At 37.6% G+C, this 72,089-nt stretch overlaps 1 protein-coding gene across 2 annotated transcripts; it reads right to left on the bottom strand.

The window, feature by feature from the left end:
* Positions 1–12,543: 12,543 nt before the first annotated feature.
* On the bottom strand, positions 12,544–70,517 carry HNF4G (hepatocyte nuclear factor 4 gamma). Of its 2 annotated transcripts, none has more exons than XM_069854263.1 (10): positions 70,380–70,517; positions 28,776–28,944; positions 27,112–27,206; positions 23,656–23,762; positions 19,699–19,854; positions 18,039–18,126; positions 15,791–15,943; positions 15,374–15,610; positions 14,755–14,877; positions 12,544–14,374 (listed from the first exon to the last, which is right to left on the bottom strand). In XM_069854263.1, the coding sequence occupies exons 2-10, from the start codon at positions 28,919–28,921 to the stop codon at positions 14,256–14,258; spliced, it is 1,224 nt and encodes a 407-aa protein (XP_069710364.1). In that variant the 5' UTR covers positions 28,922–28,944; positions 70,380–70,517; the 3' UTR covers positions 12,544–14,255. The 2 variants fall into 2 exon arrangements, with proteins under 2 accessions (XP_069710364.1, XP_069710363.1); XM_069854262.1 differs by lacking the exon at positions 70,380–70,517 and adding an exon at positions 31,825–31,988.
* Between the last annotated feature and the right edge of the window lie 1,572 nt (positions 70,518–72,089).

The following is a 72,089-nucleotide window of genomic DNA, read 5'->3' as shown; positions in this document are numbered from 1 at the left end:
CCTCAGGATTTTTTATTTTTTAATTTTTTACTACTATAAGTTCCAAAGATAATAATTACAGTTTTCTTCCTCCCCTCTGCTCCCATTTTAACATCACCAAGAAACATGACCAATGTTTTCTTATTTCTCCTTTTAACTGTGCTGAAATTCACTTGTTCATTCGTGTTTGTCTTTTCTGTCTGCTACTGAAAGACTGTTTATTACCTTCTCACACATAACTTTTGAATTACTTAATAGACTAAAAAGTTTTTTTTTGTAGGCCAAATATATTTCTAATTTCCTTTTCTAGTATTCTATTATTATGCTTGGGAGACCTCTAATGTATAAAGCTCTGATTGGTCAGATCACAGAAGGTTAGTTTAGTTGTACTACACTTGATCACTTTATCATTGGTGGGCACCAATGCAAACCTATCCTCCAGCAAAAGATAAATAAGCACTGGAAAGAGAATGATCTCTGCCAACTATTTTGTGATGCAGATAAATGCTTGCAAAGATGCAGTACCTACAAATAAAGAAATGTTTTAAGATGCATAAACTGCTACAGAAAAAAAGAACTGAATGGAAGGAAAGAAGAGATTCATTCAGTCATCACCCATTTACTGGGAACACAGGCCCACTAATCAACTGAATATTTGTTGGAATGATTCAGGCAAGAACACTTTAAATCACATTCCTTTTCTTTTGTTACCTCACTTCTCAGATATTCTGTTATTTACTAAATAATTATGAAGAACACTATATACTGTTGTCTGCTATTTTTTCTGTTACTAGAAAGAGCCTGGGCATTTGAACAAGTAATTCACTGGGGACTGTTGTTCCCAGTCTGTCCTAGATTCTGGTTTCTGACTAATTTCATTTGTACCCTGAAGCATTTCATAATTTCATTGCTTGAAAAAAAAAATCATCTGTAGCACTATATTTTACTTGGTCACTCTCACGCAGCACATTCAGTCAGAAGATTTCATTCTGCAGCCACTTGTTTATTTTTGGGTGGTGGTAATCAATTTCAAAATGACAATCGTTAGGATACTGGAATGAGACTGTATTCCCTAAAAGGGGAGCCAAATGTTATTTCAACTGGTAAGTAGTAGAAGCTCAGTTAGTCCATGAATCATTTTAAACCAAATTGAATACAATAGTCAATACGATTCTGTTGCACTTGCAGAGGGATCTGCCTTCTTAGCAAGGTAGCCCCAGGGTTTCTCTTACCTGTGCCTGAGGGCTGGCCCTGCACAGAGAAGTCCCATGACAAGAGGAAGGCTTAGGTAACATCCTGTGCATTCCCTCCCTCCCCAAATTGGACCATGGGCTTAGCCATCATAGCTGGAGATCTGGCCCAGGTATCAGCACTTTGTTCTTTAGCCACTTCTTCACTATCCTGCTGCTTAAATTAAGGCTTTCTTCTTTTTATTTCTCTTTTATTCCCCCCACAACTTTTGAACTGGCAGAAAAAGTGCTGAGGTCTCAGTTGCCATCCTCAAAATTCTTCCCTGCCTAACACCAAGGTCCCATAAAAAAGCTCCAAAATTTTTACTTGTATACACAGCCAGAAGCATCTTAGCTTCAATACCTTTGAAGTTAATCAGGTTTCCTCATGGACATCCACACCCTTTTAGCTGCAATCTCAGTGGTTAGCACACACAAATTCCCATGTAAAGATATCTGGTCTAGGAATGTTTAGCTTTCCAGCTTACTGCTCACTGGTCAAATTCTCAGATTTAGGGGCTCTGTCCTTACCCTGTATGGGGATGTACTTTAAATTATAACCATGGCAGCTAGAAGGCTAAACAGTGAGTTCCTTGTGTTATCCAGTAGAAAATGGAAGATGAGATTTCATGCTTGTTCCTCAATGGGTGTTTGCTTAGAGAGACTGAGTGTCTCCACTCAAGATACATCCCTCCCCAGCACTGGGTGTTTGAGATAGTGTCAGCCCCCTGAGCCAGAGCATTCTGTAGATGCAAAATTGGGCTAGGGCTCCCTGAAGGGAAAATATATCACTGCTACTATAAAGATCTCAGCTTATACTTTTCAGTGATTTATATACTGCTAGTGTATAAACCTTTTTGTCCCTATATGAACTGTAAATGGTACCACATTTTTTTCAGATATGACAGTCTCATGCAGTAGGTTATTTTTTTCCATTAGAACACATGCCATTAAATCCATTATCCTTTCTAGTTTCTCTGTCAGCGCAATCTGTCTCTTTGCTTTGCTACAGTTAATGCCACTATTATCATAGAATGGTTTGGGTTGGAAGGGACCTTAAAGGTCATCTAATTCCAACCCCTTGCCATGGGTAGACACACTGTCCAGCAGACCAGTTTGCTCAAAGTCCCATCCAACCTGGCCTTAAACACTTACTTCCAAGGATGGGGCACCCACAATTTCTCTGGGCAATGTGTTCCAATGCCTCACCACCCTCATAATGAAAAATTAATTTTTCTCATATCTAATCTAAACTACCCTCTTTCAGTTTAAAGCCATTACCCTCTGTCCTATCACTAATTAATCCAATTCATTAATCTTATGCTTAATTCATACTTGATATATTTTTAAAGTAAATTTAGAACTTGTAATGAGCTGAACTGACAGATTTTGAGATCAAAGGCACAGATTCTCAGAGATACATGGCACTTAATTACTATTTAGTTACCCAATTTCCATTGATTTCAGCAGTAGTTAGGTGCCAAAATATCTTTGAAGATAGATACCAAAATTTAGATTCATGCATTGGCTATAGTGAAAAGTTCCCATCACTAGATTAATTTTGAGGGGGATTGTGTCCAAAGGTGTTAAAACACAGTGCAGACTCTCATAGCCCATTCAGTCACAGACCTTGTTGCATGGATATGAGTGTAACTCTTCTTGCAAACTTAGCTTTGTCATAGGACAAAAGTTTCTAATTCAGCTGATGACTGAGGGTCAATTCCAGCTACACTTCATATGAAGTTGGAAAGAACTAGTCTACTCACTCCTTTCAAAACTCTCACCAATGTCCAGGGGTAAAAATCAGAATTTTCGATCTGTGATTAATTTTGTATTCAAAATGAGGAAGAAATGGAGGAACATTTGCAGTTTATACAGGACAGTTCAGTCTGTGTCTTGTCGTCTTACATTGCTTCCTGTGGATCGTAGAGAGCATCTGTTCTGCTGAAAGTTGTTGGGTTTTTTAAAACACTGAGGCTGTGGTAGCAATAGTTTTCATGATGGCCTACAGCACTGCACTATTTTCTGTTCTGCAGGGTGGCAAGCAGTGCCATGCCACCTGTTCCTACACAGCACAGCATGCCAGAGAGCACTCACTATTAAGCCTATAAGCAGCTCCAATGCAGTCAGCCATGACTCTGAAGTTAAGCATTTGCTTAAGTGCTCCGTTGGATCAGGTCAGAGTTCAAAGTGGTTTTTAAGATTGTATCTCAAATGCCTTAGCAGCCTGAAGAGATCTACCTCATGCCTTGAAGGCGACTACTTACCCATGTACATTAGGTTTCATTAGAGAGTGATACCCAGATACCCTAGAAATTCCTAATTTCTGTATGAACGGAGGTAATAGGACCCCTGCTATCTTACCTCAAGTTTGCTTGATTAAGCTCCAAGCTTGCTATGCTCTTTAGCAAATTTTTTCTTCCAATAATACTGTAATGTTTGTACTATGTCATAAAATTGCACTACAATATTTTTTCATATAGAAAAGCAAAAAGCCTAATGCTTGAATAAGAATCATTCCAATCAAGCAGCTGCTTTACTGGAGCCTGACCCATCTTTACTCCACAGAAAAAGAAGCACAAAGTAACTGCTTTCCAGTTACAGGGTGATGTAGTCCTACAGACACGCTGGAGCAGACACTCTGCTGCTCCCTTCTTACATTAGGGGTCATCTGCACCACTTAGCCTCATTACCACCGAGGACATGAGTCACGTGGGACTGACCGAGCACTCTCAGTTGTATTCCTCATCATCTGAAATGAAAGAATATTAAAGGAGCTTGACACTTTGCTTCAAAGGTCAACAAATAACTCTTGGTGTCTCCATATATAAAGTAAATGACAGTGGACAATGGGCACAGCTTTGTCTCCTGCCCTGGTTGTAGTTTAAAGCAAAGTGACAGGAAATAATGAGGTTTAAATTGGTGAATTGGCTTGTGTGTACTGGGGATTAACCTGCAGTACACATTGCACCCAAATTACAGAACTTCAGAGAAAAGCAGCTTTAAAGCATGTTAGCACACACTCTGACTACAACAATACCTCATTTACATAAATACTGGTATTCTCCATTACTGTCCCACCGTCCGGTCATAAACTTAGATTAAAATCTTAAACTACCTTGCAATAAAATTGAGTGGTATCAGAAAATGAATATTGCTAAAATCTAGTTTTAGTAAGGTGAGTGGATGAGAAAGTGAAATGCGTCAGGTAAGATTTGGTCCAAATCTACATTTTCACTAATACTTCAGCATCAGTATTTATGAATGAAATAAAATACAAAAAGGCAACGGATGACTCATGTATTTATGCTTTTTTAAACAAAAGAATGAGATTAAAAAACTGTGCTGCTAGCATCCTTCCAAACACTCCTGATAACAATCCAAATGTAGATAGCGCAGAGAAAATGAGTGGCAGCCTATAGACCTTTGTGTCACCATATGTCTCCCTGTGACATGAGGAACTGCCATGCAGTCACTAACATGTTCAAAGGTTATAAACAGTATGTAGTGAGTTCAGCAGCAGTGAGTAACCGAAATGGCAGGATGCTCTGCATTCTTCTAAGTCTGCTACTGTTTTCCCATGCCCTTTCTGCTTGTTCTAGTGAGTGCATTTGGGGTATTTTTCCCCAGGAAACTCAGCCTGAGCTCACATGAAATGGGGATAGCAGTGCAACAACACAAGAGCTGTAAGCTGGATAGGTTCAAGGATGCTTAGGCAGAGGATTCAATATAAATTAAGCTGTAAATAAATAAGTACTCTGACTCTGTGAAAGATAAGATTCAGGTGAGAGAAAGGAGAGTGCAATTCAATTAATAGATATTACTCTAAAGAACCTTTATCACCAGCAAACGTTATTATTAGCGTTGAAGACAGTAATTTGAGCAAATATTTCCATTCACATTCTTTAGTTGAAGTAGGTCCCATGAGTCTATTTAGTGTGCTGATGGAGGTATATTCTTTGGGTCTGAGAGTTCCCACTGTTTTGGCTTTCTTTGGCCTTTTAATGTTTTCATCCACTGCCCCCATTCACCAACCCCCCCAACCAGGCAGAAGATGAAGACGACATCTGATACAGCATGGTCAATTCCAAGCATTTAAAATCTCAGAAGAGCACTAAAAATACCAGAAAGATTGACTTGTATAAAAAATCAATAAGCTGAATTATCTCCAAATCAAAATAATACTCCTGATTTTTCTGCATGAGAACTTTATTGTTAGCGGAGGTTCTCTGTTAGCCATGATGCCTTGAAGCTTGCTTTGAGTATAACAAAATAAAAATTCCTTTTCACATACTCATATACTTCCAGAAGCTGAGGCATTGCAAAAGGCAATAGTGCTGTGGAAAAGGCAATACCGCTGTGTTAGTTCCTTGGCTGACTGCCCTTCTGTGCTCATGAACCGTTTTTGAATCTGTCCTCTTGAACTGGGTACCCTCAAGACTAACAACACTACATTTTTTAAGGGATTTTTTCCCCAGTATTACCTCTATCTTCAAAGCACAAATTAAGCAGTTGTTTCCTTCTGTAAGTCAAGAGTTGAAAGCTGAGCAGTGCCTTTCTCAGTATCCAGTATCAGGGAGATGTGGATTCCTCTCCTGCCCTCCAGAAGGACTCCGTCCCTATTTCCATTTTCAAATTACTTGTCGGTTAATGAGTAGCACCTCAGGCTGTCAATCGCTGAACAGGCACAGTGTCACAGGGATGGAATATATACCTGTATGTATTTAATCACATGATGCAATTTTAATCAACCTGCAAAAAAACTTGCATTAAAATGGAGGACAGATATGCTACAGTTAAATTGTGATTTTGCTCATGAGATAAAAAGTGGATACTAATGTTCATGTTGCAAAAGGACAGTGTACTTCATAGTACATAAATTAAATATATGAAGTTTACTATTTTATAATACATACGCATATTTTAGAGTATTGTTCTGTTTTATTACATTCTGATCAAGACTAATTCTCATTAAAATATCTAATATGACAATGAAAACTTTCATAAGGAAAGTTCTTGTCCTCAATTACAATTGCTATCTGCTCCACTTTTTTGGGAACCATAGTCAAGAGTAATGTTTATGGGCTCTGGAAGAAGGGGCAGGCCTCTTGGGTGGACTACAGGAGGGAAGTTAGATTGTGTAGGGAAAAAATCAGAAGGGCTAAGGCTCAGCTAGAAATCGGATTGGCCAAGTCTGTGAAAGATAACAAAAAACTTTCTACAAATATATAAATAATAAAAGGAGGACTAGGGAGACCATACAGTCCCTATTGGACACAGAAGGAACAACAGTGACAGGGGATGAGGAAAAGGCTGAGGTACTTAATGCCTTCTTTGCCTCAGTCTTTAGTTGTAAGGAGGGTCGTTCCGTCTGTGTACTAACCCAGGAGCTAGAGGAGCATAATGAGGCTCCCGTGATCCAAGAGGAGGTGGTCAGAGCCTTGCTAGCCCAACTGGACAGCCACAAGTCTATGGGGCCGGACGGGATTCATCCAAGGGTACTGAAGGAGCTGGCGGATGTGCTGGCCAAACCCCTTTCCATCATCTTCCAACAGTCCTGGAAGACTGGGGAAGTCCCACTGGACTGGAGGCTGGCTGATGTTGTGCCCATCTACAAAAAGGGCCGCAGGGAGGACCCAGGAAACTACAGGCCTGTCAGTCTGACCTCAGTGCCAGGGAAAGTCATGGAGCAGGTGATCTTGAGTGCTATCATGAAGCACATGCAAGAGAACCGGGTGATCAGGCCCAGTCAACATGGGTTCACAAAAGGCAGGTCTTGCCAAACTTCTCTGCTTGAGAAACTGTCAGCCTCTGGCCTGGACAGGCGCACACTCTCCTGGGTGGAAAACTGGTTGGATAGCCGGGCCCAGAGAGTGGTGGTAAATGGTGTGAAATCCAGCTGGAGGCCAGTGACAAGTGGGGTTCCCCAGGGCTCAGTGCTGGGTCCAGCCCTGTTCAATGTCTTTATCAATGACCTGGATGAAGGCATCGAGTGCACCCTTAGCAGGTTTGCGGACGACACTAAGCTGGGTGGAAGTGTCGATCTGCTGGAGGGTCGGGAGGCTCTGCAAAGGGATCTGAACAGGCTGGACCGCTGGGCAGAGTCCAATGGCATGAGGTTTAACAAGGCCAAGTGCCGGGTCCTGCACTTGGGGCACAACAACCCTATGCAGTGCTACAGACTAGGAGAAGTCTGGCTAGAAAGCTGCCTGGAGGAGAGGGACCTGGGGGTGTTGGTTGACAGCCGACTGAACATGAGCCAGCAGTGTGCCCAGGTGGCCAAGAAGGCCAATGGCATCTTGGCTTGTATCAGAAACGGCATGACCAGCAGGTCCAGGGAGGTTATTCTCCCTCTGTACTCGGCACTGGTGAGACCGCTCCTTGAATACTGTGTTCAGTTCTGGGCCCCTCACCACAAGAAGGATGTTGAGGCTCTGGAGCGAGTCCAGAGAAGAGCAATGAAGCTGGTGAGGGGACTGGAGAACAGGCCTTATGAGGAGCGGCTGAGAGAGCTGGGGTTGTTTAGCCTGGAGAAGAGGAGGCTGAGGGGAGACCTCATTGCTCTCTCCAACTACCTGAAAGGAGATTGTAGAGAGGAGGGTGCTGGCCTCTTCTTCCAAGTGACAGGGGACAGGACAATGGGCAATGGCCTCAAGCTCCGCCAGGGGAGGTTTAGGCTAGATGTTAGGAAAAAATTCTTTACAGAAAGGGTCATTGGGCACTGGAACAGGCTGCCCAGGGAGGTGGTTGAGTCACCTTCCCTGGAGGTGTTTAAGGCACGGGTGGATGAGGTGCTGAGGGATATGCTTTAGGTTTTGATAGGAACGGTTGGACTCGATGATCCGGTGGGTCTCTTCCAACCTGGTTATTCTGTGATTCTGTGATTCTGTAAATTAGTCTTGGGCCATGGTAATCTTAATTATATCTTGGAATAGATGATGTTGGAAATATATTGAATAAACTCTTCTGTTGACATTGCCTTTGCCTCTAATGCTAAATCTCTGTGTTCATATGCTTGCATTATTTAAATTACAAAAATCAAGCATCTGAAAAATCGGATGCTTTGTTGGGCAGACATAGTCATGAAAATTCATTCAGCTGTGAGGGGAGACAAAAAAAAATGGGAAAGACCTTCTCGCTGATCAAAATGTAACACAAGCTGGAGCATTTCATTTAAGCACCAAATGCATAGAAATAAAGTTTTATGATCTCAAAACTGTGTTTCTATGAATTTCACATGCTTTTAGCTAGATAGTAGTTGTAAACCAATCTAGGTAGTTGTTTTATTTCCAGAAGGCAGGAAATACGGGCCATTCTAATAGGTGACACAAGCATTCTGCAGATTGAGTGGCTGATGCTACTTGTGAAGGTGGCAGAGGAGAACACCAGTTCCAGTGCTTCTCTTTTCTCCATTTATATCAAACTGAACATTGCCTCTGCACACAAGTAAAAACTTTTTTTAACCTCATCTCAGCTGACCTGTGAGAAGTATAAAATAAAGCATGACTTAGCGTAATGGATCAGCTGCTACCACAATCGCTTTTCAAGGTGACTCTGACTGCTGGCACTATAGCAGCAGTAGGGCGTTCACTGTCTTGCGGTGTTCCCAGAATGGGAGAAGTTGCAGATCTTCTCAGGAAAAGTGGTCAGGATATGTGCACATGTAGTGCAGGTTCAGCTGTGCCACAGGCAATATATAATGAAAAAGTAAGAACTGCCATGGGCTACATGAAGAGTCCTGTTTCACTCCTATATCATTACTGCCCATTGACAAGGAATGTGTTGAAATAACATTTAGAGAAAGCGTCTTGAAGCAGTGACGCAGAATGTGGCTACACCTCCCTGAACTGCAGCCATGCAGAGACCAGCAAACTGTGGGCACCTGAGGGCACAGTAAGCTTCTGGGATATGTTTCATGAACTGCTCAGGGAAAATTGTAAATTAATCAGCTCTTCCAACTTTATCTGATGTTTGCAATGTGCAGGTGATATACCAGACTACAAACCAAACTGTATTGAGCAAAGCTGTCTAATCTTATACCTCCACTGTAGAGTTTCTCATAATGTCTTGATGGAATTGATGGTGCTATCAGAATAGTGCAGGTGTTCTTTCCTTCCTCCATTCACTAAATTCCCTCAAAAGACTGCAGTACGTCTTGTCATATACTCTATTAAAATATTTTTCTCTAATCACTCACTATCTCCTTTAATGTCTTATGGTAATTTAACTCCCAGAGAAACAACTCCCTGAGTAATCTTTGTTGCTGTGTTTCCATGAAGACATCCAGGATGCTAAAACTGAAACAGCAACTATTGTGTGTTTGGTCAACCTGCTAACAAAACAGCAGAAGAGGTTATGGGGGAGACCATATCCAACAAAGCCCATGAGCCCAGTCAGACACATGATGTTCTCAGCCATTCAAAAAGTGCCCTCTTGCTACAAGAAGACTCCTCTAAAGAGGACAGACAGTGCTATTCAGTCCCAAGTCAAAGAAATTTTTAAAATGTGGATTTCTAGGCTTTCTTCTTTGATCTCAGAGCACTAAGCTAAGCTTAGTCTAAGCTGCAGATGAAACCACCCCTTGAACAGATTGGCAAAAGGGAAATCTTCAACACTTGCTGCTGTTCACCCCATGAAGCACACCTCATACTGTTAAACCGTTGGTGGAATTCACCCTTGCAAAACGAAAAAGTGGTGTCAGACCAGAATCATCAGCCTTTACAATCAAGAGCTCCGTTTCTGCTGCAGGGACATACTGCCATTATGTGACCTGGAGCAGCTGTCACATCAGGCACTGTTAATGAGGAGGTGATAACTATCTCAGCCCTACCAGTAAATCTAGTGGTGATGTGGCATCTTTGACTAACACTTTACTCGGATGAACCACCAGATAATGTCAGTGGAAATTGTAGCTCCACCACAACATTAGGGAATAGAGATCATTGTCATAGGAATTTTTATTATGTGTAACATGCTTGCTCTCTTGAAGAGATTTTGCTCATCTTTTTTAAAGGCTATTTAGGTATGCTGGTACTCAATAAGAACAATCTGCCTCTTTCCATTTTGTGAAAGAAGTCCAAAGTTCTCTTTCACTGCATACACCTTTATATTTAATTTCTAAGTTTCTTACCCCTTCACAGAAATATATATCATTAAAATTATTATTAAAGTAGTAATATAAATTGTAACATTATCAATATATTTTGTTATGTATTATATGATAGATGGGTCTTACACATAATATTTAAATATATACTATATTCTATATAGTACATACAAGGCTCTTTATTTACAAGTAAACATTTCCATTAATGAAAATACTTGGTTTTGCCACAAGACAATAAGGAACTAGAAGGAAGTAGTGATCAATAGCAGCTTTGATAACAGCTATGTTCCCTTTGTTTTTGTATTACAAAACTGACAGAAGAGAAAGAAACCTGTTAACATAATAAGTTTAAATTTGGGGGTAAATATTTTTATTTTTTATTGGTTTTTTTCTGAGGAAGAATAAAGGGAAAGAAGAAAGCTAACAGCTCTGCCTCAGGAACAATATGAAAAATGTAGACATCTGCAAACCAATACAGCAGATTTATGAAAGACTTACTAGAAAATGAGGAGCTAAATATTTTCTTTTTACATATTTAAGCATAAATGACACAAATATTGGAGGTGCACAGCCAGAAATAGTCTGTTGGAAAGACAAAAAAATTTAGTCAGTCACAAACTGCCAAGGCAATTCTGGTTATCTAAAAAAAATAAAAAAAAAAAAATTTAAAGTTTTGGAGTTTTCGTCTTTGCAACTAAATTAGCCTAAATAGCAACACACTAGAGCAACAAAAGTTGATTTGTTATTAACCCTGTCCAGAAAAAAAAAATAAAAAAGGCTCTTGAACATATGCTTCATTTTAAACACAGATGGAATTAAGCATGTGTTCCAATTCTTTTCTGACTCAGAATTAAAAATTGAATACCATAGCTATGTAATACTTCGCAGTGTTATAGTAGAATCAACTAAAATATTACCATCAGATGGCTTCACATGATTTAAACATCCTGCTTGAGCAGGGGGGTGGACAAAATGACCTCCAGAAGTCCCTTCCAACCTCAGCCACTCTGTGATGCTGTGAATACTGCAGAGATGAAAGCATGGTTTGGTTTTATACCTTAAGCAATATAAAGCATTGTCATTGTTTATGTAAACAGTCACAAAATTACCAAAAGGCAAATGTGTCATTTGGATCATTCATTTTTCTTTATTGAACTTTGATGAAAACCAGTCCATTTGAAACATTTCCAGCAACGATTTCAATTCCAAATGCTCAACACAAAAACTTGGTATCAGAGTTCAAACATATAAAGTTACTTCTCATTATAATTTAATATTTAACAAAGCTAATAATTTCTGATTTATCATAATTAAGTTTACAAAAATAACGTTACATTTATAAAATAAATCAGCTTTTCCCAATAAATTACAGTGGTGTTCTTATTCAAAAAATGAAATATATTGTACAAAATAGATAACTTTTTGACAGATAAAATACTAAAGTATATTTTTCATCCAGTACGTTTTGGCAGTGTGTGAAAACATTTTATTGTACACTTGATATCTAAAGTAAAGTGTGAAATCTAAACCATTAAGCTATTATGCATGTTAACTATATAAGGCAAGGGTGGCCAACCTGGGGACTACTTTTTATTTCCAGTTAACTGTTTCTAGTCAGACCAATACTGTCAAGTTTATGCAACTGAATTAATCTGACACAGTCAAGCCATTCAGATTCAGCTTAAGCCAAACACTCTTTCTATGACAAGCACACAGAAGTGACCCCCATCAGTTAACTTTTGGGCTATTCAGTATCTCTCATGCATGCTTTACCTCTGTGTTTCCTCACAAAGTGTTGGTGGCCAACTTGTAAAAATAGCACAGTCTGGACCTCCCTAAAGTTAATGGTAAAACCTCAGTACTTCATTCTGTCATAAAAATTCATACTAAAAGGGACTTGTAGAAAGAGCAATGCTTTGATAAAAAAATAAGCAGTAACCAGTAAAAAGAAAGACACACTAAAAAGAAAATGGTAAACACTAAGAGCTACTGTATGCAGACTTTGCAAAAGCAACTACTTCAAAATAACATAAAGAAACACAGCATCTACTTCGTGGTAAGAGTATCCTCATTAAAGCCTTTTGAATATTCAGGTCAGCTCAGCATTTACTGTGTTGCCTTTCCTGCCTGCAAAAGTGTATCTGAAGATGCCTACCAGTTTGTTTGAACAACTTTTAAAAGCCAGAGGTTTGACTACACCATCTTTGGATGTCATGGTTAATATGCAGAATTTCTAATTCCACTATATTTTCTCTTTACAACAGTTCAGCAACTTGCAGTATTTTATTCTCTTTTTTCTCTGTTTGCCTCTCACATAACTTCTAGGAAGAAAATACTAAAGGGATATCATTGCTGTCTGGAACAAATAAAATGTGCAAAGTGGTGATTTTCTTATGACATCAGGATTGTATGAACTACAGATCACTTCATGTATCATAACAGATCTTTTTCAACAAATTGTAACTGAGTGAGTATAAGTCCAAGGGAGCACGTGTCACAAGGTCCCCCTTTGTAAATTCACTGAAGGTTCAAATCCAGACGGGTTATTATCGACTCCAGACACAAAACTTAGTCAATGTTGGATCCTCCCAGGCTGGAAGCGGAGGAAGAAGAGGAGGAGAAGGGGGCTTGTCAGAGTAAGTCAATTCATCCCAAGCTTCTGAAAACTCTTAAAAATCCAGACAATGAGTATTTGGTGTGCTGGCTATCTTCTCAGTTGAAAAACCAGGAACATCTGGAGCATAACTCAGACACATCTGCTGGTTGAGTTAGTAAACCATACCTCTCCAGACATAGACCTACTACATAACTACAAGTACTTTGTAGGTGAAGTTTAGAGTGATTACTGAAACAAGCATTCACCAGACAGGCAAATAAACATGATGCCTACATTTACACTAGTAAATCAAACAGTGCAAAGTCCAGCCCTGAGATCGAGTGGCACGGTCTGACCATATTCCTAATTATACTCACTGTGCCCCTAAAGTGAGGCAGCAATATCCAAAGCACATAGTGAGCAGTGGTTTGGACAGGCCTAGTTCCCCAAATGTGCACAGGAATTTTTTGGGAGAGTACTAGCTAATCCTTAGCAAAAAGCATAACAGTCACTCTTCTAACAATTCAGCAATAGAAATGCCTGAATCCATGCCTTGGCACTGTCCAGTTGACTTACATAGCCATTAAAGTCTATGCATATGTTCTCAACATATTTGCATGTGGCAGGCCCTCTGGTTCATACAAATAGGTAAGCAAGAAGGATTCAATGCTTTTGTTGAATTTTTACCTGAAAGAGATGTTTTGTTCAAATCAGGGTTATATTTTTAATTAATTGGGTATTTCTGTCCTTTATTTTCTCCTTTTTATTTAATACATGTGCTTTGTTTGGTTGCCTACTATCTTACTACTTAAGGAATCTTGGCTTTTGTTTGATTAACTCACTTTTTCACATCTACAATTCACAGCTGAACAAGCACTAACCAGCTCCGTCACAATGAAAAAATAATATACATTTCTAAAACAACAATATTAAGACCACAACTAAAACAGGAAATAAAAAAATTAATCTGTGCAGTTGAAAGATCTAAAAATAATATCAACGTCTATACATATTTGTCAGACTGCAGTGTCCACAGTTACAGCTGTATATGGCAGTCAGAACAGTGAGTATTACTTTTCAGATCATGAGGTTTTTTAAGATAAAACCCCCACAGTAGTGGCTGCTGAGGAAATAATTTCCTTTATCATCCCGAGATTTTAAATGTGCAAGTGTCCTACCAATTTATCTAGTGCATAAAAAGGAAAGAGGGAGGAAGGAAGGAAGGAAGGAAGGAAGGAAGGAAGGAAGGAAGGAAGGAAGGAAGGAAGGAAGGAAGGAAGGAAGGAAGGAAGGAAGGAAGGAAGGAAGGAAGGAAGGAAGGAAGGAAGGAAGGAAGGAAATTTTATCACAAAGTTTTTTGTTTCAAAATAGATTGCTGTGCAATGACTGAAGCTTGATTTGTAGACATTTTGTATTCTTGCCCAGAGCTTTGAGGAGGGGAAGGTAATGGGGTTTCTGGAGTTGCTGAAAAAAGAATAGGGAAAAAAATTACATTATTTTATATTCTAGTCTGCTCTGCATACACATGTATCTACTACTGCCCCAAAAGGAAGTTATGTCACACTTGGCATGCTAGGTAAACAGGATATTTTAATTATCAGAATTCTTCATTTATTAAAAACTGTGCATGTGAAACCAATTATATATCAGAAAATTAGAATAAATTCAGGTCAAAGCCTCTCACTTAAGACTGTTTATATACATACATTTTTAATGCACAATTATTTTAATTTAAGAATGATGATGAAATAACTCTATGAGCACTCACCGGCCACCATTCTAATTAATATTTTTAACTGCAACAGTGAAATGTTATGACAAAAGACTAACTTGCAATTACTTACAAATCTGTTCTGCATGGACAGGAGCAGACATTGAACTTATGAGGATAGTTTGGCCAGTTAATGGATCTTGGGCTAAGTGAGGATGTACTGGATGATGCAGATGACTGGCATCATTAGAAGTACCTGTAAAAATAACATGAACAAATACCAATTCAAAAGAGCATGTTGTTGCCAGCAATTTACACTGCAATAATTACATTTCTGTCGAGCAAATAGTTTGATTGGCAATTTGAATAATTGCCTCTGGGTATTCATTAAACAATTTCACCTGACTTCCACCATATTAACGCTGTGTTTATTTTCGCTGTTTTGACTGTATTAACAGTGGATTTCATAAAATATTTGTAAGGATTCTTCTACCTGTCTAGGGAATTTTATGTCTAGACACTCAGCAATGACTGAGAAGTACACAGCAAAACCTGAGGTTGTAGACTGCAACAAGAGGAGCAGCAAAAACAAGAAGGCTTTAGTGAACAATCAAAGATCAGCCATCAAGGTAGTGGTCAAAGTCCTTGCTTACATGATAATTCCTTCAATTTCCCAGTATGCAAAATTCAATGTAATACAGCATGCTAAATTTAACAAGTTGTTAGCTTACCTCCCGGTAACATTAGCTTACCTCCCAGTAACATTTCCTGAAGCAAACTGTCAATTTTAACAATTCCAAATAGTTTAACCAATTGTATTTGCTCAATCATTTGCCAAGTGATGCTCTGGAGCGTAGGCAGTAGAAGCAAAAGTTCTCCAAATCTTCCTCGGGAGTCATATTGACGGTCATTAATATAATCCTCTAAACTGATCTGGACTTGGAACCGCATGTTCTTAATCTTCACTGGATTACTAAGGCCCTTTGCATCTAAAAAGACGACAAAAACTTAAAGTCAAGGCAAATTATTATTTGTGAGGATCATCTCAATTTTTTTATTTTATTCTTTTCCATCCAGCTAAATAACATGAGCAGATGCTACTTCTACAAAATTTCCTTTCAATATAACCATGTGTACAATAATTCTGAGAGATATTTTCAAAAAGTTACCTGGATCAAAAAACACAATGGCTTTCAAGCAAGCATACTCATTGTCATCTATCTGAATTTCCTGGAAGGGTCGAACTAGTTCATCTAGAATCCGATTTGCCACTCGGCTGATCTCTACTTCAGTACTGTTGCGATGGATTATGTAATTATTGCCTTGGAGAGAAAGAATATCAACATATAGATTGATATAAAAACTTTGATGTAACATACTAGATGTAGCCCATTTTCAGAAGAATGTCTTTCTGTTTAATCAAATTGTTTAATATATGTTTTAAGTAATAACTCTCCTTTTTATTATTCTTTGTATCTACTTGCATACTCTGTGCAAGCAGAGTATATGTGCAAAACGCAGAGTATATGTGCAAAACGCAGAGTATATGTGCAAAATACAGCTGTCACACAGTAAATAATCTGTACATGTAAATATGCCAACATATACAGTTACTGATTAGTCCACAAGACTGAGGTGCATATTTGAATCCACAAGCCTGGAACAAGTAGGCTTTTATCTTTACATAATAGATAAATATAGTGATAAACTGATCTTTCCCCATTAAAATAATATAACCCAAGCTGAATGATCAGGATTTGACAATGAACAGAAACCTTCTTCCAGAGAAGGCACCAGGAATGTTTCTAAGAGATGCTTCTGCTACAGCTAAAAAAAATTAGAAGCATCTTAAAATTTGAAAGAATGATTTTTTTCCTGCTCTTTTAATTTTAAATGTTCATTCTGGGGAAGTCTCCATCATGGCATCTTAATACACCCTTTGTCCAGAAATCATCTAACATAAGTAGTGAGAACAGTGGCAGTGTCACAGAGCTTCCAGAGGCCACCAAGCAGTTTTTGAAAGAAAAGCTGATGATTATATCACAAGAGAGCCACGTAAAAATTACTCATAAGCAATACAGATATATACCTGCAAATATCAGAAATAAGCCCTGGAGCCTCAAATTGTTTCTTCTTTCAGTATATATGCTAAAGTTGGTGATGTTGACTGAAGTTTTCTCCTTACTATTTTCTCACTTTTCAACCTTATTACCTACTAATCCAAATAAAACTACAAGTATTTCCTTTTTACTTCTGTTAATTTTATCCATAAAACTGTATCTAGAGAAAGCACTAGGTTAAGAATTTATATAATTTTTAATTTGAAAGGATTTCTGGTTAGAGTAGTATCTCTAGAACAAGCCCTTCCTGGCCTTTTATTGTTATGATATGTGTAAAAATAAATTCAAGTTGATTAAGAGCTATGCAAAAGGCAGGCCCAAAGAGGAAGGAGAAAAAATACCAGAAAACCCCTGCACCACACTACCAGTGAAGAAACTAGTCCATATTCTGTATAGTCTTGCCTTACATCAAAAATCCTGTCCAAGAAGACCTACACATTTTCTCTCAAAAATGCGACCACTTTTGGCAGGATGCACTTCAAAATGGTAGAGTACTATATCAAAAAACACTAACAAATGCTTTATCACATTGCTACACAGGTACACAGCCCATATTACTCTGTCTCCCTGTTGTGTGAATGAAGGGAAGACATGCTTCCACCATGCACTGACATCCTCTTCCCTAACAGCAATGCTCTCTTCATCTAACCCAGTGAAAGAGCCATTTCAAGTGACTAAGAATATGCTGGTGTAAGTGTTACTCCTCACAGTGCCATGGATGCACTCATCTCCCACATGGCAGGGGACAACAAGCCTGCTGTTTACATTATGACCATGTGATAACTGCGACAGGGCTCTTGGAAAAGCGAGTTGCAACGAAAAGGCTACCCAATTTTCCAGCTGGTAGGATCTTCTCTTACAATGTCTTAGGGCTCTTAGGAAAGCTCCAATTAAATTATTTTCATGAAGACTAAAATTAGCACATAGGCCACAGATGGGCTGATCCTCTCTTAAGCAAAGTTTATTTATGGATTTTTTTGCTGTTGTTCTGCACTTTTTTTTTTTAATGGGACAAAGGTACAGAAAGGATGCTATTGTAAGGAAAGAATTTGGCAGGAACTCGCTGAATTTGTGATTTCTGGTACCAAATAAACCTTTAGCCACATTAACTCACAGGAAACTGTCCACCTACTTATGCTGGACCAAGGCACGTGACATTATGTCATTAATAGCTATTTAGCATTCACAGAATGTATTGCCTTGATCGTGCCAGAACAGTTGTCCCACTTCAGTGATTACATGGTTGCTAATGTACTATAACTACATCATTATTAATTAAAACAAACCAAATATTTACCTAAAAGTAAAATGTCCTTATAAGCCATGGACCGTTTTGCTGCTCCAAGCAACAGGTGTTCCCCAGCATGTGCTCTTAGCAGAGCAACCTCAAGAGAAAAACCAGCAGACTCATTAGAAGATAAAGCAGAAAGTTCCAATAAGGGCAAAGGAAATGAAGATACATATCACTGTGAGTGTATTCAGCTATGAGTAAGACTCTTAACATTCTAATGTAAAATGTAACGTGAATGTAAAAGCCTTAACACTGTACTAACAGCACACTATAATTAAATTGTCATCCTCTGTCACTTCTAGCAGTTGGTCTAGATTTTAAACATACAACTCTACAAAATACTTCTCAATAAATACAATACTTGAATTTATTTCCTAGTGCTATTCCCTTAACAAAGTTTTCTCTAGAATTTTAAGTTCACACTAAAGACTCTGGTGGGCTGGAATGAACTGTTACAGTAAATTTGCACTCTGTGTTTCAGTGTTTCATTTTTCTCACCTTGAAACAAAAGTGTATGTGGTACTTAAAAGAGCTTTTTCCCCAACAATGCCAGATATACTATAGTATCCACAACTGTCAACAAAGAAGAAATGTGATTCATACCAGGAAGGCACTTAAAAATGTGGTCATTAATTTACTCTCTGTCACCTATTTACTTTCCTTTGGTTTTTGTATCTGCTTGAAACTTCAGTGCTGGCCCCTATTTCCTCAAGGAACTCTTTTCTTGGCAAATAATTATTTTCTTTACAAATCCAAGCCAATATTTTATGAGTGATGTAAAGGTACATAGCACCTAGGAATACTTAATGTCTTAAGACTTTTCAGGTTCTCAGTATAGTTAACTTATCTGCTATTGCCTGATCTATGGTTTGTAATTCAGGCTGGTTCTCAGATCAGGAATCGTTTGTTCAAAACTAGATGGGTTTTTTTATAACTAAATGCACAATGCCCCTTAGAAACAGTCTATGACATATCCAAAAGTGGCATGCGTTTTAATTCCTAGAACCTTAGTCACTAGTCTTCTAAGGCAGTTAATGTTCTGGAGTTTTTCCCAACATGTACTGTTCAAGCACTCTAGAAGAGTTTTCAGCCTATCTCTCTAAGCTGATTTTTAATTTTTTTTAAAACAGACAGGAATTTTTAAATGAGATCTGATCCTGTCTCTTTTCCTACTTGTCATCTTACCAAGAAGACCAGAAACCCTTAAGAACTTTCAAGTTTTGATGCTTCCCCCCCTCCATTATAGGCAATATATAATAATTTTAGTACATTGTATTATATGAAAGATTATTTGCTATGGGTTTATATCAGTATGTTTGGCATTTGTTCAAGATTCTAATCACTTTTGTTCTTTGCAAATAGAGAAGACTTGCTTCAAATTCATTTTTGCATGCAGTTTGGTATCTCTGGCTCCAAAAGTGTACAGAAAGCACAAAACACTGAAAGACATACTAGTTTACTGATTCTTTTTGTTAACATGCTAAAGGCTTCTCAGTTTTCTCTGGGTTTTTTTGTGGAGGTACTATTGCAATAATTTAGAAAATTTTAACCTGGTGGGTCCAGCTGTATTTCATCAGACAAAAAATAAATGTTTAAACATAATATTTAAACATCACAGAAATAAAAAAACAGTTATTAAAGTTCTCTCTTTCGTCTCCTCTTATACCTGGTCATCCAATGGTAATTCACAGAAGCCTGGAATATATTTAGCCCATTCCACCAGAACCAAAAGTTGCTGCTTCATAGATTCACAGACATCACTAATACCAGCAATTTTCTTAACATTTATGTCAGTGCTAGCACCAGGACTGGACACTGAGATCTGGCCATAGTGAGAGAAAAAATTAACAATGTTAAATTGCATATAATTGCATTTTCACTAATTAACAGCATATTTAATTAAAAAAATAGCGTATACACTTAAGAAATTCCTTGACCACACAGGACATAAGTCTTCATGCAAATTATCAAATTATATTTCTCATTATTACTAATGATTATTACAGCATGTTAAAAATTACACTATTCATATCATATAATATCTTCTCATTCCAAAATACTATTTTTAAATACACCAGAGCCCTTATTATTTGTAGGGGTGGAGGTGGGGCTTTTTTATCCCTTTAAAATGATTGACATTTACTTCCTTTCAGGAAAAAAAAAGAGCTTATAGTGGCATGCAGTAACAGTAAGGGCAAAGAAAGAGAGAGATATAGGGATTGCATGTTCTTCTAGTCTTCTAGTATCATTAACTTAAGTAGGTAAAATTGAGGAGGATAGTGCCCGGAAGAGAATGATTTGTAATGATGAAGTAGCAATATAGGTGGAGATCTGAGATATTTCAGGCAAATTTAAAGGATATGAGTGTGCATTAGACCACCTGCAGTGAACAGTGTTCTGTGAAATAAGAATACAGCAATATGTTTCTGGGCCTGAACCTCTGGTACCTTCAAACATTGCTGAGCCAAATCCTGAAAATCTTAGTGACTTTTCAATGAAGGGAAGAAAACCAGGCTTGCTCTTAAGCCAGGCAGAAAAGATAACTGAAGTTAAGACCAAGCCTGAGAGAGAAAATCAGTTTAAATATGCGAGGAGGGGAGAGGAGAGGAGAGGAGAGGAGAGGAGAGGAATGGGGAAAAGGAAAAGGAAAAGGAAAAGGAAAAGGAAAAAAGGAAATAAAAGCAAAAAGAAGAAAAAGAGAAGATGAAAAGAAGAAGAAAAAGGAGAAAAGGGAGAAAAAAGAAGTGAAAGGAGAAAAAGGAGAAAATGGAGAAAATTGAGAAAATGGAGAAAAAGGGAAAGGTTAAGGGAAAGGGAGAAAGGGAAATAGAGAAAGGGAAAGAGAAAAAGATCCCACCACAGCAGCAAATCAACAACCTCACCACCACTGCACTAGGCCTACGAAAATGACTTTCACCTTGTTTTATTACAGAAAGGATACTTGGGAAATTCTATAGTTTGTAGTAGATGCTATTTAGGTTGATTCCTACAAGATCCTCTTCATTTCCAGATCCATGTTAAAACCCTTAGTAGTGAAACCCTGTTATCCTTGGGTCATCTAAAGGAGCTGAACTTCTGAACTAAAGCTCAGTGCTTCCTACATAATTCAGGAGTCTGAAAACTGCTTAGATACTAATGGCAGTTAACCAGGTGAACATTAGTTCTGAGGGAAATACAGCAGACAGGCAGGTGAAAAAATCCTGAGGCATATAATTCAAAGACTATCGCACAGGAAAAAGGTTAAAAATACTGTCTTTTTGTAGACAGAACATTTGTGAAATCCCTGCTATAATGATGAGTGCATTTCTGGCTTCTGTTCTACAAAACCAAAGTTGAAAATACTGAATATCATTCAGGTGAAAGCTACCAGAATGATTCAGTCTAGATATCTTCCAGTACAGAAAGGTAGTAAAGAAATTCAATATATTTCATTTTTTCCAGAGGAGTAAGAGCAGTTTTGATCATGATTCAAAATTACCTACACAGAGATAAGAGTTCTGATAGCAGGAGGTGCTCTGATCTACCAGAAAAAAGATTTTGCTATGCACCAACTAGAAGTTAATTCAAGAAGGTAAAGAACAGACAGATTGTTTAACTGTTAGACTTCCTGACTCATGAACTTAATACACCGTCCTTCCTTTAATAGCATTTAATCAAAGCTATACATCTTTATAAATTACATATTGTTGGAAAAACTATAGAATCTGTGCTGAAATTACTTTTTGAGCATCTGTTGGGGATTCATTGGATGAATCCCATGGAGTTCATTATGAATTCCTGTGGTTGCATCTCTTCACAAGGCTATGAAGCTGTGAACTTTTGGCTATTTCTCCATTGCTTTACCCTGCCTTTCATTGCTGGGGTGCAACACTGGAGTTGCTGCCTTCTTAGAATCACAGACCAACCCAGTTTGGAAGGGACCTTGAAAGATCGTCTCATCCAACCTTTGTTGGGAAAGGGAGCCTAGATAAAATTATCCAGTAACTTGTCCAAGTGCAACTTGAAAACCTGCAGTGATGGGTACCCCACCACATCCCTGGGAAGGTTGTTCTACTGATTGTTCCCACTGTAAAAAATTTTTTTCTTATATAGGCATGGAACCACGCCTAGTGCAACTTGTACCCATTAATGACACGATGAACTTGATAATATAACACTATATCCCTATCATCAGAAACACATGTCTTTAATCCTAGGGGAGTCCAGCAAGTCCCTTTAATATTAACACATTCCAGGAAGACTCTCCTGGTTCTGTAGGAGAAACATGTACTGGACAGTCCTTTTAATACAGAAATCTTAAAAGGGATGAATGCCACCTTATTCCTCATTTCAAAGGTGAAGGACTTGGACAATGATTTGTGAGACTACCACCTCAGGACTGAACTTATCCTACAGAACCATTAGATTGAAGGAAACTCAAGAACTTTTAAGACTACTTTTCCATCACATTAATGTGACCTCTTGGTCTTTAAGGCCCAGAGTGTATTTTCACATATGCTTGGCATAGTGGGAGCAATTCTCAACATATCAAATAATAACTAGAACAAATTTCTGTGTATATACAAGGTGATGTTTTAGGTCAGGAATCTACCAGCTGAAAAAAACTTTATGGCAGGAAAGGCTGAGGATTTGATTCTAAGACAGCTATTATTCCAGAACTGCATATATCAGCTGGAAATGATTAAGGAAGTAACACAAAAAAAAAAAAGCAAAATAAGCAAGTTCAAAGAATTACTAAGGAGATAAAAAAGGTATATTTTTCATACGGTATAGGTATGAAAGGTAGGAAGGTCCATTATGTTCATCTAGTCTGCCCAGACATGCAATATGCGCCAAAGACTATCACCCAGTAATTCCTGCATCAATTCTTTACAGACAGTTCCAACCTAAGAGAGAGATGCTGATAAAGAATGAGATTACAAAACATTTGGGGATGTATAAATCAGTCAGCATGAAATCATAAAGGTGGCAGTTAAATTCTAAGTAAGTTAGTAAGAGGTGCAAGAATGCAGAATCAATGACCATGATTTATTTGAGGTGCAGAAAAGGACTGGAGACTGTTCCATTCAGCAATTGATTGGCTAAGGAAAAAAAAATGGAAAATGAAGTTCAGATGAGACAAAGAAAATTTAAAAGCGAGATGTGTATAGACTCTGCAGTTGGAACACTTCTGTTTGCCTTACTTATAATATCTAAGGATATTAAAAATGGGATTTTCAAAAGAATGTAAGGAAATGAGTGTCCACACCCCTTTGAATATAATGGCTTTGGACAATTTTTTCCCTAATGTTTCATGGGAAAGCCAGCCTCAAGGAGAGATAGATGCCACCAGCTGCCTGAGACAGCAACTGATTTAAAAGCAGTAAGAACCATAAAGCTTTATTAAGAAAGGTGCCTAGGACATAATGTCCTGGAAAAACTAGATTTTTTTTTTATTGACTTTGCTTTAAGAATGTATTCTATTACTCATTCTTTCATTGGGAAGAGGAAACTGGGTGCATTTTGGAAGTAGAAAAAAGTAATCTCAATAATTATATGTAATGAAATAAGAAATTGCAAAGTATTTAACTTAAAAACAAGTGGTCTTAAAGTCATCAAATAACTTTGCAGTAGATCTCAGTACCTGACGGGAGAGTGTCTCAGCTTGTGACAATGTGCTAATAGAAGGAATGTTGCAGCCATCAAAAGTGTTTCTTCTGGTACTTATCCTGTCCCGTTCATTTTGTACAGCTGGAAAAGAGTAACCATCTCATTTACTGACTTGTAGAAACTTGATTACTCGGTAACTACAAGAATCACAAGGTATGCCATTCAAAAATGACGTGCTTTTAGCTCTGAGTAATGAGGAAGGATGACAATACATGTTTACAGTCTTTATATGTATACTGTTTGCCTGTAAAAAACAAGCGTAACTAATTGTAGATAGATACTGAATTATCAGCACTTTTGTGACTGGCTTTATTACAGTAAAGTCTCTTTCTTCCTTTGTATTTGAACACATGCTGTCATTTTGTTACTGTAATCAATTTAATAAGTGAGGCTTTATGATAACGGCTGAAATGGACATCAACAGAATGCTGAACAGGTCAAGAGTTACAACACCAACACCAACAAAATGTCTCAATCAGAGGAAGTGTGAAAGCCATACTCCTGCTTTCTTGCGAGAAACGCTGAAACAGGAATGAACCATGAGCTTAATTACTAGTAAGGTAATTTTCACAGTTTATTCTCATGTTCCTCCTCAGTAACACCGCATTCCTAGGCAGTTTACAGAACATTAACTATGAAAAAAAGTTCATGAGTTTTGTGTAGTCAAGTCCAAAAAAACGCAGTTGAAAGGGCTTTGGATAGACTCCTTAATCAACATATGTAAGGCTTAAGAAGTTATACAGCTTACTTTTGAATTCAAGGAAGAAGTAAAAATAAAAATATTAAACAGAGTTTTCAAAAACCTAGATCATGTCCAAGGTTAGGCCAAGTAAAAAGAAAAGAGGAAACAAAAAAAAAGAATTGTACTGATCAAAATCTTTTTATTGCACAAGGAATCTCATCATCTTTTAAGACCAGCAGATTTATTTCCAAAGATATGTTTGCAATTTTGTGGGAAACAATCTACATTACAGAATTTAGGAGTAGTACCAAAGACGTCAATAAAAAAAAATAAAATATTCTATACCTTGAATAGTTTTCAAGGTTTATCTTAACCATGTGCATAGTTTATTCCAGAGGTGTACTAACTTTTTGCCAAGGACGCTCACTGATAGGCCTTTTATTAAGGTCACAGTAAGAAATGCTGTGCAGCAATAAACACAAAGTGCTAAATGTTCATGTAGACAGGAAACAAAAAATATAACTTTTTTAAAAAGAATGAAGGAAAAAACCACTGAATCTCAACAGCTTAAGTGCTACATAAATAAGTAAAATAAGGTCAGCACTGACTTAATGCTGGAAAAATATAATAGTAAGCTATTCTGACAACTGTTAATGAAAGTCACTGGTAGAACACTGAGAATCATAGGGAAATGCTTTGATTTCCTCCTTCATATGCATAATTTTGGATTATTAGACTGGGTTGTCTCTCTTAAGCCTTTTTGTCAATTCAGTCTAAAATTACTCTAAACAGAGACCCCTTGAGGAAGGGGTAATATTTGCTCAAAGATGCTTTTTCTTAAACATTGCCCTGAAGAAAACAAAGTTATTTGCTAGAAACAAGTTAAGAAACTATCATATAGGCTATGCCACACTTATGCTATGAGACATCCCCTAACAGTATAGAGAAGTATATAACAACACACAAGCATCGAAATATATACTTCAGCGTTTTGAATTATTTTAGCACTGGGAGGCTTTGAATAAACATGGCTCAGATGCAATGAAAAATGGAAGTTTCATAGGTAGTGGGCCCAGAGGAGGCAAGGCAGTGTAAATTAGGTTAAAATTTTGTGCAGGGTAAACCGGTGCTTCATAAACATGAGTCAGCGATGTGCTTCATGGCAATGTCACCAGCCTCTCAGGAGGTCTAATTTCTGTAGTTTACAAAAAATGGAGCCAGATTCCTTTCAGATGTACAGTGAAAGGAAAAGAGGTAATGGATGCTACCCTAATTGCAGTAAGACACATTCCAATTAGATATAAGGAAAAAAAGACTTCCCAATGAGTGTGGTCAAGCACTGGCAGAAATTGCTGAGAGGTTGTACAATCCTCCCTCCCAGGGACTGTATAAACCTGGGTAGACAAGGTCCTAGGCAACCTAAACTGAACCTAAAAGTTAGCCTGGCTTTAAATGGGGACCTGGACTACATAACCTCCAGATGACCCTTCTGAGATAAACTGTTCTTTAATCACGGTTTTGGATGCCCGTGAAGCTCTGCTTTTTGAAAAACAACTTTTAGGGATGCTGTGGACATATCGACCTTTCCTTTTCTTCATGTAAGACTGAAAATATATTTACAATATTTTACTGATTTTACTGAGTCAAACTCCCAAAGGCTAAACTATACTCAAGGGGATCCACACAAAAATTAGCAAACCTATTTCATGCATACCGTGTAATGGTGTTCCAGCTGCAAGAAGAAAATCCGTTTTACTTCACATGACAACCAGCAAAGAGGTACTATAGTACAGATATATAATAGCATAAAGAAACAGCTTCCTCCAACTTGGGAAAGCTATCTATAGACTAAAAATATTATATACTAGTTACAACACAAGAGAACTCTGCATCACACTCCCAACAAAACAGGTGGTAAGGTTCGTGATTAAAGAACCATTTTTGAGTGCTTCCTTGAATCAGACCAGGATGCCTTTTGCCTCTACACTATAACTGTCAATAAAGCAACAGTCTCAACAACCCAATACAAAAATCCTACGATATTGTCACTGCCTTTCTTTTGCTCTTGCTCTGCTCTTATGGTCGTCTAGTTCTTCCACTTCGAAAGGAGGTGCATTGTTTCTTCATGACTGTCAGTGAGATGCATAAGTAACAATCTTCCCATATTAAGCCCTAATGAGATTAGAATTTTATTCAATTAATGTGGACACTATACTGACAGCTACCACTATTGTTCTTACCACTACATTTTCACTCAACTTCACACATCTTCCTCAGGCTTAAATGCTTTAAACATTTAAATTTAAGGGAAGAAACAGTAAATTGCAGTAAATCCGTAAATCTCACTACTTAGGCAGGACAGAAACAAAATCCCAGATAAAGATTTTATCACTCAAATTTGGTCAAAATTTAAATTAAAATCTCAGACTTCTAACTCTTCTAGGATATGACTCAACACTTAGAAATCAGTGAAATTGGGTACCAGGATTCATGAATTAAACAGCTTTAATTAAAGAGCACTTTAAACCCATAGATTTGATAATGCTCAAAGTGTTAGAACTGATTACCCACCTAAAAATTAGATGATGTATATTTCACCTCAATATAAAAGTATTTCTCCATCATGAAGACACTACAACAGACTTCCCATTGAATTATTCTGCTGGAGTTTTTTAGAATTTTTATTATATTTTTAAACTAATTCAGATTATTTCTCTTGTTATTTCAAATAATAAATGATTCTATTACCTTCTTTTTTCATTCCTGCTCGAAAACACTTTTTTAAACGACAGTATCTGCATTGATTCCTTTTGTCCTTGTCAACAATACACTGCCGGTTGAATCTATCAGAGACAGGAAAAGGTAAATGGATAAAGCATTAATAGAGCAGTACACTGATTATGAAGAGGAAAAAAAAACCAACTTCTCTGGCATGTCAGAACAATGGCTACAAACACAGACTTTCTTCTTCCTTTCCATTTTTAAATTTTTTTTATTATTAATCAATCTTGCAAGGTGTTTCATACCTGCTCAGTTTGCAGGAATATATGTCTGTGTGTATGGTCAAGTGTGGAAAAATTTTCAGTTGTGCGCATCATTTACACTTTGCTTTAGCCGTGAGATATGCTAGAAAGTGGCTGTATCAAACAGCAGTGGGAGGGTAAGCGAGGAGAGGGAGGAATAAACACTACAGATAGAAAAAGGAAAGGATAATCAAGGAAAATGCCAAATGTCACTAGCACAGAGGAGCCCTCAGCTACAAATCCGTTCCCTCAGCTGCCAAAGTTCACACCTTCTGGGGCATACCACTGAATAAGTTATTGCATCATTACAGATGACAACCTAAACAGGAAATGGGAGGAAACTTTTCTATTACCACAATGAAACAAAGACATGAGGAAACACAGAGAGCGTGACTCTGCCAGAAAGCTTACCCAAGCTCTTACGAACATCTACAGGTGTGCCTAAGGGGAAGGTACATAAGCCATCATCCCTCTCTGCCCTTTTGCTGTGCATGTCTTGGGTAGATCCATGGTTTGCAGAGCCCTTCTTGAAATCACTTTTATGAGCTCTAGTCACACCACTTTCGAGGCATGTCTATGCTGTACCACTGTCTATAAGGGAGAGCTTTCCTTACAAGAGTATTAAGCCACTAAAGAAGAAAGCAGCAAACAACATTTCCAGTAACAAGTCATTCTGAAGAAAAGTTTTCCTTTTTAGTGTTTTTCCTAAATTGACAGAGGTTTCCATATATTCCGTGCACAGCTTAAAACTGAAATTTTATAGCTTTGTACATGCACAGAGCAATTCATCAAATGTGGTGCACAAACTTGCAGTGTGGTAATCTGGGCAGCCAGACACACAGAAATTAGCACATTGCCATTGAGACTGATGGGGGGCAAATGGTCACACAAAAGAGCAGTGTGTCAGGCAAAGTGCGAAGATGTGCAGATGTGCTTGTACAGTCCTTAAAACAAGACTCATAAACCTTAGCCTTTCAGAAATTGCCTTCATAAGAAAACAATTTTGGAAGGAATTATTAGACAACTATTAACTACACTTTTCACATTGCCAGTGACAATATGAGAATTTCTCCTTTTTTTTTTTGAGGAGATGACCTTTGTAAGCATAAATGAAAGAGAGAAACAGCTCTTGAGTGATGTGATTACATGAACAATGTCAACAGACATTTGGAATGCAATATATAGAATGTGTAGTGTCAAGTAGCATTGAATAAAAGACATCTTTTTCTAAATCATGAGAATATTCTTTCCCATTAAGCACATATTCATCAAAAATGCTGTTTAGAATTCCTTCAGAAACTGTTGAAAATACTCCTATGTAGTTCTGAGAAGTCTGAAAAAGTCTGAAAGCAATTTGTCCTTAAATTCATCAAAGAGCTTTTGAAATACCTGCATGTATAGACGTGATTTTTCCGTATACTGCGCCTAAAGAATCCCTTGCATCCATCACAGCTGGAAGCACCATAGTGTTTTCCGGTTGCTCGGTCTCCACATATTGCACAGAGACTACTGACCCCATTGTCAGCAGCATTCATGTTGACAGCTTCTCCTGAACTGTCTGAGGAGAGACAAGAACAACATATGTAGTTATGGACAAGACCTTCAACAACCACTCCATGAACAATTTGTAATGGAGACTTTTTCTAGACTCTTCTCTTTTAATAGCCATTTACTATTTATATAGCACGGTGTATCTGATTACATCTGGTTCTTATTCAGATGAACATTTTCAAAGTTATAGAGGTGTTAACAGGATTTATGAAGTTTACAACAACAAATAATTTTCTTTCCAGAGGAAAGAGGTTAAAAATTAAAGTGTAACTCTGAACACATAGTTACATATAGATTCTTACTACCATGAAGAGGAACTTCGGCACAAAGCAGTGTTGCCTAGTTGTCTAAGGTCTGAAATAGGAGCTGACAATAACTGGCAACTAGAATACAAATATATAACTGCATATTTGACATTAAAAAAAGTCAAGACAGGTTTTGCACAATGCTTTATGAAAAAAATGCATGGTAAGAGGACGGTCTAAGTGTTATTTCCTTGAACAGATTTTCCAAAGGAACATTGGTCCAGACTTTACTTGCTTAAGAGAATATTAACTAGGTGTTTAAAAATTAGTCACTGAATATGGTAAACAACACTGAAGAAATTAACTTAAAATCAAAACAGACGTTTATTCTTGAGTCACAATATTTAAAAGACGTGTTCAAAGAAACAGTTGCTTAATAGCTCTTTCTGTTATGCTTCTGGTTTTACACAAGAAAAGCTGTTTTCAATATGCCCTAAACATTTGTCGTTGTTCAGTCAAGGAGAGGAAAGAGTGTCAGATTAATAATTAGTTATTCAGACACGTATTCAAAAGTCAAGCACACAAGTTCATGAACAGTGTACAGGTCAAAAAGTAAAAATGTTGATATTGACGTATATTATTATTCATGTTGTATTAGATGCAACTGAAATATATTACACAAGTATATTATAACAGTTTTATTGTGTCCTGAAAAGCTTACAATTTAAACAGAATTTTTTAGAAAAAGAGAGAAGCAGCAACATTTTTTTTTCCATTTTACACAGATATAATTGATAGGAATTATATTAAAAACTAATTAAATATAAAAATGAAATCTTAAAGGTAAAAACTCAGTTCTGTAAAGATTTTATTTTAAAAACAGGTTTGCCATTACTGGAAAATTATTTTTAAAAATGGGTTACAGAATTACTTCATCTAGAAAAATACAGAAACCTTCCTTTTCAAGTTTTGCAATTTTGCATCATGATGATATAGCAAAAATACAATATTTAAATGTAATGATAAAATACGTCATAGTGATATAAGTTGTCTATATATATGGGGATATACTTAATTTCCTTGGTAGTACTCTGAAATAAATTGAGAGATTTACTTGATTTTGCAAAATTTTTTCAGTTCAACAGAAGTGCATAATCTGCCTGAATGTGGCTTGCTAAACTTCTCTGAATATTTATAATTAATATAGACAACTAGAAAAGACACATAAGAGGCAGCTTTCAGTTCCACTGCAGCATTGTAGCTTCAAGACAAGGTTTTTATAGATTCTATAAGAAAATATTTAGGCAAAACACAAAGCAAACACTAAACAGTCAAAGGCTGCCCCTAATAACTAATAATTATCAAACTAATCACTTACAGTGAATAATTTAACTAGCTGTATCATCAACACATAATGCTACACAGGATAACCTCCCTAATCTGCTTTCCCACTTACATAACATTAACAGATCTGAAAAGGTGCTATTCAGCAAAACACAAATCACCAATGAAATCATCCATATTAAACCAAAAGCAGAGAAATCATCTAAAGTTACGTAATTGTTGTTGATAGCTTCGAAATCACATAAAACATAATGGTCTGTTTTTTCTTCCTAAATCAATAACCAAATCTACCTTTCTGCTTACTGAACTTGCTGTAAAGCGACGTCAGAAATTCAGATAAAGTTTCAAGCCCGACAATAAAAATGAATTTAGGTTCTATCTGGCAGGAGCATGTGGAAATACAGGTGCTAAGTATATTTCCTGCAAATCACTAAATATTTGTTCTGCCATTTAAAAATACACAATACAATAGATCTATGAATTATGATGCAATAAAACATTTTTAAAGTATATTGGAAGATTTGGAAAGCCATTTTTAAGCAGTTTAATTTCCTTGATACTTTTCTTCGCTTCAATAGACTGACTTTTTCTTTTTTGTTTGGTCAGTAGTCAATGATGGCAGAATGAAATGGTGTGCTTCCTATTTCAAACATAAGTTATTGATACAACTTCTCAAAAACTGATTGCATTTAAAATTCCACCTAAAGTTAAAGTGTTGCTTTGGCCAAATGCAAATAGCTTCTCTCAGCTAAACACTAACCTCTAGAAAGCCAATATGACTTTTTTCAAAAATCGCTCTAGATCATATAGACACATACCTAGAAAGGCTAGATTAATGTTTAAATAAATGGAGTAATAGTCCAACAATTAGAAACTATGCAGCAAGAAATAATACCTAATCTTTTTACAAGCCTCTGGATAGTTTTTTCCTGTCCTTCTGAACGTTATGTATACAAAATATACTTTCATGTCCAAACTATCAATACTAGTTATTCATTTGTCTTACAGTAAATAAAACAACTGCTGTATAGAACATTTTCTTCCTTTGATTAACTGACTGGTGACAGTAAAGTTCAGTTACTTTATTATATATAAACTCCCTTATTTTCTTTAAAGTCAAAAAATTATAATGCCATTAACTTAGAGATACTGATGAAGTGTAAAGGAGAAAATTCGTAGTCTGAAAACTACCCCCAAATGCTCCATTAATAAATAATTTAGCTTACATCTTACGGCATTACTAAATTTCTTTTTTTTTTGTTAAGTGGCTTGATTTTGCATCATGGAGCAGAACTCACCGTTGCCATTATACAGCATCTGCATAGTTTCAAACTCCAGGGCGGTATACGTTGAATCTAAAACTTCACTGTAGTTTGCTATTTCCATGTCTAGTATTGGTTCCGACAGCTTCATCGTTGAATGTGAAATCAGTGAAAAAGCTGCTCAAATGTACAACCTTCCCATTCTGTTTCACAGTGATTGATAATCCAAAGTTAACTATAACTGTGTCACGTATTGCAATGGGAGGAGCTGGAAAACTGCTTCTGCATGCCATAATCTACCTCTTTTGTTGTGTTTTTTTTTTCTTTTATGATACAGTGCAACCCTTCTGATAATCTTGGAATGCTTTATGAAATAACCTTATCAGTGCTTGCACTGGTTCCACTTCTTGAGTGAACCCAAGGACATGCAGGAAACTTCCTACATCTTCTATACCCTGCAACTAATTTTGTTACCAATGTGTCTTATTACACAAATGGTCCTAAACAAACAACTCTGGTTGTTCTATGTAAAGAGACTGTAGGTTCATATGCCATTTCCCTCTCTCTCTTCAGAACAATAAGGAAGTGTGATACAATTATGGACTATCCTTACACCCAAAACATCCATCATCATGTTTTAAAAGACAGCTGAAAAACCTCCCATTTTTACAACAGTTAATATTCTTTAACAGCAGCAATGAACTGGCTGTGTAGGCAGCCTTAACTGAGGACTCAAATAACACAAACCCTGCAGCAAGGAAGGCCATTTTATAGAGCCCCTCCATCACATATGATGTTGCTGCGAGGGGTCTACACAGTGGACCCTGTATACTCTCAGAAGGTGGCTTCCCATTTCAGCTCTCCTTCATAGAAGATGTGATGGCAGCATGTTGTTTTCAAGCACCATTCAGATGCACAGAGAAAAAAAAAATATTCACCTTCTCTGAAAAGACGAATCTCTGGGTAGATCCACTGCTCATCATTTGGTACACATGGCAAGTAATAACCCAGTTAAAAAAACTTTCGGTAAAGCTGTTCTAGTCTGTGCAAAAGATAGCTGAATTTCATTTGCTGATTAAGTGTTTTTAAATACTGAATCGGAGAATTCCAAATTTCATTATTTCTTAAAAAATTCTTTACAGAAGACTACCCTTCACACTGCTGACCAATAGTTACATTAAAGATTACATACATGGAAAAATTGTCCAGTTTACGTTTAATTAACAAGAGTAAATAACTGCATGTGGAGCAATGAAATGCTTATTTGAATGGAAAGTGCCTGCAGCTGCTATTCAACAGTACCTACAAAATGACACCATAAAAACTCCTTTGATTAAAATAAAAAGAAAAGCAATTGATGACAGAGAAGTTACTGTTGAAAAACGAAAATTTCCAGTAAAAGACCTAGAAAAAAAACATTCCCAAATTCATCCCTCTAATTTCCAAGTTGCCAGAGCTACCTAAGAGGCGCAAATCATCCTGTCTCCTTGTGGACACACAGATGCAGTCTGAGGCCAGATCTCTGCCTGGGGCCAATGGACTAATTACGACAACAGGATTCTTGTATAAGTGGCTGTCACAGAGCTATCCCCAAACCATTCACAGTCATGTTACTGCTTGCATGACTTCTCTGGAGATTTTGGAGGGTCTCCACAGAGTCTGACCTTTTCAACTGACTGCTATTCCTCTTCCCTAAAACCACTCATCCATTAATATATTTAATAAGATATTAAAGAAACAGCAAACGTCATACTTAAAAAAGGGCAAATCTACAATACCTTCATAAGTATGTTTATTAATGGCCAATGTAAGTACAAATACTTCCTATACACTACAGAAGATAAATTATATATGGGGAATTTCATTAAAAATGCCATTTAAAACAACATACAAAGGTTTACATGTTAACTAGAGTTATCTTTTGTTCCTTAGTGCATAAGTGTTAATCAGATTTTATATAGATAATCTCCATCTTTTTCATACTAGACTTGTATGCTGTACTAATACAAACATATCTAAGACTAGCTAAGGTTTATTTCAAAGCTCCAGTCCCCAAAATACTCTGGCATACGAGTAACTTTAAAACAAGGCAATGAATGTAAGATGGAAGATACAACGTATGACATGATCCAATCCTGCTATTCCCACCGCTGTTAGCAGAACTTCTTCAATACTGCCAGAACAACCCCCTCAGTGACTGCTAAAGAGAGGGAATGAATTGACCCTTCATACTTCTGTCATATAAAAACTTATTTCAATTGATTTTTTAATATGGAAAAACGTACGCTATAGGAAAGTTGTTCTTTATACTATTTTTATCATGTTTTCCTAAGGAAACGTCTTACAGTCAAATGTAGCATTTATAAAAATCTGCTCTCTGGGTGATTTTTGGCACCATGAAGTAAATCACGAACAATTAATGTATATTAAATGACTACTGTAAAATATGATGAACTTTTCTTTCTGCCTTAGGGGGATTACAATGCAGTCCTGAAATTAGAGCAGTTGAGGAAAGAAGCTAAAGATGAATTGTTCCTATGTCAGTCCCAGCTTCATAATGTTCACTAGTATTCAGACCTCCCCCAGCAGATTTCCTTTCATAGTGGACATTTACACTGGTTTCCAAATTCTGAATGACCTTGCAGTTTGTAGTATGAGATGTTCTTACAAATTCTAAATCATCTACTACTGACAGCAAAGAAATACCAGCCTTACATAAACAGAAGTTTTTTAAGTATCTAATTAGTCAAAATGGGAAACACTCCTTTCAGATAAGTGATACTGTAAAATTAAGTGAGAAATGATTTTTCAAAATAGATTTTATAGCAATTGTGAAGAAAGAAAAGCTACACAATAATGTTTCTGTTCATGTGGTTCTGTTGGTATTTCTCTTTAAATCTGATGACTTCACAATCGCATATAGAAAGCATTCCTATCTTATCTTTAAGACTATTAACTCTGTTAATTGTTCAGCTTTCCATATTAACTGTAATCATGCTTTTTGATTATGGTATTAAATAGAACATACACTAATAAAATCAAGGTTTTTCCATAAAAATCTTCCTGAAAATAAGAACAAATCTCAAACTACTATCACTACTAAAAACAGGCTTGGTTTTCTTTGTTTTTTTTTATAAGTTGCAATATGTCTTTTTATTATTTCAGCTTATTAAGAAACGTTGACCCATATTAAAAGTCTGGTTGTTTGGGTTTTTTTCCTTGCTTCCCATGTATTCTATGGCAGGAACACATCTTCACAATATTTCTTTGGTTTGCAGCTACAGTAAGCTGTGATGGACATACTTGGAAGCCATCCTATTTTTGTCTATAAACTGGCGTATTTATCCAGTATGCTGACAAAACAGGCATTTTGATATGTCTGTCCTCCCATTTGCTGTCACACACAAGACAGTGTACACAACGAGTCTGTACTAACCAAGCCTAAAGAAATCACACGAGTTGAGTCAGAACGTTACCTTACTACAGTAAACTCAGCCAAAGATCTCCAAGCTAGAGGGTTTATTTGCCAAAAGCTTGGTACCCAGGAAATGGTATGCAAATTTCTGCACGGCAGGGGGAAATGTCATCTTTGGCTTACAAAGACTCACGCCCATGTAATACCAGAGACTGAGTGTTCCTTTTCTGTGAAACGCCCTCAGCACCAGGGATAACACTGCCCATCACATCAGCTCTGCTGCCACCCGTCCCCAAGTATTTCATAAATGATCCACGAGTAATGACATGGGAATGTTTGCTTGTACTATAAAATGTATAAAATTATGATGTATTTGACATGAAAAGATTTGTAACACTGCAGTATTAACATATTTGATGGAGATCACTGGCACTTTTTTTTAAATATAAATGTTAGAGTTCAGATCTAATCATCATCATCAATCAGATCTAAAAATGAGTCATAAAATTTAAACCTTATTACCAAACTTATTAGACTTCGTGGATAATAAATAGCTTTTTGTCCTTAAGACATAAATATTATGATGGAAACATGGCTGCAGTTCTTTACAACTCTAAAACATTACAACAAGTCTCTAACATTGTCATGCCCTCCAAAAAAAAGTTCAGAGCCAAGCAAGGACAAAGTTGCCTTTGAGCTGGTGAATGTTAATGAGTGTTTCAGAACAATTTGTGAATCCTGACAGTAAACACACAGCACAACCGCTTCCAGTACCATGATCAAAGGTATCATTTCAAAAGCACTTCTCAAACTCAGCATCAACTATCGGCATTATCAAGTAAATTTATGGTACTTAGAAGCTTCTCTGCCTTCCCATTTTGCACCTTGTTTTTGACTTTCTCCTAAAAATCTAGTGGCTAAATAAAACACTAGAAAAGCAAAGCCTGTACCAGAATTGAATAACAGGTTTTCACGGCACACTTATGAAGAAAGGTGATAAGATTAGCTGCAACAAATCATGCCAGGTGAAACATAAGTACAAATCTTTGTGGGAAATCTAGGCTAAGCCTGTTTCCATTACACAGATTTTCAGACACTTAGACCACCCCAGGCATTCTATAAAAATGAGATTCTTGCACATATTGAATCTGCCTCTTTTTTCATTTGAATTGGTGATTAATTATGTTAGGCTCCACTGTATCATGCCGTAAAAGTACATAGCTTTCTTTAATAAGTTATGATAAGGAGTTAGGTTTTTTTTTTTCATTTTGGTGTAACAGAGAACAGACCATTACTGCAAGCTCTGAATTGTCTTTATATTTATGCTTTTGGCTTCATAAAAGTATATGTCTTGCAGAACACCCGGCTACAACTTCCACAGCCATTAATATGAATAAACACAGAAAACAAAGAAAATGCTTGGCTTCTGACTTGTCAAACGCTATGGAACCACCCTATGTAGAATGTTTTGCAAGCTGTAAATAATGCCAAAATAGTTATGAAGATGTCAATGAACAGTCTACATCAGGGTTGCAAAGCTGTGTAGATTTAATGCTCTAAATTATATGAAGAGCAATTTAGAATTTTAATCTTGCATCCACCAGGGTCTTCACCTTGTTTATACTTGAGGGGAAATATCAAAGGAATATGAAAGCTCCAAAATATTTTGAATCTCAAGAATAGTTGCTGCAGGAAAATTTTGAAGATAATTTGCAATGTCTGAGGATATAGCCCACTTTCAGATCCTCCCTATTCCAAATATCATTCTTTGCATCTTACTCTAAAAGGATAAATGATACATTCACTTCATATACCACATTGTCACTAGGCATAGCAACAGTAACATAATAGTGCCATATGCAAAGGGAAGATGTTCCATCCACTACTTAAGGTCAGGGTAAACAAAGCTATCATGTTTATCTGAATTTATTTATCACTTACACATGTGCACATAGATCAGTTTGCAGAAAATCAGTAAGAGCCTTGGGTAGCACCTCACAAGATACAAGATATATTCTCATTTGCAAACCCTTAGTTGCACTCTCTCTTTAACAGAAACCTGTGTTTTGAGGATGAACCTAGTAATTCTTCATACTGTATTGCCTATGTGCAGATTGTCTCCATGAGCTATTAGTAAATCTGTATTTTGGCACTTCATTCCATTCCTGTGCTTGCTTTGTGCCCAGATTAACAGTAAATTTGCTAATGCTATCTGGGGTTATCAGGCAGTATTAAAAAATTGTGAATATTCATGGAGGGGAATGATAAAACACAGGATACTTTTGCTATTTACATAGCAGCATATAAGGTTTAATGTTAGCTATGTAAATAAATATTAGGTAAAACTTAGTGTTTAATAGTTCTATTTTACCTTAATATTCTTCAGTTAATTTTATTCTTGAAAACTCACAATAGTCATGAAGTGTTGCCAGTTAAGAGTGCTTAAGGGATTTTGGTAGCACAGAGTTTTGCAGTGAGATTTTCTGAGATACAGTCAAATGACTGGAGTTACTTGTTAATTATTTGCTTAGATCAGGTAACTTATTATTTTCTGATGCACACAGGAAAATTAATCAGAGACTTATATTGGAGAGCTGAATGAAATAAGAAGAAAAGAGGAAAGAGTTCAGGCATAAGATAAAACCAAACCATCATGATATTATTAAGTAAAACTATATACTCCTGTTCAGTCATCCCCAGGTGATTAGTAATTTTTTAATAGCCCTCCTTGGCAGGTTTTTATACACACTCAGTCATAAACAATATTTTTATATAGCCAGTTAGATAAATTTTACTTGCAATTTATCCAAATTTATCTTGAGAAATACCATATAATGAGATATACATGCATATTTTTTTCACAGATAAACACACTTGCCTTTGTCATACACAATAAAAGAGTTCAAGAAAAGGTTAACCAGCATCAAGGCATGGTTTGTTTGGGGATTTTTTTCAGCTTGCCTAGAGTCTTTCTTTTCTGTGTGATAATTAATTGCAGCAAGTCTTCTAATTTCTATATCCTATCCTCTGCTGAATGAGTTATACATTCTACATAACGTTTCAAAACAAACTCAATACACTCCTGCCCCTCCTAGTGACTATATAACTCTTGGTCCTATGTAAAAGGCTAATTAAATAACTGAATAATCAGACAAGTCCCATTATTTTCAGTTACTCTGTCTAAAATTAAAATTTTTAACTAGAGGCTAAACCGACTCATCACATTCCTGCAGAAAGAACGTTGTGTCAACACACTTGGCTTAACTCTTCTAAGACACTGGCGTGGTTATGCTTAGCTTGACAACTTCTCTCATTTTTATTGTTACAAAAATCAGTTAATAATAAGCTCAGTGTGCGTTAAAGACTACGAGTTTAAACAGAAAATATGGGAGAAGGACAGAAAATTCAAAATATGACTTGAATAAATGAACAACATGCAAGCATAAAGGCATGTTATTTTAACGATATTTTGGATCAACTCTTTAAAGGAACAAAATAACTCATAACTTTATGCATCAAATAAATATTAAGATTTTTAGAACAGCTTATCTCTTGGGGAGGCATGCATGTAAAATACTGTAATTTTCAAAGAGATGCTTCTCCCTTTGAGAACAATAATACATGATGAGATGGAGTATTGCTGAAAATCTGCCTCATAAAGTGTATCAACACCATCAATCCAAAGCTTCTAAAAATCCTAAATTGGGCCAAGGAAACAATTACACTAGGTCAAACCCCAACAAAATTCACATTAAAATCATTACATTATTTTCCTTATGAGAACAAAGTTAGTCTTGGTTTCAGCAGACATGAAATGACAACAGTATCTCCTTGAAAATACAAACAACAGGGTTGTACTAAGAATCGGGAAGGCCTTGGACATTTGATATCTTTATGGGCAGAGGTATGTGTGCTGGAAGCGCAATAAATCCAGCACCCAGTGCACATAAAACAGAATCCTCTGGAGAAGGAGCTTAAGTCTACTCTTTGCTCTGCACATACTGATCTGCTCTGCAATTGGCCCATAGTTATCTCTCAATTTTAACACATGCTAGGTGTGTTCCCGTGTATGAATAAAACATTAACTACTGTGACTTCCAAGAAATACAGATATATCTGCTTCCAGCATATTTTTAAGAGTGATTTTAGAAAGCTCAAAATCAGTAAGAGCCTGTTTTACAAGCTGATGATAAATATTAAAAAAATAAAGTGGACTCCGTCTCTCTTATTAATGAAGCCAAAGCACTTACCAAGCTAAGCAGAAGAAAATTCACTGGTATGGATACCATGAGCGAAGCAGCCCTCCAAAATTGTACTTTATCTCAAGAGCAGGTAAGAGGAAACTGAAAAATGGTCATAGGTGCTATTACGAGTGAAATCACAATGCGAATCATTAAGATCCAATCTGAAAAGTTACATGTTGCTAATTATTACAGATCACAGCTGTGCCTGGGTAGGTTTTCTGGACATCAGCAATATTCATGTGGCCCCACTCCGTGTTTTTAAAGTATACATGCAGGTAAGCTCCACCATTTTACCTGAGAACCTTGATGTCAGTAACATTATCTACTTATCTGTGAGAGAGGGCCAAACTATATTCCTTTTTTTATGAACAGAGAACTGAGGCAAAGGACAACTAAAGATAGTGTTTATGACGCTTGAGTCCACGTGTCTAGAACTTAGTCACCTGCATGTAAACTAGATGCCTAACTTCCTTTGTATACAATGATCAGAAACAGGCACTTCTAAATCGATTCATTAAAACTGTCTTTAACAGTAGGTTGAACTGAATCACCTCTCAACACACTCATTTCTTCCCACTAGTTGTCTAACCAAAATGCTCACACAAATACAACAGACACCTGGAGTTAGGTGACATGAATCTACCCGAATTAATCCCCAAAATCAGACAAAAGAGCTGAAGGTGGAGACCCTGGATGGAGACATACATCTGGCGCTTTCTACCAGAGCACCTTCTCAAAACTGAAAGTATAACATATTCCCTACCTGTTACAAGTTATGAATACCAGAAAAAAAAAACTTTTATCACATTTTAAAACAAATGTATAATAGTTACACTTCCAGTTCACATAAGGCAAATTTGCACCAGTTTAAGACACATTTCAGAGGGCCTGAGTTTCAGAAAGAGTCAGCCAACTTAATATGCGTGTAATCACAAAATAACCAAGTGAAGACTAAATGATCAGACTCAGGTTTCTCTGTTTGATAAAAATGGAGATACATGAAACATAATCCAAAAATTAGCTAAGTGAAAAACACCCCTCATAACAGAAAGCAATGAAGTTGAGTTAAGACAAAGCAAATGCTGTTACCATACCTAAATGCAGGACAGCTGTTCTGCATTGTCTCACCTGCAGTTCCAGTTTGTGAACATAAATCCCAAATCCATGTGACTGGAGGATGGTCCTCTACAATTTCCTGTTGAAGGTAGACTAGGCATGCACACAGGCTCAGAGCCTACCTGATACCTGATCAGGCCTGGGAAACCAGAAATACAAGGCATGTAGAGGATGCAACTCACTTCCTCGCCCTGCTGGGACACTATTCAGGTGCATCTCCTGGGGGTAGCACTGTGATGCACTTAGCCCTCAGTATAGGTAACTGCCACAGGAACAGCTTTCCATTAGAAGTTAGGCTGCCTTATCAAAGCTACATTCTGTGTTGAACAAAATGAGAAATCACAACTACTCTTAGGGGACACACAAAAGTTGTTGTAGTCCAAGTTTTTGATGATTTTTCAAAACAATATTGTATAAATATAAATCTTTTCATCTGAATAAGGAGAAAAGGCAGCTGTAAACTACTCTCTGCTGATTAAATGTCTTGGCAACACTCACTAGCTAAACTGATCTTTCAGATAACAATGCTGTAACTAGACATATGAGAAAATACCTAAGGTGACAGTCCACTTTTGATACATAAGTTTTGTAAATACATCGGCACTTACCACACATTAGTATTTGAATACTACTACAACTGATTTGTGAGAACGGCAAAAGTAACTTTCTGTGAAAAGTTAGTCTTTCTACTTCCAAAAAGAAGCAAAATCATAGTAGAAAGGAATGTCCTAATCAGAAAGAACCACAGAATAAATTTGTTTAGGAATCAGGAAGGCTGAGTCAGTAGCAGTAGTACGCAAGGAAACAAAGATGACTTCACTTAGAAAGGTAATGAAAAGGTCACTACTGGGTGTATCCTAGCCGTTTATGTTAAGGTTTTATTACATACACAACAAATTAGACATTAAAAACTTTCAGAATCTGCTGGTGAGTAGAGAAAAGAGGGGTAACAAGGTTTCCTTATTTAGGTAAGGGCTGGCAGTTAGAGGTACCCTTGCAGTAGACTGACTGTCATATCTAACTCGCTGTTAGACTTGCTAAAACTTGACCTCGCCAGGGCCTTTGAATAGTACAGCTAAAACACTGAAACTTCTTTGTTTTGCTTTTTTTTGACATATAATAAATGTTAGGGATAGGAACTGTGATAAATATTTTCTAATTGAAGATTGAGGTGACTTATCTAATTTGATCTGCGTAGCACTCTTGGGGAAAAAAACCACAAAACTACAGCAGTCTACCACTAACTTGGAAACGACAGCTAATAAAAAACAACCAATCAAGCCGATCTGAAATCCAAATATTCCTAGGAAGTCTAACAGAAATAATTATTTTGGTATCTCAAATTCTTCAGAATTACTGAATCATAAAAAGAAATTAAGACACATCCTTGTTGTAAGCAGTTTTATTTTACGTAAGCGAAAACATATTTTTTCGTTTGTTAGAAGAGGAAAGCAAAAAGAAGACTCAGAAGTGAAAAAGTATACCGGGTTCTTTGTTAACTTCTGAGACTGAAGATAATTAAGAGACTGAAGTAGTATTGGCTATTTGCATGGCACCCAATAACCAGTTCTAGGAGTCAAAAAGGAGGAACTACAGGAAATACCATTACGGACCTGAAGGAGGGATTCTTCTCCTAACACCCAGTCTGAAATTCTCCGGTTCCAGTTTCCCTCCACGGTCTTTTGCCCTCCCACCTGCACCACACTGAAAAGCCTGGCTCCATCTGTCCACAATCCACCTTGAGGTATCAGAGGCTGTTCTGAGGCCCTGTCTCCCAATGCCATCTTATGTCTGGGCTGTAAAGGTTCTGGTCCACTAGATTCTCCTAAACTGACCAAATGCTCCAATCACTGACCATCTTGCTCCACTGAACTTCCTCCAGTTTATTCATGTCTTTCCTGGTAGGAAGAAGTTGGGGGTGGTGGGTGTGCGTAACTGGATGCAGTGTTTTAGATGCCATCTAACAAAAGTTCAGTAATGGGGGATAATCATTTTACTAGATTATGCTACTACAACCCAGTGTGCTGTTGGCTCTCTGCTCCTAGGACACACTGCTGGCTCACGCTCTGTTCTCTGTCTACAAGACCCCTTGGTTGTTCTCATCAGAGCTTCTCTCCAGTCAGTCCCCTAATTCTGCCCCCCGTACAGAACTGTTACTCAAGCACCTCACAGTTTCTCAATTGGATTTTTATTCTCTAAGAATCACAATACCTTTCTAATCTCCCCTGCCTAACTTACTACAGCATTTTCCATTTTTCTGATGTACACATAAAGTTACCATGATGGACCTGGTTTGCAGAGATCGACTTTGCTGCCTAAAACACTTCTAATTAAAATACTGTTCACTGAACCAGAATAAGAAGTAGGTTTATCTCTTTCACCAGTACTTCTGGACACATTTTGAAAAGCCAACAGAACTCATCTACACTCCCCACTATTTGTCATTCATCTGACAGTGAATGACATTTCTGTTTCCATCTGCATAAGAAAGGCATTAAAAGCTTCCATTACAGCAAGAATTAAGGAGCACTGATGGCCTGCCAGCCATGTTCAGGACACAAGAATGTACCTCTTACAGAAGGAGACTAAAAGGAGTTGGTTTGCCCATCTTAGGGAAGTGAAAAGTGAGAGGAAGTTTATTCTACAAATAAATCATGCATGGGAAACATTGGGGGTGGGGGGGGAAAATAATATAGACAATAGAATAATGCTGAGGCTGGCAAGTGTAAAGCTTCTAAACATGGCAGGGTTGCAGCACTGTAACAAACCTTCATTTAAGTAGTAGAGGCAAGGAATCTAACTGGTTTTAAGACATGGAGTGAAATTCATGAAAGGTATTACATGGTTTGGTGACATTAGCCAAGTTGATGACTCAGGGGATCTTTTCTTGACTTATTCTTCTATATCTGCATTTTTTTAAGTGGTCAGTGAACAATATCAATCGTCTTACTCTAATTATGAATTAAACAAATATAATGACAGAAAGTTAACCTCAGTGTGATAAGCAATTAAGAATTACGCTGTGACTATAGCTGATACATAATTAACAACCACTGCAAAAGATGTTATCCACCTAATTTGCCCAGATTGGAGTAGCATTATTCTTAGGCATGTTTAGCAAGTTCTGTGATAATGTGCACTTGAGTGAAGTGCTCTTTACTAACGTGTTCAAATTGTTATTAGAATTGCAAATAAGATATACATCAGCATCATTTCCTCTGCCCTTGATTTCCTCTTCTTTGGAAATATCCTTGAAAGAAAATCAAATTGTAACAAGTCCAAAGGATGCCCGCACAAATTGAGTGAAGTGGCATTATACAATTAAACAAGGAAAATGTGTGAAAAATCATCCTGATGAACCAAGTGGACTGAATCCATCCAAAACCTGAAGGGAGCCAACAAGAAAGCTGGGGAGGGACTTTTTACAAAGGCCTGTAGTGATAGGACTAGGGGCAATGGGTATAAACTGGAGAGGGGCAGATTTAGACTAGACGTAAGGAAGAATTTCTTCACTATGAGAGTGGTGAGGCACTGGCACAGATTGCCCAGAGAAGTTGTGGATACCTGAAGGTGTTTGAGTCCAAGCTGGATGGGACCTTGGGCAGCCTGGTCTAGTGGGATGTGCCCCTGCCCATCGCAGGGGGGTTGGAACTAAATGATCTTTGAAGTCCCTTCCAACCCAAACTATTCTTTGATTCTATGATTCTAAAAAACAGGAGTTGCTCCTGAGAAGTACCAAGAATCATGGAGTTCATTGAGGGACACAGGGAAATGTTCATGGTGGAAGTCACTTAAGAAAATGGAAAGTAGCAAAATATCTTTTGAAGTGTTTTATATTCAAGGCCCAGAATTGAAGAATATCTGATCATTCAAAGGCTAAGGAAAAAATCATCACTTTTCAGGATTGCATCTTCAAGATCAACGCATGTTGGAGTTGCTAAGTCCTTAATTAGCTAATTAAAGCATATCAATTAAAAAAAAAAAAAAAGGAAGAAGAAAGTACTGGTTCACAGGTCTTCTATTCATCTCTCCCAAAAGAATATTGGAAAACCTGGACAACTGGAGAGAGTAATAATATATAATGAGGGACCAGTTGCCTTATAAAGAGCACACACAATCTTGAGTGAACAACATAATGATGTAATTTTACAGAAGTCTTTGGGGTGTACATACCTTCCACCAATCTACCACCAATTTCTCTGTTTTCACAGATATTTACATGGTTTTCAGGAGCACAAGATTTCTAACAGTTTTGTCTCCAAATGGTCATTTTCTAAGGGAGTGACACGTAAAAACAGGACAGCTAATGATACAGTCACTACCAAACAAGTAGGTTACTGAAGCATGCAGCAAAACTTTACTTACATTAAAAAAAAGAAAACGACAGAGTACAGAAGCTTCAGTTCTCTATACACATATGAAGGAAGTCTAATTTCCTAGGCTGTGTTTCCATCCTCACCTCTAGAGAATACCTGCAGCCAATAAGAGTAAAATAAATACTAAACTACCTGCAATGCAAACCAACCATGCTCCTAAAGAAAATACTTATTTGGATTATAAAGCCTTAGAATACAGTGCTTTCATTCAAGATACAAAGGCATTTCTGAAGATTAAAGAAGCTTCAAGAAAATGTTTAAGTCATCAGACAATGTTGATGCCTGATTTTATTCCACTTGCAGAATAAAAAAAGCATAGCATTTAAACAACATCTTGAAGGATTCTGGAAGGATTACATATAAGGAATAGGCAACAAAATGGTTTTTAAGATTGAAGAACTGTTGACATAGAAGTGTATGAATAAAAGATTCCCTGCTCTTTGGATGACTCTAATGTTTAGGCACTGGGTAAACTACATAATAAAACAGGATTTGTAGTAGAAAAGCCTGGGAGGAAACTAAGTTTAATTTGACTGTGTGGAGAGGGTTTCAAGAAGGATGAAGGCACGAAGGAAACAAAGGGACATTTTGTAGTAACCTTGAGAACTACTTTATGCCTCTTGCAGTCAGCCACACTGACTTTTCTGGCGTGACTTGCACTTTTAAATGCTAAGCTTTAGCTGGGCAGTCACTTTTATTATTTTATGTATATTTACATCAATGCTACCCACTAATTCTATATACTTTTATATATGTGTAGTCTGTATATTTATGAGCAATTCTTAAACATAAAAAGAACATACACTTGCCATTCATTAAATTCTGAAAGACACTGTTTATTCCCTGCATCCCAAATCTAACTCTCTCCTATTAAGATCCAAATAAGAATACATAATTTTTAGGTTTTTCTATTAAAAAAATTCCATCCACTGGCTTCAGCTATGACAGCATTCTTTGCTTTGTTTTATACTTTCCTAGAGACCTTACAGGTCATACATCGTTCTTTCCCTTTGAAGAAACTGACAACACAGAAAATCATTTCTAGACACCAAGGATGAAACTAGGTCCCTTTATTTAGATACAACAGGACTTTAGTCAAGAACAGAGATTCTTAAACTCTAAATTGTAGGTCTGCTGAGGCACTACATTCTTTACTGATCTTGTAAACTGCCGTTCGTGCAAAACAGAAAGCAGTAAAAGTATTAGTCTGTGAGTACTTTCCATCCTCAGAAGTGATACAGCTACACCAGTGTACCAGATTGATTCTGGAAATACCAGAAATGAGATTGTTTTATTTAATAGTTAAATATATATAAAATTAATTCTGGTCTGCATATTTTCACACACAGACCCTGCATTGGAACCATACTGTTTGGCTAACAGAAGGAAAAAAGCACTGCTTTTAATGACACAGGCTTTCCCACTGAGGCCACTATAAAGGCATATAAAAATCATCAGCCATACTGAAGTGAAGAGGAAGCCTAGTAATGGATCTGTTCTTTAAGTCCCTCCGTGCGTCTCTCCCTGCCCTGACTTATTTATGCAATGTAAACGCGTCTCTCCATCATACATGATGAGGAAAAGTTGGAGAAGCACACACTTTCATATATAGCTCTTTCAGTTCTACGTTTTCATAACTCCCTTGCACACCTAATCCTATAGCCATTAGTAAAGCAATAAAATGACATAAATGAGCAAAGAGCAATAAAGCAATCATATCCCAGCATGTTTATTTAGTTGTGGTCCTTAATGACAGAGACCTTCGTACCCAGTGATACCTGGAGCTGCTACTAATTCTCGGTTGCAAATCCCTGGTTATCATTCCTCTCAGACTTATGCCTAATGTTTTAAAGCCCTCTTCACACAAACTATGCCAAAAAAAACCAAACCCTCGCAGAAAGAAAGGTCAACTTTACATATGTCTGTATATACATATATATGAAAATAAATAAATAATAATTTAAAAAAGCCTTGCAAATTCAGCCCAAATCCATTTCCTCTTAAAGCAATACTGAAAAAGTTGAGTCAGGGGAGGTAGAAAGGTAGAAGTGGACATCACATCTCATCAATGGGTACAGGCTCTACCTCCGCTTTGACCTGGCTGGATGTGAGTTAGATGCAATGCAAAATTTGCATAGGTGTCCAGAGATTGTGTTAAAATGTGTTAATGCATATCTCAGCCTTTTGGGGCACTGACTAAATTAGGTACATAAAACTGCTGAAACACCGGAGCTTGTATCAGACTGCGGACATATCCTTAGTGGTAAGAAAGGTATTTAAATCTAACTATGCACTTGTGAACCTGGTGTTAAATCAGACTTTCCTTTCTTCAAAACACCTGGCAAGCAGTGATATGTAAGCTGCACTAACTATAGCATATTGTGATTACTTTTACAATCACTCCTATGTTGATCTAAAATTCATTCTTTCAAAATACCACATCTCTTCAATTTAAAGAGCTATAGTTATCTATTAACAATTTAAGCAGAATTTCCTCCATCTTTACATCATTAATTATATTATTCTCTAAGAAGCTTTAAGAAACATAATTCCCATAAGGGGACAATCTGATAATCTACATTGACTTCTGAAAAACACTGAAAAATGCAATTTGATCCAGTTATTCCTAATGGGGACCAAGAACATATCTTTGCCTTTCAGAAGAACAAACTTTGATTTAATAATGGCCAATAACAATCTACCAAAAAATATCTAGGGACCAATCAGAGCCCAGTGACTGGTTACAGTAACAATTACAGTAACAGTTAAAATACAGTAACAAACATGCAGTTTGATATTTCTAGTTTCATCTTTTAAGGATCCCTCATTGATTGGTTGTTTTCATCCTATTTGTGAAAATCCATAGTTTTTGGTTTTAGAGTTGCCTCCTTACGTCACATAAAATGTCTGCAGAGTCATTTTACTTCTACCTTATCTCTGTGCCATGTATCTCTTTCCCAACATTTCTCCCTATCTATTTCCCCTGCCCCACTGTCTCCTTCTCAGCCAATCTCCTCTCTTAATTTTGTAATTTTGTTTAATTCATTCCCTATCTATAAAATTCTCTTCAACATAATAAGAAAACACGTAACATTAAGCCAACACATCTTTAGACTACTACTGAAATCACAGAAATCCTCTTGTGAAACAATTTTTCAGGACAAAAAAATCACAGTATTTCTGAAACTGAAAGAGACAACTGATGGATTTCCTATTATATTGTAGCAAAATGTCAGAAGATTTTACTTTTTCTTCTTTAAAACTATCATAACAGATGTTTATAAACTTCCTGTGAGTGCTGTTACGCATTTCCTGTGTCAATCTGTACAGAATTTGTCTTTGAACCCTTTCTTTTTTAGTCTGAAAACAAGTTCTTGAATTTTCTTTTAAATAATTTGAGGGAGTTAAACTGCATTTCTCTACTGTACAATACACCTGTTGCATTGCTTGTTCTTTAGCTCTCCATCTTCTCTAGAGGTTTTTCCAGAAATATTGCTTCTCTTGGTTAGTGTTTTGTCAGAGAGGCTGTTTTTACTACAGATTTCAGCAACCGTTTGTTCCTTTTCTGTGAGCTCTAGCAACCTGTCCTCTTTCAAATTGGGATGAGCTGCACAAATATGGAAGTCCAGGTATCAACTAGCAACTGCTCAGAACAAATAAATTACATGACCCAGATAACATGTGATACGTTACATTAACATTGCAAGCAAAACATACAACCGGTTGTGTTTGCACAAGCAAGTGTATGCAACATACAGAAAATTCATAAAGCTTGGCAAAAATCTTCAAATAGCATGCTCTGAACATAAAAGCTGGTCAGAAACTACTCTGAGGAACATATTCCCCCCTTCATTTGAATTTTCAAGTGTCCAAACAGTACACTATTGTGTAAAGAAAATGTCTTGCTGAAATACAAACTCAGTACAAAAAACTATGTGTTGAATTATTACATTGTGCCAGAATCAAAAGTAAAGCACTGTGTATAAATCACATAATTTTTATTAAAAGCAGAGGAGAACAAAACATGGGCAGATAGAGGAAAAAAAGACAGAGAAAATGGGAGAAAACCAAAACAAAAATGTACCCCTTTTCAGAATGATTGAATTTTTTTAACCCATATTTTACTCTCCGCTACATAATTTTACATTCTTGACAAAGTGTCAGGCAATTGGAAGAAGGTTAGAAAAACATATGCAGCTTTTTGTCAACTTTATGCCTCCCTAAATTTAGAAGACTTTTCTGAATATGGAAACTAAAAATAAATCAGGAAGCGCTGTCAATAATGGAGTATGAATTATCCAGCAATAAAAAATCTGAAAGCATTTTTAATATATTTAAACAGATCTTTCATAACATAAATAGTGGCAACAAGACTTGACTAACAACAAAAAAAGTGATTTGTAGCTGACTTAAGCAGATGACCTTTTTAAAAAAATTACACTGCCAATATACACTGTGGCTTGTTTACTTACATTTTTAGACTATTATAAGAACTCATGGTTAGAATGCGGCCAACATGTACTTTACCTAATCTTAATAGCAAAAGCTGGCACTGAATTCCTGGATAAGCAAATATATTCACATTAATAGTTACAATTTTAGTTTCCAGAATGAAAATCAATGTCAGTTTATCTGGACACTGTAAATAAATTAACAAAATACACAGAAAAATTAATGTCTAGTTTTATACAACAATTTCATTTTCTTCAGGCATATATATACTGTGCTTTTGTGTATTTACAGAGAAAGAGAAGGTTATCCAGTTTGGCTTAGGAACAGTTTTACAAGAGTCATATTTAAATGCAATACACTTATCTTTAAGGAAATATCCTGATACATTAAAAATTTGAAAAATACATATTTATATGAATACAATAGATTTAAGTCTGGATTTTCAAAGTATAAAACTTCCAGAATTCTGTAAACATTCACCAAACTAGTTCTTTGTTCATTAGAGTAATATTATCAGAGGTATATCACAAGAATGATGGCCAAGTCAAAAATCTGGTTAACATATACAATTTTTCTGAAAAAGCATCCACAAAATAGTACACTGAAAAAATTTTTAAAAAAAAGAAGGTGCAAGGCTGGTTCTCAAAATCAACCAAATGTTAGTTAATCCAACTATGAAAAACTCTTAATCAAAGTTTAAAAAAGTCCTTTAAAACTTTAGCAAATTAAAATAAACTTCTACCTAGCCTGAACAATAGTTAGATGCAGCACTGAATTCAGGTTCATTTTTACATCAGTTTCTGCCAATTCTTTACCTCTTCTCTATGAAAAAACATATTAGGTTCAGTTCACCTGCCCAGCTAGCCAACAAGATTAATCTTTTTTCACTTCGAGAACTTGTGACCAGAGAGGAGCAGAATGATCAGCCATCTTTTTAACAGCCTTTGGATGAGATTAATCATGTCTCTGGTTACAAATCACTCAAGCTCCTGAAATTTTTCATTCTGTTACCCTTTCCTGTCAGTCCTCTTGTTCCTTATTCTTTTCAATATTATTAGGTTTTTGTTTTCCTGTGTTAATGAACATAGACTTCTACCACTCACTCTGATAAGTTCATCAATGAAATCATGGCTCGTCAGAGCTATGTAAATTATATTAATTATATTAATTGTATCAGAAGCATTAGTAGATTGTTGCTTTAGCAAGACGCTCCTCTAGATATTCCAACATATACTGCATTAAGCTAAATACAATCATACAATAAACTTCCAATATTTAACTGAACGTAGTCATAAAGTATACACTCATTAACTAAATTCACACACAAAATGTGCAAATCATTATAAAGCAGCACCCTCTCTGAAACACTAACAACATACACTAATGGACAAAGGACACAATCCCATTCAGTCTTAAAAAAAAAGGTATACCATTCAGTATAGTTCCTTCAAACAAGCCCGTGAGGAAAGATATCTAAAACTCCTAGTAATATGTAGAGCAAGAAAAGAATAGAATCATAGAATCACCAGGTTGGAAGAGACCCACTGGATCATCGAGTCCAACCATTCCTACCAAACACTAAACCATGCCCCTCAGCACCTCGTCCACCCGTGCCTTAAACACCTCCAGGGAAGGGGACTCAACCACCTCCCTGGCCAGCCTGTTCCAGTGCCCAATGACCCTTTCTGTGAAAAATTTTTTCCTAAGAAATAGTAGTAAGTCTAGAACTAGAAATAGATGACAGCTTGATGGCAAGTATAAAGACAAACAAATTTTATTCAGAATTTTTGCAGTTGTTTTATGCAAAAGGGAAACTCTGCCATAGTTTTATGCCATAAAAATATTTATTAATGTGTTTATATGTTGTCATTCACTTTAGTTGAAACATCCCAGTAATTATTGGAAGAGATGGCACAGAAAACATTGTGCAAAGCAGTAACTAGTCTCCAGGAAATAAATTAAACTGTGAGGTCAGATGAGATGTGATGATGAGACAAGAAAAGATGACATGAAACAAAAAGAAGCAAGAAGAAATAGTGACCTATACCAGCCAATCAATGTTCTTTTCATAGAAAACATTCTGTCCCCACCAGTTCTAAACACTGAAAAAGGTGGCAAGCTTAGAGATCTTAGACCTGCTTACAACTCATCTTCTGAACAAACATCAGTGGACAAGCTAAAATGAGAAACAGACACAAACCACCGATCAGCAGGTGACCCCCAGAAAAAGGAGCTGTAGAAATTTTTCAAAGTATTTCCTTACGATGCAAATATGCACTGTAAAAGAACCCACAGCTCTTGATAACTGCTGTCCTCATCCTGTTGGGAACCAACGTGCTGAAAAGCATGACTTTCAACTGAAAGAGTAAAATAGAGAAGGCCTGTATCATTGGTATTCAGAAGACGCTGAAGAGGAGCAGGTATCTTTTATAGAGACTTCTCCAAATCAAAGAGGAGTCCCTCTAACACACACACACACACGTGGTCGCATGCACCACCATTCCCAACAGGAAAGAGAAATAGCAACTGCAACCACAACTATTTCTGATTGTTTTGATCACCCTCTTCCTTTCTTGCTGGCAGGTAAGATATGACTTTAGAGACAATATGTAGGACAGGTAGGCTGTATTTCACTAGATGTCTACTTTCATCTTTTGGTGCATTAACTCCTTTGAAAATATAACCCCGGTCCTAAGTATTCCCTGGAGAAGTGTACCAATAAGAGTTTGGTTTTGCTAGACCTTTTTTTTGTGTAGAGCTCATCAGTTGTCAATTAACTGTAAATGATTAAGGTAATCATAAATGCTAGCAGGCAATTATTAGAGCTCAGTTCCAGGTAAACATGAACCATTTCACAAAACAAACTCTTGGAAAGTATGAACATCAAGTAATAAACTTGAAAATGCCGTTTTTGTGATAGACATATCCTGAAGAAACAGCCCAAGTTTGGGTTTTTTTGATGTTTGGGTTTTTTTTATTATACATGGATAGGAATTTCACGGGCAACACATACAATTAACAAATGATCAATTTTTATTTAGGTGCCTTTAAATTAATTGAAATAACAAATATCAATTAAATTCATTTTTCCTCAAAATCTGTTTCCATGTCTCTGAACTGCATGTAACTGTACTGTCAGCTACGTTCTGCTATACTAAGACAACATAGCTAGTAGCAATTGAGAAAACACATTATATATAGTACGAAGTTCACCATGAAATTCTAGATGAGAGATAATGGCCTACAATTCATGTGTGACTTATTTTAGCAAATCTTACTGATACAGCAATTCAAGCACACTGCATCAAGGCTGTACTAAGTATAATCAAATGGGCTTGCAAAAAAACAGCGGAAATTACAAAACATTTTATTGAAAAGAAAGTTACATGCTTAGAAGTCTCATTAGATCAGTTTTGTTTGAGTATTTTAACACATCAGTTTTATTAGGATTTCCAGTGCAAAGTTTGTGGAGGATAGATCTAAAGTGTCAGTGCTCATTAGTACCCTGCTCCTTATCCAAAGCTAATGAAAACAGTTACAAAAACCTGTCCAGAATCACTGTGACGGCTGCCATCTTGACTGGCACTAAAACGGTGTGTAAAGGAGTATCTTTGCAAGCTTTCTTTCATCTTTTTAAGTGGGTTACCAGGTCCACATCCAGTACTCAAGATGTGGATGCACACTAGATGTACCCTGTAGCAGTAGGTCTGCGGCAAAATCTTCGCAACCGTATGAATAAGCTACTTTCAAGAAGTCCTGATGAAAACATATGTGTGACTTTGTTAGCAATTTCCTTTCATTCCAAAAGGTAACCTTAAACCTAATCCTAGCCCTACCCTTGATTTTCTATCTATTAAACAATCATTAAGCCAGGAAAAAAACTTCTGTCTTAACCTATTATAGCTTTGTTTCTTTAAGTGCCTTTTCAAGGGGATTGGACAAAGGCTTTTTGTAAAATTAAATTATACTATGGCAAAGACTCAAATCACAACCAGAAAGCACTGTGAAGCTCCTAAATACGATATATTCCAGCTTCGCTATATATGACAGCAGCTCCCCTGCTTCCCTCTCACTGGCCTCATCATCAGGAGAACGCATTTGCTTGCTCTCTCAAGACAGGACAACACAGGGAGCACACAACACCAGGTGGTCCACTGAGGTCCACTTATGTCAATAACACATCCTTTTCCCTACACCTGGAGCTTCCTGGAAAGAACTATAAGTTTATCCAGTGTGCAATCCTGATGAAAAACAAACAAACAAACAAACTTTAATTAGATATTTACACATTTGTTTTTCACACTGTACTTCAACAAATTTCACCTACAGTCCTTTTTAGGAAAAAAACCAAAATACCACAACAAAATTAAAAGACTTCATGGCATTTACCGTTTTCCATGATGTATGGTCCTTTGATACAGGGATACAGGGTGACGTAACAGACACAAACTAGCAAGACAGCTTAGTAAATATGAATAGTTCTGTAAGAAGATAGTTAAGATAATTATACTTTCAAATATTGTCCTGCTTGTGGATAGCGTGAAAGTAACGCTTATTTTAGCACTACTCTGTGCAAGAACCTCATGTGGAAAAGCTGAACAGGTGAGAAAGAAAACATTCAAAGCAGAGCAAGAGTAGTACTGGTTCTCCATTTTCTGGGGCCTTTCAGATGGCTCCCACACCACCAAAGACAGCCACCTCACTGCTGGTCATCCCAAATGCGGCCCAGACACCTCAGACTCTAGATGGTAACTCTCTTTCTGCAGCTGCCACCAAACAGACCAGTGGTCTAGACTAACCTAAAACCAAAAAATCCACTCTATGATCAAAAAGCCACTGAAGTTCACAAACAATAGGTGCTGGAGCACAGTCAGTAGAAATCTGATTATTAACAAATGTCTGCATTCATTCATGATGGAAGGTCCATTTGTTATATGTTTAATTTTTGTGGTTTGGGTTGGTTTGGGAAATAGTAAAACAAAGTAAAGTGAACATACTTATGCCAAAGCCTCAATGGATACCAGAAACACCTTTTGCTCTGAAAAATAAAATACAAATTCAGGAAACACGTAATCAGACCAAACTACATAACAGTAAGGCAAAATTAGCCTATTTCCACAATAAAATATAGCCTCAAGCATAAACTTTATCACTATCTATTTTCTCAGCTGCCTTTATTCATCTAACAGCAATATAAATCTATGTAACTGTGTAGATACAGAGATCTCCTGTGTAATCATACTGCCTTAGTTTATGCTTTTAATTAATAAACAGCAAACATAAGAATTATCAAAACTGAATAACTGGTTTTACTTCATATTACCTTCCCACTCTCCTCAACACTAGTTAATACCAACAACAGAAATGTCTTTGCTGTTCTAGTATTGTTTTGGTGGAAATCTAAAGAATCAGCACTTATTAGACTCACTTCTTGTAAATTAGTGTTTGACATAACGTAGTTAACTCACACAAATAAAGATGAGCTCTTTGCAGAAATGGCAGCTTTAGTAGCAAAGGCCACTTGTCAATAGGAAGAATCATGGAATCATAGAATAATCAGGTTGGAAGAGACCCACCGGATCATCAAGTCCAACCATTCCTATCAAACACTAAACCATGCCCCTTAGCACCTCGTCCACCCGTGCCTTAAGCACCTCCAGGGAAGGTGATTCAACCACCTCCCTGGACAGCCTGTTCCAGTGCCCAATGATCCTTTCTGTGAAATTTTTTTTCCTAATGTCCAGCCTAAACCTCCCCTGGCGGAGTTTGAGGCCATTCCCTCCTGTCCCCTGTCACTTGGGAGAAGAGGCCAGCACCCTCCTCTCTACAACCTCCTTTCAGGTAGTTGTAGGAAGCAATGAGGTCTCCCCTCAGCCTCCTCTTCTCCAGGCTAAACAACCCCAGCTCTCTCAGCTGTTCCTCATAAGGCCTGTTCTCCAGCCCCTTCACCAGCTTTGTTGCTCTTCTCTGGACTCACTCCAGAGCCTCAACATCCTTGTTGTGGTGAGGGGCCCAGAACTGAACACAGTATTCGAGGAGCAGTCTCACCAGTGCCGAGTACAGAGGGAGAATAACGTCCCTGGACCTGCTGGTCACGCCATTTCTGATCCAAGCCAAGATGCCATTGGCCTTCTTGGCCACCTGGGCACACTGCTGGCTCATGTTCAGTCGGCTGTCAACCAACACCCCCAGGTCCCTCTCCTCCAGGCAGCTTTCTAGCCAGACTTCTCCTAGTCTGTAGCACTGCATAGGGTTGTTGTGCCCCAAGTGCAGGACCTGGCACTTGGCCTTGTTAAACCTCATCCCATTGGACTCAGCCCAGTGGAATGTACTTCTAGATAAAGAGACTAAAACAGTTCAAAGTACCTTCCTAGCAACTGCTCCTCTAAGAAAAGCGTGCATCAAAAACTAACACCAACACGCCATTTCTTCCAAGACCAGACATTATTTTCATCAAAAGAAAAATTATCTGTAAGAGTATGTGTAACAGTGCCCTCTGGTGAGTATGTGCCCAACCAATATGCTTTCATTATAAAAGTAAAAAGAAAGATTTTGTTGCAGGGCTGAGAAGTAATATGGAGAATTTTGCAAACTGAACTATTTCAAAACCAGCAATGAAGAAGTTAGGTGTTTTGAGATCATAATTACTTGATGTGATTGGTTTATGCTCATTTTTTTAAATGCAAGCTTCAACGAAAAAAAAAAAAGACAGTAGCCTTGACTAGGTGAAGATTTATGAGCGCTATAGACAGCATAGCTACTTTTATGGCTGACAATGAAATAGATCCTAAGCAAACACTGATAAGTCCTCTATTCTTCTGAGAAGTATCCACCCACCAAGAGTCCTGACATTGGAAAGCCCCACAGTTTTGATAAGAATAAAAACAAGCTAACTGTAGAAAAAGCTTCATTTCTCAAATCAGTTGAAAACATTCATCAAATGTTCTACAGGAAGGGGCTGTGTTTTTCTCCATTACTGGACAATGACCACTGCATTTTTAGTGGGGTTGAAATTTATATAGATATGTAAATCTTACATATACACACACATATAAAATACATGTCTATGTATGTGTATGCATGTATATCTACATACAAAAAATAAGTTACAAGATTGGAGATACTTGCTATTGAACCAACTAGTAAAGGTTTATTTTAAAAGGTTTAATTGTCAAACACAGCTAGAGGTACTTCATTAAAAAAAAGTTTATATGAAATTGGGAGTGGTTGAGGCCTCAAAATAGCATTCTGGTCTACTTTATTATCTACTATAGGGGTGAAACCAAGCATAGTTTTACTGAAAGTCTCATACTCCTTCATCAGTAACTCCTAGTCAGAAAATATGGTGTGTCGCTCCAGGTACCACAGCACAACTTCCAGCCTCTGCAGTGCAACTTAAACTTCACGAAAAGGGGGGAAAACTTAAGGAAGTTACCAGACCTGTTTCTATCTATGATGTTTATACTTCATAAGAATGAGAAAGTGAACTTAATGAAGATACTACCCCAGTCAACCCTTCTAACTCTTGTGACAATCATTATTCTCACTCATATTTCATATACCTCATTGCTCTCTTGCTCTAACTGTGGTGATTAATTAACTTTGCAGTTTTTAAGGAAGGAACTTGGCAGTCCCATTCAATTGTTTAACAAATAACCAGCTGTCCCCAGAAGACTCAAAGGATTCACTTCCAGCCAAGTTCCTGTGGGCCAGATATAAACACCAAACAAAAAGTCACCTCAGTAGGTGGCAACAAGAAGCATAGGGGAACAGGACTGCTGAAATTGCATAAGCAAATAAAAAATCTGACTTCTATGCTATTTTGCAACATTCAGACAATTTATTACAGACACTGTGATGGCTACAGCAGACATTGTACATCTCGATTATACAATATGGCTCGTCAAAATTCTGCATTAGCCGTGTTTGATAGGAATGGTTGGGCTCAATGATCCGGTGGGTCTCTTCCAACCTGGTTATATTATGATTCTATGATTTGCTTAACATCTCCAAGCATTCAGCCATCTGCTTTCCCAGAACAGAGGCACTGGCACTTTCAAAGGAGAAAAAGATGATTAATTTTACACAGAAAAAAAAAAATATTAGTGTAGCATGTTTGTCTTTGAAAATTGTCACCCTAGGGAATGTACTGATCATGTAAACTCTGTCTTCTGAAATTTAACCCAGTTTTGCCAGGCAATTCCATGTGTGGAAAATGGAGCTGACTTGATTTATTTTGGTAAATAAAGAAGGAAAGGGGCTGTGAAAGTTGTGTCTGTAGTAGAAATATTAACTTTACTGATAATACTTTAGCAAGCACTAAAGCTCCTAGAACAAAGGCTACCTTTTTATAACGGCAGGAAACAGCATTCAGCCTCATAAGGCCAACAAGCATCACTGTAATATACAAAACATAGTAATGGTTCAGATCAGTTTGGGGTCTTCCCTGAACCTCAGATGCAGGGGCAGTTAGAAAACAGAAAATTAAATTACTGCCTTTTAAACTCTCCCATCATATATTTTTGTATAGCTCCACAGATAATTCTAAACTAAGGAAGTCAACAACATAAGACTTTATCCAGCAGCAAAACAGAAGAGTGAAAGCACAGTTTAAGATGCCATCATCTGCTTATGTGAGAAAAGTTAAGAGCTTGGTAAAGTCACACTATGTTAACCATTCCTCACTGGTGAAGTAATAGGTAGCTGAAAATGCTACAATGAGGTTGTGGTTATTTTGTGCTAGATTGGTAATTTGTAGAGTGAAGTAAATTGTCCAAGGTAGTTGTAAACAACACAGCATGGGAATATAGTGGAAGCAACACAAAAATTAAAAAAAAAATATATAAGCACATAAATCACACTTCAGCAGAAAACCTTAGCAAACTGACAAAACCTGACGAATTTGTTACAGTTCAAAGTCAATGAGATTTGACTGCAATGGACTTTTTTTTTCAGATACTGAAAGGAAGAACTTAAAAACGTTGGAAATACTGTTCTGCTTGGGGTTTCAGCCCAGGCTTGTTCCACTCCCAACAAAGCTCTGCATTCCCTACGGCTCAGTGAACTCCCTAGTGTGCCACCAAGGCTACTGCCCATCGCTTTCTCCCTGAGCATTTGTAAAAGAGTTAAAGGAAGCTTTACTGAAATTAACTCCTTATTAATCAACAGAAAATAAGTCTCTGTCTTCCAGCCACATAAGAGAGGAGGGGACAGTTACTTGGAAACTGGAGAGCCCTGGTAGCACTCCTGGCATTTTTAGCTCAAAACTGCATTTCTGTCAGTACTGCAGCATGATTGCATCAAGCTGACTTTATTTTTCTGTTCACAAAGGGGTACTACATGTCTTAGATCAGTCACAACTTGCCCCAGTGACTCCAAAAGGAAGAAAAATAAATATACTATTATTCTAGATTAAAAAGAACTGGCAGAACACGCCGATATCTTTGAGTACTTCCTGTTTTCCTGTGCATTACAATATTTCAAGGTGCTCTGGCAGCAATGTTGCATAGTAAATAAAGTAAAAAGAAACCCACTTTAATCAAATTTATCTATTATTCCTTTAGCTCTGCTACACTGACAACAAAAAAACAGACTCTGGTTTGTTTTTTCTTTACTGCAGGATCACACCATTACAGATCCTTCAATACACAGTTACAAGAAAAAGCAGGACGATTTTTGTGCTTGTTTGTTTTTAACAAGTTTTTATAGTGTCTAAGTTTTCTATCTCAAATGTTCTTGTTCAAACTAAATCTAGTTCGGGGGGGAAAAAAAACCCTCACCTCATTTCCCTGAGAACCTAGTTATTTTATCTACCTCAACAACCAAGCTACTCTACCTTGTCATTTCAATTTTCACATATTTTCTCTTTGTGTATTAGTTCTATGATTCAATGAAAACTCATCCCTTCAGCCTACTGCCATAAACCACTGTCCGGAACAAAGCTCTCTCTCAAATTCAATCTCAAACAAAATGAAAAAGAGAAAATCACAAATGAGAAAGTGGACAACAACCAATCCTATGGGCCCCAATTTCACAAGGCCTGCAAGTTATTTTGCTTCATCAAGAAAACCTGAACTATGGGAAGGTTCTATCAACTCTCTCATTGCCGAATGAGAAAGTGTTAATAAAAACAATATCTCCTTCCAGGGACATTGGAGTGTCAACGTTAATCACTGATTTGGCTGAAATACGTATCTTGATCTTAAAAGCGATTTTCAGATGAAATGCTAACAGCTGAAATGTTATACTACTGTTGCTAAACCATGACTACTATAAATAGTAATTATTTACTGTAGTAGTAACACCTAGAAATCCCTTGCACTCATCTGAGTTTTCTCTCAGACATTTAACAGCCCTAGTAATCCGGAAGGCAAGAAAAACATTTACATTTATGTCATCTATACCTCTGCACAAATCGCTGAGCTGCAGAGGATCTCACAGTTTAAAGAACTTTTAGAAAGCAATTAATTTCTTTCTGTTTCAAAATTTGGGACATGTATTGCACTTTCTTATACTGCCTGTTAAAAGCTTTGTCATTTCTGTCAAAGATCTGCATGTATTTCTTTTCTCGCAATCACATGCCTTCAGGAGATTTCTACAGAGCTCCACCTGCTAAAGCCTCCCCAAGACAGCTTTATTAGCTGTAATTCACAGGACTGAATTATGAAGTTTTTCCTTCAAAAGAACATGTGGAAAACACCAAAAATAAATCACTTACGCAGCAAATATTTATAAATGCTGGAATCGAGCCTACTATATATGAATCTGTGAGTTAAAAGGACTGAGCAAAGAATTTACTAAAGTCACCTACAGTCAGAAAGTACTCTGTGATATCATGATGGGTGTAAGTAATTCTGGCTATCAAGAACAAGTAATTGTCTGTCTCCATAATGTGCCATTGTTGATGTACAACCTAGCCAAGCCTATACAATGACTTCAATGGAACTACATGCACAGGGAGTTAGCATCAAATTAAAAAATCAGTTTCACAAAATGATAGCACATTTTAAAAAAAAATTATGGAATTAATTTTCCCTTCTATAACTCTGATTTTAAACTGGTGTAACTCACTTAACCGAATTTTGGTCAGCAGAGAAGTCAACAACAGTGTGCAGAATTGGTGAGAACGTTCCCATGTGATAGCAGCATAATAATAATAGCATATCAATGCTGAGGTTCCTAGAGTCTCCATGACTATTAAAAGTTTCATTTTGTTGAAAAGCTGTACTTAGAATTCCTTATTCACCTGCAAATAGGAAATCTGACTAACAAAGCTACTTTATATTTCTTCAGCTTAGCTTTTAAAAATTTCAGTTGTGGTAAAAAATTGCTAGCATTTCTCCACGACTTTTCGGGGTAGTACCTCTTTCTTACCAGGTTTACCCTGCCGTGATTCCATAAGCATGCCATAGATTTAGACATTTATGAACTTGACAAGCTACAATATATAAGTAACCCTCTAATGTGCAGAAGCATATACATCTTGTAATAGATACACATTTCTAACTCCTTCAAAACTTCCCTGTTGTGGTGTTGTAACATAAAACTATTTCTACTACTTTAACTGGAAAACACTCATTTTTCAACTCTCAACATTTTATTTTCATCTAGGCAGAGAATCTTTCCTTTCTGGACTCCTGCAAGGCTCAGTTCTGAGCCCTCTCTTCTGTTCTTTCCCAGGTCATCACCTTACTACTTCCTAAGCATCAAACCTGAGGTCATCACTCACCTATAATCTTAACCACCACACCAGCTTTAGTGATGCTTATCTGTAAACACTTTAACACCTGTTAACGTATCTCCTTCTTCTTTCTCCCTGCTGTTCAAGCAAGTTCTAGGCTTACAACACCGAAGTCCGAGATGCACCTAAACAAAGCATTTATTTCATTATTTACCCCTTCTCTCTGCTCTTTCTCAACTGCTTCTATATTACAGAATTTCAGCATCAATCTGGTTCTTCTCCTCCTGCATCTCATCTGCTTGCAAACTGCCTGCTGATTCCTGAAACATTTGCTGTATATAAAAATTTCCTTAGCACGCAGCTGGAGTGTGCTTTATTCCAAAAAAAAACCCAAAAATTTGAGGGGAGCAGCTTACTCGGAATCCCAGGCACAGCAACTGCAAATTTGCAGCCTTTGTCCGTTTTCAAAGATACCTCCACATAGTCCAACCCTGTTCAGCAGTCGCTATGACTGATATCTGAACTGTGATCTTCCTAGCTATACGGACTCCAGGTGCTGGAGGCCAGACACTTCATTTCATCCCTTCCGAACACAGGGTGGGAGAGCAGAGCCTTTGGAAATATGCCCTACACACATCTTCACCAAATTCCTCATCTTGATTTTAATCTGTTTTCAATTTAGCTACATCTTTTTCTGCCCTAAAGCCAAGCTCCCCAGCCCTACAGATGTACAGACTGTAATCCATCCGCTAACACATAGAATAATGCTCCTGCTCTCGCCCAAGAGTAAGTTACATAAAGAGACTAAATTTCCTCCAACAATCACCCCCTCCATCTCCAAAGTATCTGATTAGAAAAAATCTATAGCCATGCAAGAAGAATGTGGTATGCCACATTTTTTTTCCTGCTGCACCTGGCACCAACCAGCGATACCTAATACATAGCCAGTTGTACTTCTTGTGTCTTTAGCAACAGTTGGAGAACTCAAAAAACAAACAAAATCACAAGAAAACAAACAAAAAAAGCCAAACAAACTCCCAAACACACAAACACAAACCATCAGGCGTATGTGATCAGCCTTTGTACAGGAAAAAAAATTATCTTTGCACACTAATCTAGTTTACTAGTACTCAAGTCTGTAAATAACTTGCATTCACTCATGTTCATTCAGTTAGACAATTTTGATGGGACTGAACAGTTGTAGTAAAATGGGAGAAAAAATTATAAAGGGAAAAAACAAGTTTGACTTTCATACAGGTGAAACAGCTTACAATTTTGCTTAAATAAAAATGTGCATAGCTGTTCTTTAGAGATACACAGAAAGTTTGAAACAGGCACAGGTATCAAAACAGAATAGGCATCAAGGCTCAATCAACAGGCACTAAGAAATTGCTCAAAGGATTTAGAAGTGTAGGCTTCTTCCCTTCATTAAAACCAACTCCGTTTCTTAACACAGCTTACTAAACCTTGTTTTTATTATTTAAGGAACGGTCTACAGTAATGTTCCTACATGTAGGATATCATTGTGAAGTGTTCTAAGTGAAGTTTCTAGAAACTGAAATCATGTTGAAACCTAGACTAGTCAATCCTTATTCAGATTTTATTTAAAAATTTATGTTTTAATTTTAAATATTGTTTTAAGGGTCTATTTCAAAAAACTTCAAAAACCAAATCATTGAAATATTTATTGCTTTTAGCTTTTTTTGGTGTCGATTGTTTTTTAAAAATAATAAATAAGCAAAGAGTTGCTTAATTTAAAATTCCTAAACACTGACTGCGTGTTGGAAATAAAAATAAATATAGAAAAAGTTAATTATAAAAAGTAAGAATTGTTTAATAAAGCACGTATTAAATGCCTTGTTTTATTCTCACAACTATGCCTAGAACAGCTGTATCTGCTCTGGTATTGCTGCACATTTTATGACACAAAATAGAAACTGATTACTTTGACTACCTAAAATTACCATACAAGACAGACGAAGAAGCTGTTTTCATAGTGACTTCCTAGTGCCCGTTGTCTCTCTGGGTTTGATAATATGTCTAGTTCTCAACAGCAGTTTCTCTACAACTACTTAACTACATTACTTTGTCAAACTAATGAAATACTTCTGTACCAGCAAAGTTTTACCTTCATGACCTTCCCTATACAGCTGAGGTTTAACAAGCACCTTATTGGTTTTAACTGCTCCACAATGCTGCTTTTCATCCTCTTACAAAAAGCAAAAGAGACCAACCTTAAAAATTCAAGGCTGCTAGTTGTGAAAGGAGATCATAAAGGGTTAAGAAGTTTTCTGTGATCTTATAGATATGTTCTTCAGGCCATGTGAAACTGTACTCATTTTCTCCCTGCCAACGTTTTTGCAATACATACATGTATCTTAATTTCAAAATGCTCATTTATGCTCTCCGGTACCATAGAAACTTGGGAACGACCATTGTGAGTGTCTTTCATTTTCTACCCTCTTTCAGCTTCAAACATATCTTCGGAAATAAATTACTTGACCTATTGGATTAACATAAGATAAAAACTCCACTATTAAATTCTGTACTAACAAAATTCATGGTAAAATTTTTGTAAAAAATGGATGCCATTCTCAGTCAGAGCCTGCAAACTGTTTAATATTTCCTTGCCCTTGAAATTTAAAGTTTCCTAGGTTTGCTCCATTATTAAAAAGGTCTTCATGGACTTGCTATTGTAGAGATTACTATAGTGGAGTTGCTTGCTCTCCTATTTACCACTAATCAACATGATGTTAAAAATGAAAAATCAGTTGCCCTCAGTCAATTTTTGAGCAGACAAATAGCCCTACCATTATATATTCATGAGTCAGCTTACTCTTTTTGGCAAGAAATGAAATGACTGATTTCATTGACAGAACAATTTGTTGAGGTCTGGCTGCAAAACACTAAAACTTCAGCCTTGACTCTCCTCAGAGCTCACCGTTCCTTTCACGTCCTCTCAATGGGGACAACAGAAGCGGGCATGTGCCTGAATCCTAGCCATGAAGTTCAACATCTACTAGATCAATGTAAGAGTCCCTGTATTTGGCAATTTAAACAACTATCTCAACTTTAAACAAGGATATGTATTAATCCTGGCACCTTCATTACAGAGACGAAGATCCTCAAGAGAGGTGGGACATGAAGTGGACAAACAAGCAGTCCTAATGCTTTAAGCTGCCTCAGTTGTTTTGGCTGAGCCTGAAAATGGAAATGAAAAGCATCAGCCTGCATCAAGGAACCTGTACTGTTTCTTCTCTGCTTTTGCTTATCTGCAAACAAGGGCATCTGACAGAAGCCTCAAAAGTTTTGCTGAGATGGCCCCCAAATCAACCCAAAAGCTAAAGCCAGACCTGTGTTCTGTGAAATACAGAATGCACCTACATTCGTAAATGTAGTGTGGATCGTAAATTCCTGGGAGCTGGGGCCATGTTTCATCCCATTTATGTTTTACTCTCAACACTAAGTAACAATGCTTAAGGAGATACCAATCCTGTAAAGTACTTTTTATTTGAAATACATTCTTTTCATCTGAATTCTTTAAACTAAAAAAAAAAAGCCAAAACAAACAAACAAACAAAAACCACTCACAAAGTTAGCCTAATAGACTTGCAATTACCTTAATGCATTTTACAGTTTCACAACTAAAATTTCTTTCCCCTAATCCTGAGGCTACTTTTTGCTCTTGGAGCAGTGGAGGCTTCCAGTGGAGGCTTCCTATTTTTTTTTTTTTTAGCACTGTAAGTATTGTTGCAGATAATGTTTTGTCTTTGGTAAAATGGTCTGGTTTTCCATGCAAGTTTGTGCGTCAACACCAAACTCTTAAAGGGACTAGATTATATCCCTGTAATTTATCTAGAAGGTTCTGAAACAGCAAATAAATCTCATATTAAAACTGAGTGCCTTCCTCTGCATTTTTTTCCTTTTTACTGTCACGGACAAAGTTATTCATATCATTAAGACAAAATCTAATGTTCTGCCTTGAACTTATGTTAGATCAAGTTCTGGCACTTTAGAATTGAAGTAAATTAAAAAGCATTGTCTCTAAGTCTCCCTAAACCACTCATTAAAATTACATAATTAATATTAATATAAAAAGTCACTGAAGCTCAGATAAAAAGGAAAAAAATAAAGTTAAAAGCAATAATATAGGGTAAGACTAAAACATGAACTGAGACAAGAGGCTTGGAACACATTAAAGTCTCTTTAAAAATGTAAATCTTTTTGAAATGTTTTAGATTTGGACATTAAAGCCAGAGATATCACTGTTCTCCCAAAAGGCAAAAAGGATATTAAATAAGGATAATACATACCTGTTATGTAGATCGCATTTACTGCCAAAATCAGATCTAGCAGTAAAAGTTATGCATTGTTTTCAGAGTTCATAAGAAAAAAAAGTCTGCTTCTATCTCTGTGAGGACAAAAGAAGAAACATGGATCGAAGGGCAGCTGCCCAGAAATTGTATGAAACCAGACACACAGCCAGCAACATATGAGATCTCTTGTCCCACCTAACACGGTCACTGCATGACTACCAAGCAGTCCAGCAGAAAAGACAATTTTCAACTTGCCTAGCAGTTGGAAACAGGGGAGTAATAAACAGGTAAGGTACTTAGGAATTTGGTGAACAAAATCCTATCTATTTTCAAAATCATAATTTACCCTTGGAACTACAACAGCACACACAAGCGAAGACCTAACTGTGGCTATCAGGTGTGGAAATAGGACAGTGAGTGTGTATTAACATGCAATCACAGTATGGTCACCACCTCACTTCTCTGAGTAGTGTCTAGACCTCTACTCAAAGAATTTCTTCTTCTAATGTAATGTAAGTCTGACATTTCCTTGCAAAAGTAATAACTAGTATCATCCCAAAGGGCATAGTAAAAGACACTGTTTGCAAGACACTTTGGGGTTTTGATACTGAAAAAGGTGATACTAATAATCATCTTCCTCATCATAATCATCTTTTTTTAAAAAAAGAAAAAAAAAACCCCAACTCTCTAGATTTTGTGCAGGAGGGACAAAAAGTACCTGAGATACGGGAGGAAATGTGGTTGTTGTGGTGAGCAGTCTCCAGGTATCTGGTCCAGCTCTGACAGTATGAACTGTTCTGACTTGTTGCCCGGTGTTGATATTTACATGTCAGCAGGTAAATGAGAAAATGTCGTCGTTGTCAAGGAAAAAGGGAGATTCAGTCTGCGTAACTTTCTGCCAGTGAGTCCTATTTTGGTTAGCAAGTAGCTGGTTACTGATGGACTCATACAAAAATGGTTCTCAGAAAGGGGTTTCTCATTGCAATATTGCCATAGGATGTGCTATCAATCGCAAGCTGAATTACATTTGCCATTCCAAGGAGGCTCAATCCCCCTCTCCCACCTAAGACTAATCCCCACATTTGAGCTGGTACTGTCATATATACACATGAAATCTTCTAATGAAGAACTAAATGCAAATTAAAAAAACCAGAAATCTAGAGGCAAGCTTTACCATGCTAGGAACAGACAGTGGAGACAGTGCTGCTTATGTAGAACTACTGCAGTTGGATTCCCAGATAAACTGGAGACAAGAAGAATTCACACAACACCTTGTATACTGCTGTCTGTAACGTATGTCCGCATTGCCTGGATACCTCTAACAAATTAAGGAGTAAGGATGGAAGTCTTTTTGTAGTCAGTATTAAATAAAAAAAAAATAACAACATGCTACTTCGTAAGAGGCAAAAGATGCTCAAGGAGGCTTCCTGCACCCTTCCCAGCCGACTGCCAGAGAGAAATCGAGCCTTGAGAATTTTAAATCTTGTGAGTTGCCATGCCATGTTATGAACTAGATCTCATACAATTCATCACCCAAGTTGCAGAAAAAATAGTTCAAGAACTCAAAATAATGAATTCTGTCATCTCCAATAGAAGTGTGAAGGGAGAATTATGAATGAACCTTTTAAAAACACGTATGTGGAGGGAGATTGCCCTTCTACAAAATGAAAGCAGCAGGCTTCTATTTAAATGGCCCAATCCTGAAAGCGAGACCTTTCATTTTCAATTAACTTAAATTGACAATTGAAAAAGGTTTGAAAATGTTGTTGGAGCCTTTCAGTTTGATAGATCTCAGCTCTGACATTACACACAGCATTTTGACCTGATTTTTAGGGTGCGCTGTTTTAAAATTGAAAAGTTGAAATGAAGAATATTTGATTCAATCGAAGCTGTTGCAAGACATTCAAACATCTTAATCTGTTTGAAAGGCATTCTGGTTTTTATATGTTATATAATGCATCATTCATTAAGATCCATTAAAACATAAGAACCATGCTTTCCCACAACCTTATATTACTTTATGTTGCAGTGATACTTTTGTTGAGAAATTAAATACTATCACAGAACATATTACCATGTACAACAGGTAACTGTTTAGTACAGAACTAAAACCTTTCTTTATATTCTAAAGCAGTCTACATTACCAGTCTGTGTTACCAAAATTATTCAGTTATCTAATACTACATACCTCATATCCACATGACACAACACAGACAAATCAAACTAATCTTCAAGCTTAATATTTTTAAATGCAGAAATGGAAGGCTTCCAAGTAGCTGAACCACTTCATTAAATAAAAAATGAAAACAAATAAATCAGAGAATATTTTAAAGCTCACAAGCAAGAGACATCCCTGAGCAGTGAAATAGAGAAATCCGCACACTGAAATTGTTTATCAATTAATACATGGAGTACATAGCCTCCGATACTCGACAAATGTAAAACAACAATCTGCTCAGCTCAGAATCACATTATACCAATGATGCAGTCTTAAATTAGTTGTGAATTTATAGATTCAACTCCCAAATTTTGTCAGGAAGTCTCTTTTAATGCTAAGAGGAATTGTTTCAAGTAGTTTTTTTGTTTCTTGTAGTCAGTGGAAATTGAAGTACAAGATGCAGATTTGCAGGTGATACTGATGACATGTGCTGGGCCCTATTTTTCCACTCCAGTCATAAAAAGCTTGAAGAAACACCAGGGACCAACCTCTTGTAGTATTGAGTCCATATGCACGTGATATAAATGCTGCCACAAGGTTTGAAACAGGAGCTACGTCAAGCACAAGAATCAAGTTCTCTTCTTGCACTACTGCAATTTGTTAAATGTGCTAGGATCAAATAGGATTTGACTCATACATTCAAATTTGGCCAAGCAATCCTAGGTCATATCTTCAGGAATGGGAATAGCAAAGATGTGTTTACACTAGAATGCTTTTGGTTTTGAGTTGACCTGGAGACAATTCAATGGTGTGTGTAAAGGAACCAACTCTTATATCCAGGCCACTGGAATCCTATTTTCCTCACCGTATCTCCTATCTTCTTCCCTGGTGGGTGGCAGAATACAGGCAGGGGTAGCTCAATGCAGCCTGAAGCTTTTCCCTATGCGCTGCCTACAGGTACTCAGAATAGCCATCTTGGAAATGCACAATGGACTTCTACACTGCTGTAGTTTCATGCTACTACTACTAAGAACATTTGGAACACAGATATTTCTTCAGTTATGTGAGATAAGGTGCAGAGTAAGTTATGCTTTGTGTTAAGGAAACGTAAATTTAACGTTTTGCAAAATGCAGCCAAATGTGTGAGCTGCTAAAATCAAAGATCATCATGAACAAGATAACAGCATCTTGATCTTATCCTATACTTGATTTTATTTTTTTAAAAAATACACATATGAAATGAGCTTTAGGCAGCCTGGTACGCTTCAGTAAGAGAGATACGGCTAAGAAGCCACGTACTGGGCAAGGGAAAGATCATTTTTAAAATTCTAATTTCTCCTCAATGCTTCAGTGACTGAAGGATAACAAGTTTGGACTGAGTTACAATGGAGCGTTTTGTCCCTTTTCCCCTTAGCATATGGCTACAAAAAGGAAAGAGAAAAAGAATGAAATTAACAAAACAGTGTTCATAACATTTAAAAATAGCCTGCCTGTATACAAAAGTTTCAAATGCCACCCATATTACTTGTAAGAACATCTGGGTTTTAGCAATATGGGGAATTACAAAGTACTTTTTAGTGTTCTCAGCACATTAAAGACTCAGGGGCTTTGAGAGCTGTATAGCATAATCAGTCTTATTCACTAACTCAGTTTTAACAAACTCCGCACCAGTGCCAAAGGAGATGTCTAATGCCTTTGTAATATGGATGAGAAATCACAGTAAATCTAAGTTTGTGTAGAACTGTACAAGAAAAGGCTTATACAAAGGAAGGTGCAATTAATCATCACCATAATTTCGTATGGAATAGTGTTCATGGTTGCAAATATAAAAAGCTGCTTTAAAATACTGTTCTTGCAACCTACAGTTTTATTTCACAAAATGCTTGACTGTATCTCCCATGTCAGTGTGCAGAAACCAATGTTCGACTCACAGGTGTGACATCTGAAAGGTGGTTTTCAACGTAGGTACCCTGTAAACAGTGCACCTGCAACACTGTAAAACCACTGGAAACACTGCAGGATCTGCCTGTAAAACTCCTCATCTTGCTTTGCCCATTTCATGTGTGAAAATTTCCCTTTTATAATTATTTTTCCCCTAAGGAAAGTATTTGGGGATTCTCTACCAGGGCATCAAACACTGACCAAGAGCTGGTACTGATTTATTTATAAGTGGACAGGTGCGGTTGGGCTTGATGATCGCAAAGGTCTTTTCCAAAGCAGTGATTCTGTGATAGTGATTCCAACCTAGTGATTCTATACCAGGCGCAGTCCTACCATAACAAATTTTTCACAGAAAGGGTCATCGGGCACTGGGACAACCTGCCCAGGGAGGTGGTTGAGTCACTATCCCTGGAGGTATTTAAAAGACATGTAGACGAGGTCCTCGGGGACATGGTTTACTGGCAGATAGGAATGGTTGGACTCAATGATCCAAGAGGTCTTTTCCACCCTGGTGACTGTATGATTCTGTAAGTCCACCTGCTGCGCGGGTGATCGTGAGATCATGAGGGCGGGAACGGAGAAACAAATAAGGGAGGCAAAACCAAAAAAGCCTCTAGAAGACCTTCCTAAAGCCTTGAGCTGGAGCGCTGAGGAGTGAGGAATGCCAGCACAGCGCCAGGGAGCAGCGCGGCCGGGACACACCAGCGCACCCCGTCCCGGCCGCGGAGGCACGTGACCAGGAGTTAACCACACTATATCGCTATCAAATATAAAGCTGGATAAAAAACTAACATTTTCGTCCCAAACCGCCTGCTGCCCGCTCTGCCGCGAGCCGGGCGGGCCCCGGCGGCGCTGCGCGGTCCCTCGGGGCGCCGCCGCCCGCGGGCACTTACCGGCGGGGCCGCCCCGTCCCTCGGCCTCCGGCGGCGCGGTCGCAGCTCAGGGCGGCGGCATCTCCGTGCCGCCCGCCTGCCCCGCACCCCCGCGGGCGTCCCGGGTGCCTTCGGTGCGCCCGGCACCGTCTTTACCACATGCTGTGGTGGGGAAGGAGGAGGAGGAGGAGGAGAGAGCGCGCGGAGCGGGAGGTTGGGGCGAGGGGGGGGGGGAGGAATTAACTTTGCTCAATGGCGACAGGGCGGCAGCCTCAGCCCCAGGCATCGGATCGATTTACTAAACAAACTGAAACGTGGGTGGGGACGTTAAACAGTAACCAGCGGCCTCAATGAAAACCGAAAGCGGCGGGAGGCGCGGTGCCCGCTCCGCACCCCGAGGCCCCGCGACAGCGCCCCCCTCGCTCCCGCGGCCGCTGCGGCCCAAGGGCCCGGCGAGCGGCCGCCCCCGGCTGCCGGCCCGGCCCCGCGTGCCCCCCCGGCGGCGTTTGTAGGCGCAGGCGGCCCAGGTGCCCTGCTGGGTCCGCTGAGGCTCCGCTGAGGCTGTCGAGAGGGTGGGAAAAGCCCCCCTCCCCCCTTTTTTACTCTAAAGAAACAGGACAGAATACAGGGATCCACCGCAAACTTGGGCTCCCTGCGCTAGGGACGCTTCCCCGGCCTCTTCTTATCGGGAAGGTCGTGACACGAGGAAGTGTTTATGAAATAATAACTGTCATTGTTCTCCGACGCTGAACGTTCACAGGCTCGAAACAATAATTAACACCTTGCCCGTGATATCACACCCCCAGGGGCATCGGGAAGAAAGGAAATCGTTCGAGGCAGTGAAGGTGTTGTCCTGTCGTTCCGAATATCATCCTGGGAGAGCTCCTTGGAGGGATGAGAGGAGGCTGTTCGGCAGAAGTTTTCACGCAAGAATGAAGGAGAAGGGACTGTCTGGCCGTGGGTGCGTGACCGTGCCCGACTCCCGTGTCACTGACTGAGCGACACCCTCGCAGGAGAGGGACCGCGGGCTCTGCGCAGGAAGGAGAGTGGGGAAAAAGTATGAAAAATGCTCTCATTGCCTGTGGAAGCGGCCGATGATTGATTGGTTTCCACAGTGAGGAGACCAGCGAGTTTGCTTTACTTTCTTACCACCTCGCCGCGCTGCTGTGTCTTGTTAAAGTGGCCAATTCCTCATTTCCAGAGTTTGCCAGTGGAAACTCTGTATCCAATTTCTAGGGGCTTTCGATTGTCCCTTGGAGGGAACAAAGGGAATTTTACTTGCGAAACACTAATAATCACTGGAAATAATTGCCCAGATAGCCACAAGAAAGGTGTAAACATATCCAGAGTCCTCCGGTATTATTTCAAAGGTGGTTTTTAAAAGGCCAATAAAAGTCGCCGAGGAAGACTTGTTCCTGAGGATTTCTCGCCCATCTCTTGCCGCAGATAAAATACTGCAGGCAAGGGCAGCACTGACAATGAAATAAAGGTTCCTGCTGCTGGCTACAGCTCGCCTTGGAGCAATCCGCAGGCGCACGCAGCCGCCTTAAAAAGTGACTGTCACTTACACGAGGCTTGGTTTTTTGGCTGTCTTCTGAGAATCTCAGCCATATGCCCTGGGCTAATAACCAATTTCCTTGTATGAATAAAGAAAGTTGACCGGAGTTTCTTTGCTGCGTTCATTAGAATAAAGTTTACATAGAAAAGCCGTGTGGTCATCAGTAGCAACTG

This window comes from Phaenicophaeus curvirostris, chromosome 3 (assembly GCF_032191515.1).
Source record: "Phaenicophaeus curvirostris isolate KB17595 chromosome 3, BPBGC_Pcur_1.0, whole genome shotgun sequence".
Lineage (NCBI taxonomy): Eukaryota > Metazoa > Chordata > Aves > Cuculiformes > Cuculidae > Phaenicophaeus > Phaenicophaeus curvirostris.
Note: the sequence above shows the minus strand (reverse complement) of the source record. Positions and strands in the feature narration are given on the sequence as shown.

Coding starts and splice junctions, on each gene's coding strand:
- HNF4G (XM_069854262.1), bottom strand. CDS start 31,939: ATGAAGCTGTCGGAACCAATACTAGACATGGAAATAGCAAACTACAGT. Junction 27,207..28,775: donor AATCACGTCTATACATGCAG/GTATTTCAAAAG, acceptor TGTCTCTGATAG/ATTCAACCGGCAGTGTATTG. Junction 15,611..15,790: donor CATTGTGTTTTTTGATCCAG/GTAACTTTTTGA, acceptor TCGTCTTTTTAG/ATGCAAAGGGCCTTAGTAAT.